The 72089-nt window shown below is 47.1% G+C and overlaps 1 protein-coding gene across 1 annotated transcript; it reads right to left on the minus strand.

The window, feature by feature from the left end:
• Nucleotides 1–9003: 9003 nt before the first annotated feature.
• On the minus strand, nucleotides 9004–47529 carry LOC130213083 (CREB-regulated transcription coactivator 2-like). Its single transcript, XM_056444505.1, has 15 exons — nucleotides 47365–47529; nucleotides 44893–44994; nucleotides 42762–42878; nucleotides 42240–42301; nucleotides 37043–37111; nucleotides 32138–32235; nucleotides 31808–31887; nucleotides 31465–31514; nucleotides 29908–30173; nucleotides 28821–29260; nucleotides 28245–28478; nucleotides 28004–28168; nucleotides 22133–22204; nucleotides 20171–20330; nucleotides 9004–10467 (listed from the first exon to the last, which is right to left on the minus strand). The coding sequence occupies exons 1-15, from the start codon at nucleotides 47527–47529 to the stop codon at nucleotides 10277–10279; spliced, it is 2271 nt and encodes a 756-aa protein (XP_056300480.1). The 3' UTR covers nucleotides 9004–10276.
• Nucleotides 47530–72089: the final 24560 nt, after the last annotated feature.

Genomic DNA, 72089 nt, shown 5'->3' on the forward strand with positions numbered 1-72089 from the left:
ACCTCCATACCACAGGAACCAGTCAACAGGACCCTCCAGTCCACAGGAACCAGTCAACAGAACCCTCCATACCACAGGAACCAGTCAACAGAACCCTCCATACCACAGGAACCAGTCAACAGAACCCTCCATACCACAGGAACCAGTCAACAGAACCCTCCAGTCAACAGGAACCAGTCAACAGAACCCTCCATACCACAGGAACCAGTCAACAGAACCCTCCATACCACAGGAACCAGTCAACAGAACCCTCCATACCACAGGAACCAGTCAACAGAACCTCCATACCACAGGAACCAGTCAACAGAACCTCCATACCACAGGAACCAGTCAACAGAACCCTCCAGTCAACAGGAACCAGTCAACAGAACCCTCCATACCACAGGAACCAGTCAACAGAACCTCCATACCACAGGAACCAGTCAACAGAACCCTCCAGTCAACAGGAACCAGTCAACAGAACCTCCATACCACAGGAACCAGTCAACAGAACCCTCCAGTCAACAGGAACCAGTCAACAGAACCCTCCATACCACAGGAACCAGTCAACAGAACCCTCCATACCACAGGAACCAGTCAACAGAACCCTCCATACCACAGGAACCAGTCAACAGAACCCTCCATACCACAGGAACCAGTCAACAGAACCCTCCATACCACAGGAACCAGTCAACAGAACCCTCCATACCACAGGAACCAGTCAACAGAACCTCCATACCACAGGAACAAGTCAACAGACCCCGCCATACCACAGGAACCAGTCAACAGAACCCTCCATACCACAGGAACCAGTCAACAGAACCCTCCATACCACAGGAACCAGTCAACAGAACCCTCCATACCACAGGAACCAGTCAACAGAACCCTCCATACCACAGGAACCAGTCAACAGAACCTCCATACCACAGGAACCAGTCAACAGAACCCTCCATACCACAGGAACCAGTCAACAGAACCCTCCAGTCAACAGGAACCAGTCAACAGAACCCTCCATACCACAGGAACCAGTCAACAGAACCTCCATACCACAGGAACCAGTCAACAGAACCTCCAGTCAACAGGAACCAGTCAACAGAACCCTCCATACCACAGGAACCAGTCAACAGAACCCTCCAGTCAACAGGAACCAGTCAACAGAACCCTCCATACCACAGGAACCAGTCAACAGAACCCTCCATACCACAGGAACCAGTCAACAGAACCCTCCATACCACAGAACCCTCCATACCACAGGAACCAGTCAACACAACCCTCCATACCACAGGAACCAGTCAACAAAACCTCCATACCACAGGAACCAGTCAACAGAACCCTCCATACCACAGGAACCAGTCAACAGAACCCTCCATACCACAGGAACCAGTCAACAGAACCCTCCATACCACAGGAACCAGTCAACAGAACCCTCCATACCACAGGAACCAGTCAACAGAACCCTCCATACCACAGGAACCAGTCAACAGAACCTCCATACCACAGGAACCAGTCAACAGAACCCTCCATCACAGGAACCAGTCAACAGAACCCTCCATACCACAGGAACCAGTCAACAGAACCCTCCATACCACAGGAACCAGTCAACAGAACCCTCCATACCACAGGAACCAGTCAACAGAACCCTCCAGTCAACAGGAACCAGTCAACAGAACCCTCCATACCACAGGAACCAGTCAACAGAACCCTCCATACCACAGGAACCAGTCAACAGAACCCTCCATACCACAGGAACCAGTCAACAGAACCCTCCATACCACAGGAACCAGTCAACAGAACCCTCCAGTCAACAGGAACCAGTCAACAGAACCCTCCATACCACAGGAACCAGTCAACAGAACCCTCCATACCACAGGAACCAGTCAACAGAACCCTCCATACCACAGGAACCAGTCAACAGAACCCTCCATACCACAGGAACCAGTCAACAGAACCCTCCATACCACAGGAACCCTACATACCACAGGAACCAGTCAACAGAACCCTCCATACCACAGGAACCAGTCAACAGAACCCTCCATACCACAGGAACCAGTCAACAGAACCCTCCATACCACAGGAACCAGTCAACAGAACCTCCATACCACAGGAACCAGTCAACAGAACCCTCCATACCACAGGAACCAGTCAACAGAACCTCCATACCACAGGAACCAGTCAACAGAACCCTCCATACCACAGGAACCAGTCAACAGAACCCTCCATACCACAGGAACCAGTCAACAGAACCTCCATACCACAGGAACCAGTCAACAGAACCCTCCATACCACAGGAACCAGTCAACAGAACCCTCCATACCACAGGAACCAGTCAACAGAACCCTCCATACCACAGGAACCAGTCAACAGAACCCTCCATACCACAGGAACCAGTCAACAGAACCCTCCATACCACAGGAACCAGTCAACAGAACCCTCCAGTCAACAGGAACCAGTCAACAGAACCCTCCATACCACAGGAACCAGTCAACAGAACCCTCCAGTCAACAGGAACCAGTCAACAGAACCTCCATACCACAGGAACCAGTCAACAGAACCCTCCATACCACAGGAACCAGTCAACAGAACCCTCCATACCACAGGAACAGGAACCAGTCAACAGAACCCTCCATACCACAGGAACCAGTCAACAGAACCCTCCATACCACAGGAACCAGTCAACAGAACCTCCATACCACAGGAACCAGTCAACAGAACCCTCCATACCACAGGAACCAGTCAACAGAACCCTCCATACCACAGGAACCAGTCAACAGAACCCTCCATACCACAGGAACCAGTCAACAGAACCCTCCATACCACAGGAACCAGTCAACAGAACCCTCCATACCACAGGAACCAGTCAACAGAACCCTCCATACCACAGGAACCAGTCAACAGAACCCTCCATACCACAGGAACCAGTCAACAGAACCCTCCATACCACAGGAACCAGTCAACAGAACCCTCCATACCACAGGAACCAGTCAACAGAACCCTCCATACCACAGGAACCAGTCAACAGAACCCTCCAGTCAACAGGAACCAGTCAACAGAACCCTCCATACCACAGGAACCAGTCAACAGAACCCTCCATACCACAGGAACCAGTCAACAGAACCCTCCAGTCAACAGGAACCAGTCAACAGAACCCTCCATACCACAGGAACCAGTCAACAGAACCCTCCATACCACAGGAACCAGTCAACAGAACCTCCAGTCAACAGGAACCAGTCAACAGAACCTCCATACCACAGGAACCAGTCAACAGGAACCAGTCAACAGAACCCTCCATACCACAGGAACCAGTCAACAGAACCCTCCATACCACAGGAACCAGTCAACAGAACCCTCCATACCACAGGAACCAGTCAACAGAACCCTCCAGTCAACAGATCCCTCCATACCACAGGAACCAGTCAACAGAACCCTCCATACCACAGGAACCAGTCAACAGAACCCTCCATACCACAGGAACCAGTCAACAGAACCCTCCATACCACAGGAACCAGTCAACAGAACCCTCCATACCACAGGAACCAGTCAACAGAACCCTCCATACCAAAGGAACCAGTCAACAGAACCCTCCATACCACAGGAACCAGTCAACAGAACCCTCCATACCACAGGAACCAGTCAACAGAACCCTCCAGTCAACAGGAACCAGTCAACAGAACCTCCAACCAGTCAACAGAACCCTCCATACCACAGGAACCAGTCAACAGAACCCTCCATACCACAGGAACCAGTCAACAGAACCCTCCATACCACAAGAACCAGTCAACAGAACCCTCCATACCACAGGAACCAGTCAACAGATCCTTCCATACCACAGTCAACAGAACCCTCCAGTCAACAGAACCAGTCAACAGAACCCTCCATACCACAGGAACCTCCATACCACAGGAACCAGTCAACAGAACCCTCTATTCCACAGGAACCAGTCAACAGAACCCTCCATACCACAGGAACCAGTCACAGGAACCAGTCAACAGAACCCTCCATACCACAGGAACCAGGAACCAGTCAACAGAACCTCCATACCACAGGAACCCTCCATACCACAGGAACCAGTCAACAGAACCCTCCATACCACAGGAACCAGTCAACAGATCCCTCCATACCACAGGAACCAATCAACAGAACTCTCCATACCACAGGAACCAGTCAACAGAACCCTCCATACCACAGGAACCAGTCAACAGAACCCTCCATACCACAGGAACCAGTCAACAGAACCCTCCATACCACAGGAACCAGTCAACAGAACCCTCCAGTCAACAGAACCCTCCATACCACAGGAACCAGTCAACAGAACCTCAGGAACCAGTCAACAGAACCTCCATACCACAGGAACCAGTCAACAGAACCCTCCATACCACAGGAACCAGTCAACAGAACCACAGGAACCAGTCAACAGAACCCTCCATACCACAGGAACCAGTCAACAGAACCCTCCATACCACAGGAACCAGTCAACAGAACCCTCCATACCACAGGGAACCAGTCAACAGAACCCTCCATACCAGGAACCAGTCAACAGAACCCTCCATACCACAGGAACCAGTCAACAGAACCCTCCATACCACAACCAGTCAACAGAACCCTCCATACCACAGGAACCAGTCAACAGAACCCTCCATACCACAGGGACCAGTCAACAGAACCCTCCATACCACAGGAACCAGTCAGAACCTCCATACCACAGGAACCAGTCAACAGAACCCTCCATACCACAGGAACCAGTCAACAGAACCCTCCATACCACAGGAACCAGTCAACAGAACCCTCCATACCACAGGAACCAGTCAACAGAACCCTCCATACCACAGGAACCAGTCAACAGAACCTCCATACCACAGGAACCAGTCAACAGAACCCTCCAGTCAGGAACCAGTCAACAGAACCCTCCATACCACAGGAACCAGTCAACAGAACCCTCCATACACAGGAACCAGTCAACATAAACCTCCATACCACAGGAACCAGTCAACAGAACCCTCCAGCGTCAGGGCAGAGAACAAACCGCAACCGCAACAACAACAGTGGAGCCGCTACTACGGGAGACGACGAAACATCGAGGAAACGGAGCGAATTCGGAACAGACTGAGAGTTCAAGCCCACCGTCCACCTTTGCCCAGCATCCTTCTTGCTAACGTCCAGTCTCTGGAAAATAAGATGGATGATTTTAGGGCAAGGATCAGATTCCAACGGGACATGCGGATTGTAACATCTTTTGTCTGACGGAAACTTGGCTGACCCCGCTGGTGCGGATCGAGTCATATGCCCAACCGAGTCCTTCTCTGTTTTCCGTGCAGACAGGACGGAAGAGTCTGGTAAATCTAAGGGTGGAGGGTCTGCTTCATGACGAACAACATGTGGTGCGACCCCAAGAACATTAAGACTCTTTCTCGTTCCTGCTCGCCGAACCTGGAACATCTGACGATCTCATGCCGTCCATTCTACCTTCCCGGAGTTCAGCTCGGTCATCACCACAGCCGTCTACATTCCACCACAAGCGGACACCGGCGTAGCACTATCGGACCTACATGATGTGTTATGTCGGCATCAGAACAAGTATCCCGGCCCGGCTGTGGTGGTGGCTGGGGACTTTAACAAGGCAAACCTAAAAAAAGTCATGCCGAACTTTCACCAGCACATTACGTGTGCTACCAGAGGGGAAAGAACGTTGGACCACTGCTACTCGCCATTCAAGAGAGGCTACAAGGCTGTCTCTCTCCCTCCGTTAGGGAAATCAGACCATGCCGCCATTTTTCTGCTTCCGGAGTATAAACAAAGGATCGCGCGGGAAGCGGTAGTGACGAGGAACGTAATGCGGTGGTCTGACCAATCAGAGGCTGAGCTACAGGACGCTCTGAGTATCGTCGACTGGGACATGATCCAATCCAGTTCCAGTGACGTCAGCGAGTTTGCGGAAGTAGCAATGAGCCTCATAGCAACGCTAACGGACACCATCGTCCCCACGGTAAAAGTTAGGGACTTTCCTAACCAAAAGCCGTGGGTTGATAGATCCATCCGTGAAGCTGTGAACGCCCGTACTGCTGCCTATAACTCCGGTCTTGTATCCGGCAACATGGACGAGTACAAGGCAGCGGTCTATGGACTGAGGAGGGCGGTGAAGGACGCCAAAAGGAGGTACCGAGACAGAGTGGAATCACAGATGGAGCAGCGCGACACCAGGCGCCTATGGCAGGGGCTACGGACTATCACAAACTACCAGAGCAGACCCCGCGCAATGGTGAGTGCCGACGCATCCCTAGCGGACGACCTGAACTCATTTTATGCACGGTTTGAGGCTAGCAACAACAGCGCTAGCTCGCCGGCTAACAACAACACCGTTAGCATAGCCGAGGTGAGTTCTACCGCTGGGGATGAACACACACTCTCTGTGACCGAGCACAGTGTGAGGAGGGCTCTGTTGAGGGTGAACACCAGGAAAGCTGCAGGTCCAGATGGCATATCTGGGCGAGTACTGAAGACCTGTGCTAACCAGCTAGCTCCAGTGTTCACCACAATATTCAACCTCTGCCTGGCTGAGTCCGTGGTCCCCGCCTGCTTCAAGAGATCCACTATTGTCCCTGTGCCCAAGAATGCTTCTCCAGCATGTATGAATGACTACCGACCGTGGCCCTCACCTCGGTGGTCATGAAATGCTTTGAGAGGCTGATAAAGGACTACATCTGCGCCTTCCTCCTTCCTCCATGGACCCGCTGCAGTTTGCTTATCGCCCAAACAGATCCACGGATGATGCTGTCTCCCAGGTACTGCACACCACACTCTCTCATCTGGACAGCCAGAGGGGGCTATGTGAGACTGCTGTTCATTGATTATAGTTCAGCTTTCAACACCATAGTCCCTCCAGACTGGCCGGCAAGCTGATTGAGCTGGGACTGAACACCCCTGTGTGCTTGGATCCTGGACTTCCTGACCGCCAGGCCACAGGTGGTCAGGGTGGGCAGACACACCTCCAAATCCCTCACCCTGAACACAGGATCCCCAGGGTTGCGTCCTCAGCCCCTACTGTACTCCCTGTACACACATGACTGTGTGGCCAGGTTCAGCTCAACACCATCATCAAGTTTGCGGATGACACAGTGGTGGTGGGCCTGATCTCCGACAACGACGAGAAGGCCTACCTGGAGGAAGTTGCTGATCTGTCACTCTGGTGCCAGGACAACAGCCTCATCATGAATGTCACCAAAACTAAGGAGCTGATTGTGGACTTTAGGAGGGTACAACAACAGAGGACGTACTCACCACTGGGGATTAACGGGACTACTGTGGAGAGGGTGAGCGGGTATAAATACCTGGGAGTCCACATCACCGAGGATCTGACATGGTCAACGAACACAGACACTCTGGTGAGAAAGGCAAGGCAGCGCCTCTACCACCTCAGGCAGCTGAGGAAATTTAAAGTTTCCCAGAGGATCCTTCAGTCCTTCTACTCTGGAGCTGTAGAGAGCGTCCTGACAGGAAGCATCACAGCCTGGTTTGGCAACTGCTCCGCTCAGGACAGGAAGGCTCTGCAGAGAGTAGTGCGTTCGGCTGAGCGCACTATTGGAACTACACTCCCACCCTGCAGGACTTGTACACCAGGAGGTGCAGAACCAGAGCCGGCAGGATCATGAAGGATCCTCACCACCCCAACAACAGACTGTTTCAGCTGCTGCGGTCAGGCAGGCGCCTCCGTAGTCACGCTGCAAGAACAGAGAGACTGAGACGGAGTTTCTTTCCTCAGGCCATCAGGATTGTGAACTCCGACCTCACCAGGACCCCCACATAGACCCACACAACTGCCCCTCTTAGGCACACACACACACACACTTACTGTAAATATTGTGTTGTTTTTTATTTGTAAATAGTGTGTACTTGTTGCCCTTGCACATTCCTGCTGAGCATTGCCACTTTCATTTCACTGCACACCCTGTGTGTGTATGTGACAAATAAAACATCTTGAATCTTGAATCTTGAATCAACAGGAACCAGTCAACAGAACCCTCCATACCACAGGAACCAGTCAACAGAACCCTCCATACCACAGGAACCAGTCAACAGAACCCTCCATACCACAGGAACCAGTCAACAGAACCCTCCATACCACAGGAACCAGTCAACAGAACCCTCCATACCACAGAAACCAGTCAACAGAACCCTCCATACCACAGGAACCAGTCAACAGAACCCTCCATACCACAGGAACCCTACATAACACAGGAACCAGTCAACAGAACCCTCCATACCACAGGAACCAGTCAACAGAACCCTCCATACCACAGGAACCAGTCAACAGATCCCTCCATACCACAGTAACCAGTCAACAGAACCCTCCAGTCAACAGGAACCAGTCAACAGAACCCTCCATACCACAGGAACCAGTCAACAGAACCCTCCATACCACAGTAACCAGTCAACAGAACCCTCCATACCACAGGAACCAGTCAACAGAACCCTCCATACCACAGGAACCAGTCAACAGAACCCTCCATACCACAGGAACCAGTCAACAGAACCCTCCAGTCAACAGAACCCTCCATACCACAAGAACCACACAATTCAATTCCATTCAAAACATAAATCAATCAAATATTTTAACAAGCAGAATTCAGCTTTCTTTTAATATTTGTATTTGTTTGACTTGTTAAATTAAGATAAAATAATAATACCCAATAAAACATATTTATGATCAAACCTTACTTTTTCTTTTGTTGACGAATCAATTCAATAAATAACGTTTGTGCAGAAGTTCACATTTCACAACCTATTCTAATTAAAAGGGTTTTTCCCCCAAAATAATCTTCATTTGTTTTATAATCTTTACTTGAGGAATAAAAAAATAATCTAAATGTTTCTTTCCTGCGCCCCTAATGGGGGTCCCGCCCCCATGTTTGGAAACCCTTCAGTCCTCCTCCTCCTCCTCCTTTGACACGCTGATGAAGATGATTGAAATGTGAACAAAGAATTAAAAGAGAACCTTTGTAAAACAAAAGATGTTGTTTTTCTTCTCTCATCTTAAATATTTATACTTTATTTACTTTTGTTTAAGATATTATATCAGTAATTATATACATACAGAGTCAGACCACTTTGTTTAAAAAATAAAACTTTATAGTCAAAATCATTAATAATAAAGGTTGCATAAAGATATGTATCTCTGCTCCGGCCTCCAGGGGGCTGAAAACACAGGGCAGCAAGTGCAGGTAGAAAGGGGCGGGGCTTATGGCTGTCAATCACAGTGACTCTGGTCAAAGGGCAAACAACTGCTCTCAAACACTGCATTTGGGTTTTATGACACGTGACACGGAGTACACCGTGACACAGAGTACACCGTGGTGCCTCATAACGGTTGTTCTCGTCATCACTTTTCTTGGATCCATCGGGTCCGACGATGACGTCTTCACGTCTTTCATGTCCGACACGATCCACTCTGAACTAATGGATATGAATCATCTTTGTTCTTCGTCGTGTAAACCAACGTCTTCCTCGTGTCCTCTCCTCTAACCGGTCATCGGTCCTTTGGTTGACAAGACAAGAAGACGTCAGCGAGACATTTCTTCACTATTTGTAGACAATCAATTATTGACAATTAATTGAGAACAATAATTGGTCAATTAATTGAGGATAAAACCTGTTCCTCTATAAAAAGCGATTGTCTTTTGGCACTTTGGTCATAAAATGTCCGTCAGAACGTTCCAGCCTTCAGGGTCCCGAGGTCCTCTGGTTCCCCCAGGAGACCCAGGTGGACCAGGTGGACCAGGTCCAAGTCCACTCTGTGAATCGTTCCAAGTTGCATTGAAATGTATTTAAACTCTAATCTGTCCTTCTGTACACATTGCATCTGTCCATCCTGGAGAGGGATCCTCCTCTGTTCTCTCCTGAAGGTTTCTTCCCTTTTTTTCCCCCTGAAGGGTTATTTGGGAGTTTTTCCTGGTCCGATGTGAGGTTTTGGGGCAGGGATGTCTATGTGTACAGATTGTAAAGCACTCCGAGACAAATTTGTAATTTGTGAAATTGGGCTCTACAAATAAACTGAATTGAATTTAATTGAATAGAAATTAATATTATATTATATATTTAAAGAAAAATAAAAAGCAGATGTGAGAAAATGTAAAAGGTGAAATGTTTTGTCTTGTTTAATTTCAGAACCAGTACACCTGGTTCTGGTAGACCGGTCTCACGGACCTGGATGTGAAAAGGACTGGTACGCTTCGGGTCCCAAAGGAAAGCTCTGGTTCTGGACTTGGTTCTGGACTCCCCACCTCCGGTTCTCAAAGCGGGGGGGCGGTCACTTCAGCTGGTCGGACCGGAACGAGTCCTCCACCGCGGGGTCCGCCAGCATCAGGTCCCGGTCCAGTAGGTCCAGAGCCAGAGGGTCCATCCTCAGAGGGTCCTCCAGCGAGAACGGGTCCATCTCAAAGCCCGGCACGTGGGACAGAGCGCTGGCGATCTCCTTGGAAAGACCTGGGGGGGAGTCTCCTGGAAGGGGGGGAGAGGAGGAGGAGGAAGGAGGGCGAGGGAGGGAAGGAGCGAGGAGGAAGGAGGGAGGGAAGGAGCGAGGAGGAAGGAGGGAGGGGGGAGAGGGAGGGAAGGAGCGAGGAGGAAGGAGGGAGAGGGAGGGAAGGAGGGAGGGAGGGAAGGAGCGAGGAGGAAGGAGGGAGGGGGGAGAGGGAGGGAAGGAGCGAGGAGGAAGGAGGGAGGGAGGGAAGGAGCGAGGAGGAAGGAGGGAGGGGGAGAGGGAGGGAAGGAGCGAGGACGAAGGATGGAGAGGGAGGGAAGGAGCGAGGAGGAAGGAGGGAGGGGGAGGGAAGGAGCGAGGAGGAAGGAGGGAGAGGAAGGGCGAGGAGGAAGGAGGGGAGGGAGGAGAGGAGGAGGAGGAGGGAAGGGGAGGAGGAAAGGAGGGAGGGAGGGGGAGGGAAGGAGGAGGAGGGAGGGAGGAGGAGGGAGGAGGGAGGAGGAGGAGGAGGGAGGAAGGAGCGAGGAGGAAGGGAGGGGAGGGAGGAGGGAGGGAGGAAGGAGGAGGAGGAGGAGGGAAGGAGCGAGGAGGAAGGAGGAGGAGGAGGGAGGGAGGAAGGCGAGGAGGAGGAGGAGGAGGAAGGAGGAGGAAGGAGGGAGGAGAGGAGGGAGGAGGAGGAAGGAGGAGGAGGAGAGGAGGAGGAAGGAGGAGGGAGGAGGAGCAGGAGGAGGAAGGAGGAGGAGGAGGAAGGAGGATGAGGAGCAGGAGGAGGAAGGAGGAGGGGGGGAGGAGGAAGAGGGGGAGGAGGAGGAGGGAGGAGGAGGAGAGGAGGAGGAGGAGGAGGAGGGAGGAAGGAGGAGGAGGAGGAGGAAGGGAGGAGGAAGGAAGGAGCGAGGAGGAAGGAAGGAGGGAGGAGAGGGAGGGAAGGAGCGAGGAGGAAGGAGGGAGGGGGGAGAGGGAGGCGGTGAGAGGGAGGGAAGGAGGGAGGCGGTGAGAGGGAGGGAAGGAGCGAGAAGGAAGGAGGGAGGGAAGGAGCGAGTAGGAAGGAGGGAGGGAAGGAGCGAGGAGGGAGGGAAGGAGCGAGGAGGAAGGAGGGAGGGAAGGAGGGAGGGGGGAGAGGGAGGGAAGGAGGAAGGAGAGTTAGGGTTAGGGTTATATATATATATATATTGTATATTTGGAGGGCTTTTCTCCCATTAACCGTGACCAATTATCGTCAACGGTTTCTACTTCTAACACGTCTACCTGTCTCTAGACCCCGTCTACCTGTCTCTGGACCCCGTCTACCTGTCTCTAGGACCCCGTCTACCTGTCTCTAGACCCCGTCTACCTGTCTCTTGGACCCCGTCTACCTGTCTCTAGGACCCCGTCTACCTGTCTCTAGACCCCGTCTACCTGTCTCTTGGACCCCGTCTACCTGTCTCTAGACCCTGTCTACCTGTCTCTAGGACCCCGTCTACCTGTCTCTAGGACCCCGTCTACCTGTCTCTAGACCCCGTCTACGTGTCTCTAGGACCCCGTCTACCTGTCTCTAGACCCCGTCTACCTGTCTCTAGGACCCCGTCTACCTGTCTCTCGGACCCCGTCTACCTGTCTCTAGGACCCCGTCTACCTGTCTCTAGGACCCCGTCTACCTGTCTCTAGGACCCCGTCTACCTGTCTCTAGACCCCGTCTACCTGTCTCTAGACCTCGTCTACCTGTCTCTAGGACCCCGTCTACCTGTCTCTAGACCCCGTCTACCTGTCTCTAGGACCCCGTCTACCTGTCTCTAGACCTCGTCTACCTGTCTCTAGACCCCGTCTACCTGTCTCTTGGACCCCGTCTACCTGTCTCTAGACCCCGTCTACCTGTCTCTAGACCCCGTCTACCTGTCTCTTGGACCCCGTCTACCTGTCTCTAGACCCCGTCTACCTGTCTCTTGGACCCCGTCTACCTGTCTCTTGGACCCCGTCTACCTGTCTCTAGACCCCGTCTACCTGTCTCTTGGACCACGTCTACCTGTGTCTAGGACCCCGTCTACCTGTCTCCTGGACCCCGTCTACCTGTCTCTTGGACCCCGTCTACCTGTCTCTTGGACCATGTCTACCTGTCTCTTGGACCCCGTCTACCTGTCTCTTGGACCACGTCTACCTGTCTCTAGGACCCCGTCTACCTGTCTCTAGGACCCCGTCTACCTGTCTCTAGGAACCCGTCTACCTGTCTCTAGGACCCCGTCTACCTGTCTCTAGGACCCCGTCTACCTGTCTCTTGGACCCCGTCTACCTGTTTCTTGGACCCCGTCTACCTGTCTCTAGACCCCGTCTACCTGTCTCTAGGAACCCGTCTACCTGTCTCTAGACCCCGTCTACCTGTCTCTAGACCCCGTCTACCTGTCTCTAGGACCCCGTCTACCTGTCTCTTGGACCCCGTCTACCTGTCTCTTGGACCCCGTCTACCTGTCTCTGGACCCCGTCTACCTGTCTCTAGGACCCCGTCTACCTGTCTCTTGGACCCCGTCTACCTGTCTCTTGGACCCCGTCCCGACGAGGCTCCTTAAAGACGTTTTGCCTTTAATTGGCGGCTCTCTATTAGATATGATCAATGTGTCTCTACTAACAGGCCACGTACCACACTCCTTCAGAGTGGCTGTTATTAAACCTCTCCTGAAGAAGCCCACTCTGGATCCAGAGGTGTTGGCTAACTACAGACCGATCTCTAACCTCCCTTCCTCTCCAAGGTCCTGGAGGAAGTGGTCGCAAATCAGTTGTGTGACTTTCTACATCATAATAGTTTATTTGAGAAATTTCAATCAGGATTTAGAAAACACCACAGCACCGAGACAGCACTGGTGAAAAGTACAAATGACCTCTTAATGGCAGCAGATAAAGGACTCATCTCTGTACTGGTCTAGTTAGACCTTAGTGCTGATAGAGGACTCCTCTCTGTACTGGTCTTGTTAGACCTTAGTGCTGATAGAGGACTCATCTCTGTACTGGTCTTGTTAGACCTCAGTGCTGATAGAGGACTCATCTCTGTACTGGTCTTGTTAGACCTTAGGAGCCTCGATAACCACCAACGTTAATCACGGAGTTCCACAAGGTTCTGTGCTTGGACCAATTTTATTTACCTTATACATGCTTCCTTTGGGCAATATTATCAGGAAACACTCCATAAACTTTCATTGCTATGCAGATGATACTCAACTATATCTATCGATAAAACCAGAGGAGAGCAACCAACTCGGTAAAATTCAAGCATGTCTTAAAGACATAAAAACATGGATGACCTGCAACTTCTTGATGTTAAACTCAGACAAAACCGAAGTAATTTTACTCGGCCCTGAGCACCTCAGAGATCAATGATCTGGTGATGTGGTTTCTGTAGTCGGCATTGCCCTGGCATCCAACACCACTGTAAAGAATCTTGGCGTTATCTTTGATCTGGACTTGTCCTTTAACTCCACGTGAAGAACATCTCAAGGACTGCATTCTTTCATCTACGTAATATTTAAACAATCAGGCACATCTTGTCTCAAAAAGATGCAGAAAAATTGGTTCACGCGTCCGTTACTTCGAGACTGGATTACTGCAACTCCTTATTATCAGGCTGCTCTATAAGTCTCTTAAGTCAACTCCTTATTATCAGGCTGCTCTATAAGTCTCTATAGTCAACTCCTTATGATCAGGCTGCTCTATAAGTCTCTTAGGCCAACTCCTTATGATCGGGCTGCTCTATAAGTCTCTTAGGTCAACTCCTTGTTATCAGGCTGCTCTATAAGTCTCTCAAGTCAACTCCTTATCAGGCTGCTCTATAAGTCTCTTAAGTCAACTCCTTATTATCAGGCTGCTCTATAAGTCTCTTAGGTCAACTCCTTATTCTCAGGCTGCTCTATAAGTCTCTGAAGTCAACTCCTTATTATCAGGCTGCTCTATAAGTCTCTTAGGTCAACTCCTTATTATCAGGCTGCTCTATAAGTCTCTTAAGTCAACTCCTTATGATCAGGCTGCTCTATAAGTCTCTTAGGTCAACTCCTTATGATCAGGCTGCTCTATAAGTATCTTAAGTCAACTCCTTATTATCAGGCTGCTCTATAAGTCTCTTAGGTCCCTCCAGTTGATCCAGAATGCTGCAGCTCGTGTTCTCACCAAACTAAGAACAGAGATCACATCACTCCTGCACTAGCTGCTCTGCACTGGCTCCCAGTAAAATCAAGAATCACTTTTAAAATTCTTCTCTTAACCTACAAAGCCTTGATTGGTGATGCACCATCATATCTTAAGGAGCTTGTAGTACCATATTGCCCCACTAGAGAGCTGCGCTCACTAAATGCGGGACTACTTGTAGTTCCTAGAGTCTTAAAAAGTAGAATGGGAGCCAGAGCCTTTAGTTATCAAGATCCTCTTCTATGGAACCAGCTTCCACCTTCAGTCCTGGAGGCAGACTCCGCCCCCTCATGTAGACTGAAGACTTTCCTCTTTGACAGAGCTTATAGTTAGGGCTGAATCAGGTTCACCTGGTCCAGCCACTGGAGACGCTGCTATAGGCTGATAGCTGCCGGAGGACGTTTAGGATGCACTGAGCTCCTCTCCTCTCTCCTTAGGGATGAATTTTCATCTCTCAATCACACGTTACTAACTCTTTCTCCCCGGAGTCCTTGTGACTTCACGTCTCATGGGGTCATCGGACCCTATGAGACGGCATAGATCCTATCTGCCTGATGGATCATCGAGGTCTGGGTCGTGGAATTCCTGCTACCGACTACGCCACTGTCCTGTTGAGACTCCGCCCACTGTTGAGACTCCGCCCACTCCTCCTCCCCACCGCCATCTGATGGATCGTGGAGGTCTCCATCGTCGAATATGCCTCCTATGAACTATTCATACACTCTGTCACATTCATTGAATGTATTTTAACTCTAATCTGTCCTTCTGGTCACATGACATCTATTGTTCTGTCCATCCTGGAGAGGGATCCTCCTCTGTTCTCTCCTCAAGGGTTCTGACCTTTTCCCCCTGAAGGGTTATTTGGGAGTTGTTCCTGATCCGATTTGAGGTCAAAGGTCAAAGGTCAGGGATGTCTATGTGTACAGATTGTAAAGCACTCCGAGACACATTTGTAATTTGTGAAATTGGGCTATACAAATAAACTGAATTGAATATATATATGTATACATATATACATCTATATATGTATATATATATATATATATACTAGGGCTGTCAGCGTTAACGCGTTAATCTATGAGATTAATTTGGCCGCGTTAACGCACTAGAATATTTTAACGCAATTTACGCAACTTTGTTTACTTCCGGTGTTCGTTGAAGTTTTTACACTCAAACCGAGTGTCAAACCGCGGCAGTACGGTTTAACACTGCTTCCGTATTTAAAACAATTATTTCTCCACGAAAATAAGGAGCATAAATCAGTTTAACTCGTGGATGAATCAGTCGGGTTTCCTCCTGCTCCTCCTTCCTCCCGTCTCCCCCTCTGAGACACAGAGGAACGGAGGGGCGACGTGTCGGGGGACGCAGCGCGGAAAGAACTCGTCACACGAACCCTTCACCGTGATTGGTCAATCCGATTGTCTGTCAACATTTTGGGGAAAAAACAACCAATGAACACTCAGTAAATCACAAAGGACCTCCCACCTCACAGGTGAGGCTCATTAGCAGCCTGTCAGTCAGAGAGCAGAGAACACGGCGCGAGGACAAAGCCTCATTGAATAGAGCTGAGATTGTTCTGGAATGTTTGATGTAGAACACGTGGGGGTGTGTCACATGCAAACGCCTTTAAAAGGTGAATTTACATGTTTTTGTAAAATGTATAAAATGCCCCCAGCCTCCAGAGGGTGAACGTGACATATGTGAATGTCAGTCAGTTCCCAAGGCCACTGGTTCTGCTGTTCAGTGGTAAAGATGACAGGACCAATGGGGTCTCAATATACTTCTTTTTTTTACTAATCTGATGTTTCACTGAAGAAACAATTTATCATCCACAATATTAAATACCTCGCTGGCACTTTATAGGTAGGAGCCTCTTTGAAAACACAGCTCTGTGGGAAGTTTGGTCTTTAAAAAGAATGAACTTTTAACTATTAATTGCGATTAATCGCGATTAATGAATTTCAAAATGTGCGATTAATTAGTTTATTTTATCGATTGACAGCTCTAATATATACATATATAGATGTATATATATATACATATATAGATGTATACATATATAGATGTGTATATATATACATATATAGATGTATACATATATAGATGTATATATATATACATATATAGATGTATACATATACACATATATAGATGTATACATATACACATATATAGATGTATACATATACATATATAGATGTATACATATATATAAACATATATAGATATATATGTATATATATGTATATATATATAAACATATATAGATATATATGTATATATATGTATATATATATACATATATATGTATATACATACAGAATGACACGCTGCTGGTTAGAGACGACCAACAACAGACGGACTGGAAGCTCATTCTGCGCATGCGTTAAATGCGCTAAAAAAAATTAACTAATTAATCCTGTAATTTAATCATAACGCGTTAACGCGTTCTTTTTCACAGCACTAATATATATACATCTATATATGTAATATATATATAGATGTATATATACATATATCAGGCATGAAAACGGTTCAGGAGTGAAAAAGGTGAGAAGGATAGGCCTTGTGTAGCGGGGGGGGGCGGTGCTGGTGACTTCCACGAACATCGAGGTTGGACGTTGTATGATAATCTGTAGGCATGGACGGATTAAGAAACCACGGGCCCCTGGGCCTGGATGTGTCAAGGCCCCCCCCCGCAAAAAAAAAAAAAAACATCGCTAACAAAACAGTCCGTATGGAACTACGGATCGTATCATATCAATACAAAGTTAATAACAGCGACGTCACGCGCGGAGGCTCTGGCTCATGGGCCCCCTGAGCTCATGGGCCCGGTAGGCCCGTTTGTTAATCCTTCCCTGTCTGTAGGTCCTCCATTCTGGTGATCGGGCCCTATAATAATAGTAATATTGTGTATAATATGGTCATTCATGAACCAACTTCCTTTTTTTTGGCGTGAACAAGTCTTCAAGTCTTGAGCTCTGCTGAGCCTTGAGTCTGTTCTGCCTCTACCTGGTTGTCATGATCTTCTATACCATACCTGCCATAAATATCATGATACTGATACAATACCATAAAAACAGTATACCATAAATAAGACACTAGTATATTTATCTATAATAGTAATAAATAAAATATCTGTATGGTTCACTTTTTACCAACTTTTTCAACACTTAACAAATGGCAGTAATATTAGTATTAGCCTACAAGATATGAATGAAACTACATGGAGCCATCATAGCATTGATTATACACTATGAGGCCGTTAGTCTGTATCTGACCAGATGATACAGAGTTCATCAGGATGAGCAGCTGTAGAGTTACAGAACTTTACAGACTGAACTTAAACATTTACCTTCTGGCATTTTTTTATTTTTAAAGCCGAAAATTCCGCCACTTAACGCCCCTCGCTGTGAGCGCTGCGCAGTGTGCGCAGACAGCTTGACACGGAGCAGCGTGCGCTCTGATCGCTCTTTTAATGAAGTATCGATACTAAAAATATGCTAAATCACATCGCTCTTAACGTACGGGTACTTAGTTAGCATCGCTCCACCGTGCAGCGTGACAGCAGCAGATGTAGCGGACTAACATTCAAGCTAACCTAAACCACCAAACGCTGAAGACATCTTGACGCTGATTGGCCGAGACGCGACACGCCCCATCAAAGATGTTTTATTGCTTAGAGCACCACGTAACATTTTCTCCGTGTCCCACTCCAATCTCATAAACGCCGGCCGGCCAATTGACCCCCCCCCCCCCAAAAACAAAAACTCTTCGGATCTAGACGATTCACGTAAGTCAAGTATTTTGGTTTCAAAACGGCGAATTTCGCCGAAAGGTGAGGGATTCTCATGCCTGATATATAGATGTATATATATACATATGTATATATGTATACAGGACTGTCTCAGAAAATTAGAATATTGTGATAAAGTTCTTTATTTTCTGTAATGCAATTAAAAAAACAAAAATGTCATGCATTCTGGATTCATTACAAATCAACTGAAATATTGCAAGCCTTTTATTCTTTTAATATTGCTGATTATGGCTTACAGCTTAAGAAAACTCTAAAATCCTATCTCATAAAATTTTAATATTTCCTCAGACCAAGTTAAAAAAAAGATTTATAACAGCTGAGTGTTTGTCAAGGCTCAGGAAACCCTTGCAGGTGTTTCGAGTTAATTAGACAATTCAAGTGATTTGTTTAATACCCTACTAGTATACTTTTTCATGATATTCTAATATTTAGAGATAGGATATTTGAGTTTTCTTAAGCTGTAAGCCATAATCAGCAATATTAAAAGAATAAATGGCTTGCAATATTTCAGTTGATTTGTAATGAATCCAGAATGCATGACATTTTTGTTTTTTTAATTGCATTACAGAAAATAAAGAACTTCATCACAATATTCTAATTTTCTGAGACAGTCCTGTATATATATACACATATATGTATATATATGTGTATATATATATACATATATAGATGTATATATATATATAGATGTATATATATATGTATACATATATATATATGTGTATATGTGTATATATATATATATACACACATATATATATGTATATATATTAGGGCTGTCAATCGATTTAAAAAAATTAACTAATTAATCGCACATTTTGAAATTGCGATTAATTAATCGCGATTAAAAGTTGTTTCCTTCTTTTTAAAGACAAAACTTCACACAGAGCTGTGTTTTCAAAGAGGCTCCTACATATACAGTGCCAGCGAGGTATTTAATATCGTGGATGATAAATTGTTTCTTCAGTGAAACATCAGATTAGTAAAAAAAAAGAAGTATATTGAGACCCCATTGGTCCTGTCATCTTTACCACTGAACAGCAGAACCAGTGGCCTTGGGAACTGACTGACATTCAAATATGTCATGTTAACCCTCTGGAGGCTGGGCTCATTTTATACATTTTACAACAACAAAATTCACCGTTTAAAGTATTTTGCATGTGACACACCCCCACGTGTTATACATCAAACATTCCAGAACAATCTCAGCTCTGTAATGAGGCTCGTTGTCCTCGCGCCGTGTTCTCTGGTTCTCTGACTGACAGGCTGCTAAATGAGCCTCACCTGTGAGGTGGGAGGTCCTTTGTGATTTACTGAGTGTTCATTGGTTGTTTTTTTCCCGAAATGTTGACAGACAAACGGATTGACAAATCACATTGAAGATTTCGTGTGACGAGTTCTTTCCGTCGCCCCTCCGTTCCTCTGTGTATCAGAGGGGGAGACGGGAGGAAGGAGGAGCAGGAGGAAACCCGACTGATTCATCCACGAGTTAAACTCATTTCTGAGCCTTATTTTCGCGGAGAAATAATTGTTTTAAAAACGGAAACAGTGTAAAAACTTCAACGAACACCGGAAGTAAACAAAGTTGCGTTAATTGCGTTACAATATTTTAGTGCGTTAACGCAGCCAAATTAATCGCATAGATTAACACGTTAACGCTGACAGCCCTAATATATATATATGTGTATATGTGTGTGTGTATGTATATATATATATATATACATACACATATATATACATACGAACTAACTAACTACCTAACCCACCAGTGAGGATGATGTTGGGCACGCTGTGTCGCCCGTCCCCGCCTCCATAGTTCTGGTTCTGGTTGTTGAGGCCCAGCTGGTCCACAGGGTCCTGCAGGTCCAGGTGTCCCTGGGTGTGGCCCCGGTTCTGGTTCTGGTCTCCCTGGTTCTCTGCTGGGGACTGAAGAGAAGGACATGTCCCGGTACTGGAAGGGCTTCAGGGTACTCAGAACCTGGTGGGATGGACCCGAGTACTGGACTACACTTTATCCTGGACACATCATCAGGGTTTTTCCTGGGTCAAAATGGGTCTTCGGTGCTCCCCAAAAAATTGTTTGGCGCGCTGCGCGCGCACGGTCTGTGTTACCGTGTCACAGTAATTAGCAGACTATGTATTTTTTGGTTTTTTTCCATAAATAATGGAGGCAATGCTTGACGAAATCATTTTGCTAAAATAGATCGGCTAATAGATTGACAATTAGAGATGCACCGATCAGGTTTTTTGGTGCCGATCACCGATCACTGAAATCAGTATCTGTCGATCCGATAATACCGATCACCGATCACGGTGTCGATTGAAGCATTCTATTTATTGTGTAGCATTATTGCCGAGGACTATGAGGAAATACATATATAAAGAACCTCAAACATTAAAGAAATTACAGATTTCTTTAAACATTTAGGACTTTTACTTTGAAAAATGTCCTAATTGATCCATTACAATTGTTTGATTGCTATTATCGGGGATTTCAGATATGTATGGAACACATCTGCATCATTCATTTCCTGGAACTCTTGGGGAAATCTATATACAGGACTTTGTTTAACATACAAAAGTCTGACTTATTTTTATAAACTCTTCCTTGGTACAGTAAAAATGTTTTAATGTTAGCATAATTTAAGCTAAATCTCAGAAACGATCTCTAAAGATACAAAATCAGTTCATTGTTTACTTTTATATGTTCGTGTATGATTTGTCGACATCTTATTTTGATAAACGGATGTCGTTTCACGTGGTTCTTTCCGCTAACTTTGCAAAACCGGATGTTGTCACTTAAATCCTTCCGCTATCTTTATCAAACCCTCTCACTCCCGATGGAATGTGTTTAGCGTGAGCATCTCTAGGGGCAGACATGAGAGAGTCGGCTGAGTCGACCCAGAGATTCAACTCGGGGCACGGGGACGCCGCTCGGTGGTGAGGATCCCCTCTGACCTTTGCGGCCCTCGCCGGGCGCATCGTCTCCGTTGCGGTGCGATTGAAACGTCTGATAGTTCTCGCAGATGTTACGTCATCTGATCGGCCGTTTTGAGAACGCCGATCAAAACCGATAATGGGAATATCGGCCGATATGGATCGGCGCCGATCAGATCGGTGCATCTCTATTGACAATAGTTCAGGTGTATTGGTGCACGTCGGGCTGTTGAGTGACCAGCAGCTGGCCGCTCTGTCCATTCACCTCACAGTTGCGTATTGATCAGACAAGAAGACACGCTTATCAACTCGATTACTATTGATCCAAACAGAACGAGGGTTCGGCTGTAGCCGACTTGAAACATACTATTGAGAACATATTCGCTGACATGCACGTGATGAACACAGTTTTTTTTTTCTTTTTTCCCATCGCAGACTTTTTTTGCCTTAGGCGCTTGGGATTTGTCATAGGCGTTCGGGAAAATGGCTTAGGCGCGCGCCCAAATTTACTCTATGCAGGAAAAACCCTGAAACACATCTATTGTACTTCAGTCCATCCCAGAGTTTCTCCTCTTTTGCTATCCTTGAGCGTTCTGCCTTTCCTCTTCAGGTGTGAGGGTCCAAGGTCAGAGGATGTGAGGTCAGAGGATATGAGGGTCCAAGGTCAGAGGATGTGAGGTCAGAGGATATGAGGGTCCAAGGTCAGAGGATGTGAGGGTCCAAGGTCAGAGGATGTGAGGGTCCAAGGTCAGAGGATGTGAGGTCAGAGGGTGTGTCATGTGACGGGTTACCTGCTGGAAGGCTCTGCCAGTGAACTGGAGACTCAGGTAGGGGTCGTCCAGTAGAGAGGTGAACAAGGCATCCTGGAGAGCATGGAACACATCTCGTTTACAATGAACAATGAAAAAGCACCGCGTTTCTGACGGTGTTGTCATCACTTACGTTGTGTGTTTCTGACTGTTGTAGTCACTTACGTTGTGTGTTTCTGACTGTTGTAGTCACTTACGTTGTGTGTTTCTGACTGTTGTAGTCACTTACGCTGTGTGTTTCTGACGGTGTTGTAGTCACTCACGTTGTGTGTTTCTGACGGTGTTGTCGTCACTTACGTTGTGTGTTTCTGACGGTGTTGTAGTCACTTACGTTGTGTGTTTCTGACGGTGTTGTCGTCACTTACGTTGTCTTTCTGACTGTTATCGTCACTTACGTTGTGTGTGTCTGACGGTGTTGTCGTCACTTACGTTGTGTTTCTGATGGTGTTGTAGTCACTTATGTTGTGTGTGTCTGACGGTGTAGTCACTTACGTTGTGTTTCTGACGGTGTTGTCGTCACTTACGTTGTGTGTTTCCGACGGTGTTGTCGTCACTTACGTTGTGTTTCTGACGGTGTTGTTGTCACTTACGTTGTGTGTTTCCGACGGTGTTGTCGTCACTTACGTTGTATGTTTCTGACGGTGTTGTAGTCACTTATGTTGTGTGTCTGTGTTGTAGTCACTTATGTTGTGTGTGTCTGACGGTGTAGTCACTTACGTTGTGTGTTTCTGACGGTGTTGTGGTCACTTATGTTTTGTGTTTCTGACGCTGTAGTCACTTATGTTGTGTGTGTCCGACGGTGTAGTCACTTATGTTGTGTGTTTCTGACGGTGTTGTAGTCACTTATGTTGTATGTTTCTGACGGTGTTGTAGTCACTTATGTTGTGTGTGTCTGTGTTGTAGTCACTTACGTTGTGTGTTTCTGACGGTGTTGTAGTCACTTATGTTGTCTGTGTCCGACGGTGTAGTCACTTATGTTGTGTGTTTCTGACGGTGTTGTCGTCACTTACGTTGTGTGTGTCTGACGGTGTAGTCACTTACGTTGTGTGTTTCTGACGGTGTTGTCGTCACTTACCTTGTGTGTTTCTGACGGTGTTGTAGTCACTTATGTTGTGTGTGTCTGACGGTGTAGTCAGTAATTTAGTACGTAATTTATTTTTCCATAAGTACATACATAACGTGTACATACTGGCAGACATTAACAACAGAAAAAAATGTACGAATGGAGGACCGTCCAAAGACCGAGGTCTGTAGGCTCCTCTGAGATGAGGAGTTGGACGGCCCCTCCCCTAACCCTTTCACCCCCCCCCCCTACCAACTACTACTACAGGCACACAGACAGTACACACACACATATGGATGAAAACAAAAAATGTCGTACAAGCAACAACATAAAACCAGAATAGGAAAAAGAAAAGAAAACCAAAAGAAAAAGAAACAGTCATAGTAAAAATATTAATAAAAGACAAATGTGAACTCCTGATAACTTAGAATAAATAAAGAAAAATAATATCACGAACATCAAATTATGTATATACATTTTATTTTAAGTATTTTTCCTCTATTGTACTGTGCCGCCAGGCTGTATATCAATATTAAAAACTTTCAGAAAGAAGTGAGATGGCGTTTAAGGCGAGAACCAAATGCAGGCATGAAAACGGGTCAGGGGTGAAAAAGGTGAGGAGGATAGGCGTGCGGGGGGGGGGGGGGGGGTGACTTCCACGAACATCGATGTTCGGGCCCTATAATACTATAATAATAGTAATATTGTGTATTATATGGTCATTCATGAACCAACTTCCTTTTTGTTGTTGTTGGCGTGAACAAGTCTTCAAGTCTTGTGCTCTGCTGAGCCACGAGTCTGTTCCTCGAGTCTGTTCTGCCTCTACCTGGTTGTCACGATCTTCTATACCATACCTGCCATAAATATCATGATACAATACCATAAAAACAGTATACCATAAATACGATACTGGTATATTTATCTATAATACTAATAAATAAAATATCTGTATGGTTCACTTTTTACCAACTTTTTCAACACTTAACAAATAGCAGTAATATTAGTATTAATACAGCAAGATATTAATGAAACTACATGGAGCCATCATAGCATTGATCAATGATTATACACTATGAGGCCGTTAGTCTCTGACCAGAGGATACAGAGTTCATCAGGATGAGCAGCTGTAGAGTTACAGAACTTTACAGACTGAACTTAAACATTTCACTTCTGGCATCTTTTTTTATTTTTATTTTTAAAGCCGAAAATTCCGCCACTTAACGCTGTGAGCGCTGCGCTGCGCGTGCAAACAGCTTGACACGGAGCAGCGCGGCTCTGATCGCTCTTTTAATGAAGTATTGAGACTAAAAATATGCTAAATCACATCGCTCTTAACGTACGGGTACTTTGTTAGCATCGCTACACCGTGCAGCGCGACAGCAGCAGAAGTAGCGGCTAACATTCAAGCTAACCTAAACCACCAAACGCTGAAGACATCTTGACGCTGATTGGCCGAGACGCGATACGTCCCATCAAAGAGGTTTTTTTGCGAAGAGCAACACTTCACACTTTCTCCGCGTCCCACTCCAATCTCATAAACGCCGGCCGGCCAATTGACCCCCCCCCCCCTACCCCAAAACAAAAACTCTTCGGATCTACACGATTCACGTAAGTCACCTATTTTGGTTTCAAAACGGCGAATTTCGCCGAAAGGTGAGGGATTCTCATGCCTGCAAATGCCTTGGTGGTGGATGCCGATTTGACCTCGTCCGGAATTTGTCTCCAGAGCTTTGGACCTCGACAGATAAAGCTTTTAAATACAATGTCGACTGTATGTTTATTTATATGAATGCCACCACGCAGCCGCGTGTTGTGGTCGGAGACATTTGAGTTCCTTGTGAACATACGTAACAGATTATGTGGCAGATTATTATTCATAAATCTGTACATAAAAATTCCTGTTTGACACAAATGTAGATCTATAAATCTCAGAATGCCCAATCTCTTAAAAAGCGGCTCAGTGTGTTCGTTGTACTTCACGTTGCAGATGATCCGCACAGCCCTTTTTTGTAAAATCTCGATACATTTGACCTGAGTTTTAGCTGCGGATCCCCAGAGCAGATTGCAATACAAGAGGTGCGGATGGACAAGGCTGTGGTACAACAAATGCAGATTTTCTGTTGAGAGTATGTTTTTTGCGGAGCGCAGGGCAAATGTGCCGCTTCGTATGCGCTTCCGACAGCTGTCAATATGTTGATGCCAGCGCAGATTGTCGTCAATATAGACACCAAGGAACTTGGTGCACTGGACTTTTGAGACATTTGCCCCGTCAATCTCAAGCCTAAAATCTTGATCTGGGGGATTATTTGATTTATTTATGAGCATATAATTAGTTTTCTGTGCATTTAGAGATAACTTGTTCGCTTTGAACCAATCCGATACAATTTTTAGCTCTTCATTTGCAGTTTGATATAAGTTATGGTGGTCCTTCGATGAAATATAGATAGTTGTGTCGTCAGCAAAGAGGATGCTTTTAAGACGTTTTAAGACTTTTGGAAGGTCATTTATGTACAATATAAATAGCAGGGGTCCCAATACAGAACCCTGTGGTACTCCACAAGTTATATCATATGATTTTGATTTGAACCCCTTGTATTTCACATATTGTTTTCGACCACGAAGATAACTTTTAAACCACTCGAGTGCCGTACCTCTAACACCATAATGGCTCAGTTTTTTTTTAAGTATTGAGTGATCGATCGTGTCAAAAGCTTTAGAAAAGTCTAGGAATAATGCCAGAGTGTTCTCTCCGTGTTCAAGTGCAGTGTAGGTGTCAAACAGAAACTCAGTGACTGCGTTCTCAGTCGAGTGCTTTGGTCGAAAGCCGTATTTCTTCCGTATAACAAGTTATGCTTTGCAACAAAGCTGTACAGTCGTTTATGAACGACCTTTTCCAAAATTTTGGAAAAGCTTGGCAACAGAGATATTGGACGATAGTTAGTAAAGTAATGCTTTTCTTTGGCTTTCTAAATGGGGATCACTTCAGCGATCTTCATATCATCAGGAAAAACTCCCTCCGATAATGATTTGTTTACAAGCTGTGATAATGGAGTGGCCAACGATTGACCAAGTTGTTTGACTAGATTCATGCTGATACCGTCGTGACCGGCGCTTTTCTTTGGCTTAAAGCTGTTTATTATTTTAGAAATTTCATCCGGGTCGACAGGATTAAGAAACATCGATTGAATTGTGGATGATTGACCAAGATACTCAGCAAACGAGTGATCAGAGCATCCAATTTGGTCTGCATATTTCACACCTATGGTAGCGAAATATTCACAGAACCCATCTGCAATCTTTTTAGGGTCAACTTCCTTTTTGCCATTGACATAAAATACATCCGAGATACGAGACTTGTCATTGGATTTGTTAATGATTGAGTTAATCACTCGCCAAGTCTTCCTTGAGTCGTACTTATATTCATTGAGGAGGTTAGAGTAGTACAATTGTTTTGCGTCTCGTTTGGCTTTGTTTAATATATTTCTGTAGGTGAGACATTTTGCCCGCGCAGGATGACTGTCTGGTTTCCCCAGCTGGAGTTTGAACAGACGATCACGCCTGCGTATCGAGTTCATCAGACCCACCGTCATCCAGGTTTCTCTCATAACATGCTTGCGAGAAATACGAACAGTTCTCGTAGGGGCGTGATGATCCAGTATGCTTATAAATGACCGAGTGACTGCGTTACTTGCTTCGTCTACGGTCATGTTCTGTAGGTCAGACCAGTCAACATTGGACAGAGAATGATTAATATCTTGCAGCTTCTGATCAGTGACAGATCGCGATGTGATAACGAGAGGCTGCTTTTTTTCATTAACCTTATTTTGTTCCCCCATAAGCGTTAGACACGGCAAATGGTCTGAAATATCAGAAAAAATAACAAAGGAGATCAAGTTGCAGATGTTCTCCTGGTTAACATAAATGTTGTCGATGGGAGTGGAACTAGATTTAGTTATTCTTGTGGGAATTATAATCGTAGGCATAATACCACAAGCGAAAAAGGAGTCCAGTAATGTCGAAGTTTGTTGATGGGAATCAACTTTCAAAAGATCGAAGTTTTGATCCGTCCCGATCACAATGTTAACAAAGTTGTTGTCCTGGATCTGTGACAGTATAGTATTGTATCGCTCAATAGATTGAGACTGATTAGTGCCTGGGACTCGGTATATCTCGCCAACAAGACATGGCTTTTGCTTGTGGTTTAATTGGACTTCGACAAGAATTGACTCAAACTCTCCCTCGATATTCACACCAATGTCAACTCTATCCTTGGAGATGTATTTCTCAGCAACATATACTGCCACGCCACCTTGTTTAATGTTAGCGCGATTTTTGCAATATAAGTTGTACCCAGGGAGGGTATACAGTTCCTGACTTTGGTCAGTCAGAAACGTTTCACAGAGAAGTATAAAGTCCACATTAATTTTCTGCTGCTCAAGCCTGAATAACAGATTCTTTAGCCGATCGAATTTATCAGCTACAGTCACTTACGTTGTGTTTCTGACGGTGTTGTCGTCACTTACGTTGTGTTTCTGACGGTGTTGTCATCACTTATGTTGTGTGTTTCTGACTGTGTTGTCCTCACTTACGGTGTGTGTTTCTGACTGTGTTGTTGTCACTTACGGTGTGTGTTTCTGACTGTGTTGTCGTCACTTATGTTGTGTGTTTCTGACTGTTGTCGTCTCTTACGTTGTGTGTTCTGACTGTGTTGTCGTCACTTACGTTGTGTGTTTCTGACTGTGTTGTCGTCACTTACGTTGTGTGTTTCTGACGGTGTTGTCGTCACTTACATTGTAGAGGTCGGTGGCCAGGTTGTGGCTGGTCTGTTGCAGCTGTGGAAGGCCGCCGGCTCGGGGCTGCTCGTTGGCTTCCTGTTGGAGGCGACACCGAGAGGCGCTCTGCTCCGCCGGCCTCTCCTTCTCGGCCTCCGTGTTGCTCTGCGGTTCCATCTGTTGCTGCAGAGAAGAGCATCGGCCTCACCTCGCACTCTGAGCTGGAGAACCTCATTTATTTGAGTCTCTGTCGACCTACTGTCCCAAAGTGCTGTTGCAGCTGCTGGTTCTGTGACTTGCGTAGGTTCTGCAGGAGATGCTGCTGCTGCTGAAGGCGGTGCAGCTGCTGGTGGTGCTGGCTTATCGGAGAGGGTTGCTGGCCCAGCTGGGAGCCCTGCAGACCGGGGGCAGGCTGGTGCTGGTGGGACTGGCTGAGCGGGTATGGGGGGAGCCTTTGGTCGAGAGACAGTTTGCTGGTATCCAGAGGGACGCCCTAAAGGGTTATTGTTATGTATTAATATCCAGGCCAACTGGACATCAACCCATCACACCAATGAAAAGTTGTCATTGCTGCAGTTCTTAAACTACCACAGAGTGAAAATGAGCCCTTTTAGTTTCATGTTAATAATAACACTCAAAGTAATACATTCATTATTCTTTCTTGAATATTTAATTGTCTGTCTTAGAATAATTATCTTGATTGAGCTTTGAAATAATCAAATATTTAACTTTTTAAAAGTCAGGTGAATAAAAAGTGTACGTAAAATATTTAAACAATAAACTCTATTTAACAGCAAAGTCTCATCTCTGTGCATCCTGTTATTAAGACCTCTACCTGTGTGATGGAGGACAGGGTGGGGGAGATGGTGGGGGAGAACTGTTTGGAGTGATGCCTCCGTGACTCCGCCCCCATGGGCAGGATGAGCGGGCAGAGCTGTGCCCGTCTCCGTGGCGACGTGCTGAGTGATGGCTGGCCCTGTCCAATGAGCAGCAGCGAGTAGGCGGAGCTGGAGCTGTAGCCGGTGGATCCCGACTGCAGGGAGGAGCTACTGAGGGAGGAGTGCAGCGATTGGCTGCTGAGGGAAGACGGCAAGGAGGAGGAGGAGCTGAGCGATGACTGCAGCGAGGGGTTGCTGAGCGATGAATGCAGGGAGGCGGAGCTTAGAGAGCCGGAGAAGGAGTGGCTGCTCAGCGACGACTGGATGTTGGGGTTGCTGAGTGAGGACTGCAGGGAGGGGCTACTGAGCGTGCTCTTTAGAGACGCCAGGAGACCACCTGTGGGCAGACAGACAGGTGTGAGCCTCTCCACAGAAGACAGGTGACCACATCAAAAGACATGCAGCCCCGCCTCCTGGTCATCAACACGTCTATATCAACTTAAAAAAACATGTCCTCTCCACAGACGTCAGCTCAGGTCTCCTCTGGACCTGGTCTGAACCAGGTCCAGAGGAGACCTGTTGGAACAAGACCTATTTTCCCAGCATGAGTCAAGTACAAATATAACATGTCTGACATTCCTCTCATGCATTAAAACTAGAAGCTAACAGTCGCTGGTTCCCCTTGAGGCTCTCGGGGACAACAAGAGGATCCAGACCCGGGTCGGGCGGCAGCAGCTTCCTGTGGCCGCTCAGTCACAGCGATGAAACCTTTGAAGGCTAAACTTAGAGCCGTACATCCCCTTGGGTTCATCTCTTCACTCCCACATCCCTCCTGAGGTCCCTGAGCCGGGACCTGGTCCCGACCGCTTCAAACCACCTCAGAGGGAGCGGCAGCTCGAGGAGCTGAAGCCTGGCTTTGAGCCGTTCTCCATGCAGGTCCTGCTTCACCTCTGACCCAGGTCAGCCACGGAGACTGAATTCCCTTCCCTTCAGAATCCGTCTCGGTCCAGAGACCTCAAGACCACATGCGGCTGCAGCCTGTACCTGGTGAGCGGTGATGGAAGTTGCCGTTGCCTCCCTGTACGTTGGCGGCATTGATGCCCAAATGAGTAAGGGTGGAGGTCAGGTTCCCCGTGCTGCCCCCCCCGCTCAGAGAGGAGCATCCTGGGTAGCCGGGCTCGTCCTGATCAAGCGGTGTGGGCAGCGGGGAGGGGAAGTGAAGGCTGGACAGGTCAGGCAGCGAGCCGCCGCTATTGAGCCCCGACGGGACGCCGTGAGAGGGCGTGGACGGCTGCTCCGACGCCAAGGCACTAAGAGGACAGAGCGGGGAACGATGACATCATGCCGGCTCAGAGGCAGCGGTCCGACCGGTGAAGAGCCGTTACCAAGAGGGATGGCACACTCAATGTAAATGACATAACAACAACAGGCCACACCGTAACAACAAGCCACACCGGTAACAACAAGCTACACCGGTAACAACAACAAGCCACACCAGTAACAACAACAAGCTACACCGGTAACAACAACAAGCCACACCGGTAACAAAAAGCTACACCCGTAACCACACTACACCCGTAACAAGCTACACCCGTAACAACACGCTACACCCGTAACAACAAGCTACACCCGTAACACGCTACACCCGTAACAACATGCTACACCCGCAACAACACACTACACCGGTAACAACCCACACCGGTAACAACAAGCCACACCGGTAACAACAACAAGCCACACCGGTAACAACAAGTCACACCGGTAACAACAAGCCACACCGGTAACAACAACAAGCTACACCCGTAACAACAACAAGCCACACCGGTAACAAGCTACACCCGTAACAACAAGCCACACCGGTAACAACAAGCCACACCGGTAACAACAAGCTACACCCGTAACAACAAGCCACACCGGTAACAAGCTACACCCGTAACAACACGCTACACCTGTAACACGCTACATCGGTAACAACACACTACAACCGTAACAACACGCTACACCCGTAACAACATGCTACACCCGTAACACCACACTACACCCGTAACACGCTACACCCGTAACAACAAGCTACACCCGTAACAACAAGCTACACCCGTATCAACACGCTACACCCGTAACAAGCTACACCCGTAACAACAAGCTACACCCGTAACAACACGCTACACCCGTAACAACACGCTACACCTGTAACAACACGCTACACCCGTAACAACACACTACACCCGTAACAACAAGCTACACCCGTAACAACAAGCTACACCGGTAACAACAAACTACACCCGTAACAACACACTACACCCGTAACAACAAGCTAAACCCGTAACAACACGCTACACCTTTACAACCCAGACCGGTAACAACAAGCCACCCGTAACACCACACAACACCCGTAACACGCTACACCCGTAACACGCTACACCCGCATCAACACGCTACACCCGTAACAACACGCTACACCCGTAACAACAAGCTACACCCGTAACAAGCTACACCCGTAACAACACACTACACCGGTAACAACAAGCTACACCCGTAACAACAAGCTACACCGGTAACAACAAGCTACACCCGTAACAACACACTACACCCGTAACTCACTTGATGCTGAGGACTTCACAGGACTTGGGTCGGGAGGACAACAGAGGGACCTGGAGAGGAAACAAATTGTGTTTGTCTTTTATTTTCCTTTAAAAAAAGTGAAACTTCTAGACTTCTAAAGGGTCCGATAACATTATCAACACCACTTTATGATGTGAAGAACTCTTTACACATCTTCACGCTATATTAGCTTTTGAAGAACCTTTCAATGCTGCCAAAAAAGCGCAAAGATTAAACAGTCAGTAATATTTATTCCCTTTTAAATATCAACAAAGACTCTGTAGCAACAGCACAACATGAAGCAGATGAAAACACCGGGAGAGTCCAACAGAAGCGGGGGTACCTTCTTGGTGTCCCAGGGTTTCAGCAGTTTGCCCTCCGCCAACATCTCGTCTTCAGCGGGGGGCACCGGGTACGGGAACGCTGAGGGAGACCGTCAGACCGTCAGCATGTAGGAGAGCAGCGGCTCTACCTTCGACTGTAAAGCCGTCAACACACGCAGCTGCTGCTCAGTATCATGATGATGTCATCTTTTTGGTTCAGGTCTTCATCAGATTGGATTACAACACATTGAGGATGAAGCTGTTCATATTCACGTCTCAAAACATCGTTATCTAACCAACATAGATGAGAATCGGGAGGTTTTGAAGCATCTGCTGTGGTGCTGCCTCACCGGTGCATCGGTTCTGGGGGGCGGGGCCTCCTGAGGTGAAGGGGTCGCCCGTGGAAGGGTTCATCACGCTGGTGTGGAGGGCCGAGTCAGAGTTCGTCCTGAGCAGCAGGAGAAACTCAGTGTGAAGACATTTAGGAGACAGAGAGATAGGGAGAGAAAGAGAGAGAGACTGAGAAACAGAGAGAGAGACAGAGAGAGAGACACAGAGAGAGAGAGACAGAGAGAGAGAAAGAGAGACTGAGAAACAGAGAGAGAGAGAGGGACAGAGAGAGAGAGAAAGAGAGAGAGACTGAGAGACAGAGAGAGAGATAGACAGAGAGAGAGAGAGAGAAAGAGAGAGAGACAGAGAGAGAGAGAGACAGAGACAGAGAGAAAGAGAGAGACAGAGAGAGACTGAGAAACAGAGAGAGAGACACAGAGAGAGAGAGACAGAGAGACAGAAAGAGAGAAAGAGAGACTGAGAAACAGAGAGAGAGAGAGGGACAGAGAGAGAGAGAGAGAGAGACAGAGAGAGAGAGAGAGAGAGAGAGAGAGAGAGAGAGAGAGACAGAGAGAAAGAGACAGAGAGAGACTGAGAAACAGAGAGAGAGACTGAGAAACAGAGAGAGGGACAGAGAGACAGAGACAGAGAGAGAGACAGAGAGAGAGACTGAGAAACAGAGAGAGAGACAGAGAGAGACAGAGACAGAGAAAGAGAGAGAGACAGAGAGAGAGAGAAAGAGAGAGAGAGAGACAGAGAGAGAGACATAGAGAGAGAGAGAGAGAGGGAACATCTTTGAAGAAGTTGAAAGTCAGGTGATTCTTGATTCTCCAACACAGTGTGAGTTCAAAGGTCAGATGAAGCTGCCGGCAGTCCGTTACCGGCTCACGAGGCCGAGAACGTCTGCGACCGCCGAGCAGGCGACCACGAGGGAGCCATTTTATTACCAAGTGGAGCGATGCTGTGTCCACTGGAGGATCAACACCAAACATCAGGGCTCAGGAACTCAACTCAGAGCGCTTGACCTTTGGTCCAGTCAGAGCGGGCCCAAGAGTTATTGTTCAGGTGTTATGTGAGACAGACGCCTGCCAAGGGTCAGACATGGAGCTCAAACGTAGCGCTGGGGCTGCTGGAATTAATATTTGTAGGGGGCGCAATGGAGGCCCATCTCCATCGGGAAGTAGTAAAATCACATCGGGTACCGACATCTCGCGTGTGCTCAGTTTAGTCATGAACTTCGCCGATCCTCCGACTCGCCGCCCTTCGATATTCACAGGGAAGCATTATCCAGGTCTTTAGTCGATTCAGGTATATTTACAGAGGGGTCGGCTTAATCTGTGAGGAGAAGGGTACTTTCTGTTGCCACTAGGTGGCGCTATAATAATAATAATAAGAATCATTTATTTTATATAGCGCTTCTCAAGACACTCGAAGTCGCTTTACAGTCCAGAGTCCAGTAGTCACACACAGTCGTCCCGGTGGTGGAGCTACATCAGTAGCCACAGCTGCCCTGGGGCAGACTGACGGAAGCGTGGCAGCGAATCAGCGCCTCCGGCCCCTCCCCCAATCAGCGCCTACGGCCCCTCCCCCACCAACATTCATTCACATCCATACGACCGGGGTGAGGCTGCATGTCTTTATGATGGTGGGGGAAACCAGAGGACCCGGAGGAAACCCACACAGACACGAGGAGAACACGAGGAGAACAAGAGGAGAACACGAGGAGAACACGAGGAGAACATCAGGAGAACACGAGGAGAACAAGAGGAGAACACGAGGAGAACATGAGGAGAACAAGAGGAGAACACGAGGAGAACACGAGGAGAACATGCAAACTCCACACAGAAAGGACCTGGAGCGACCGGGATTCGAACCCAGGGCCTTCTTGCTGTGAGGCGACAGTGCTAACCAGTGGCGGTTCGTCCATAGGGGGCGCTAGGGCACCGCCCCTCTTAAAATTTGTAGATGAAAAAAAAAAAGAAGAAAAAAAACCAACATCCTGTCAAAAAACATTATATGCCAAATCATTTAAATAGTAAATATACCGTGTTGACGCGCTAAATGTGTGTGGGAGACCGTCAGCCTGTCAACAACCACTTAAGTTAATGTGAAAAAATATAATATATCGCCATTATCACGGAGAGAAGCCCCTCCCCTTTTCCGAGGCGATCTAACGTGTGTGTACGGCATCGAGAAAACATTTCAGTCGTTTCGGCAAGGACCGGCTTCTCATTGGCGGATGAAACGTGATTCCTTGGGTCGCAAAAATGTGCGCTCGTTGGCCAATGACATCGTTTTATTATTTCACGTGACTGGACTATTCGGCCAATCAGAGACCGGTATCGTTCCCTCAGCCAGAGAGCTCCACGGAGCTACGGGAGCAGGTAGCTAACGGAGCTGTCAGCTGGAGCTCAGTGAGTAATGCTGTTTAGTTTCCCCTGTCTGTTGTTCCAAAGGGACTGAAACTCTCTGGACTCCAACGGGGGGAGGGGCCTAAAGAGCTGCAGACAAGTGGAAAGCACAAATCTTGCTGCAGTTATCTAGCTAAGAGCATGGAGCTAACTCGCTAACAGCCTGAAGCTAACCCTGTTTACAGTCAGCAGAAGGAGACCGAACTGCATCGAAACACAACGAAGAAGTTCTGAAAAACAGACACATTCCCTCCAGAATAATGGAGGCTGGTTACAGACATGACTTTAACCAGAGAGTAAAGTGACCACTTTAAAGAGAGGAGCTACTTGTCTTTACAGTAGTGGGTCTGCTCTGTCCCCCAATGTAACATGTGATCTCTCTGGCTCTATTCTGCTCTGAACCTCTTTTATTTAGCAAACCTCTGAAACCCAACCCCATGTTCCTTAAAGCTGCTCTGAACCTCTCATGCCCAAAGTCACAGTGTGTTGATAGTTGTTATTGGACAGTGTTGATGAGCACGCTGTGTTCTTGAAATAAAACTTTGTTTTTTACAATATTCACTCAAAACCTCTTTTCTTCTCATTGTTGAGTGATATTTAAACTGCGCCCCCCCCCCCCAAAAAAAATTTCACCAGCCGCCACTGGTGCTAACCACTGAGCCACCGTGCTATGAGTAGAACTCAAAATTAGCATATGGATGTCTTCAGGCTCAGTATGTCATGACGCATGAGAACATGGAGCCGATTGCATCATGTATGGCCGACTAACCACAACGTACATTTTCATGGCGAATGGCGTTTCTTTGCCGTTGCGCCGACCGCACATCGTTTAATATTCTTTTAATCTTTCACTGCAAAGGTCTCACGACCGTACTGGTCGAAGTTGAATTGAATCGGGTTTCATATCTAGGAGGAGTAAACTGTTTTACAACTCCCCAAAGCGTGAGAAGAGGTCAGGATCGGCAGTCCTTTGGAAGTCTCTGAACAGGAGGATCAGAGCGTGTGCTCGAGTCTTCAGGGAAAACATCCACTCAGCATCCCGGATAAGATGTCCAGGTCCTGGACCGATCGGGTCTGAAGGAGGAGCAGTGAGGATTCTGTTGTGGCTGTGGAACACTGGACCAGCTCTTTACCGGAGCAGCTGTTCTTTAAACCTGGAGAAGACCTACACCTGTGTTCCCCAGAGGGTCCTGCATGGGGTACCTGGTTCCCCAGAGGGTCCTGCATGGGGTACCTGGTTCCCCAGAGGGTCCTGAAGCTGAAGAGAGGGACGCGACGCTTCCTGCTGTCCCTTTGATGTTAAACCGATTCAGAGGCTGAATATCGACTATTGAGAGACGCTTTCAAACGGATCTGATATGTGAATCTTTGGACATGGCCCAGGTGAGTCTGGAGTTCAGGGCCCAGGTGAGTCTGGAGTTTAGGGCCATGGTGAGTCTGGAGTTTAGGGCCATGGTGAGTCTGGAGTTCAGGGCCATGGTGAGTCTGGAGTTCAGGGCCATGGTGAGTCTGGAGTTCAGGGCCATGGTGAGTCTGGAGTTCAGGGCCATGGTGAGTCTGGAGTTCAGGGCCATGGTGAGTCTGGAGTTCAGGGCCATGGTGAGTCTGGAGTTTAGGGCCATGGTGAGTCTGGAGTTCAGGGCCATGGTGAGTCTGGAGTTCAGGGCCATGGTGAGTCTGGAGTTCAGGGCCATGGTGAGTCTGGAGTTTAGGGCCATGGTGAGTCTGGAGTTCAGGGCCATGGTGAGTCTGGAGTTCAGGGCCATGGTGAGTCTGGAGTTCAGGGCCATGGTGAGTCTGGAGTTCAGGGCCATGGTGAGTCTGGAGTTCAGGGCCCAGGTGAGTCTGGAGTTCAGGGCCATGGTGAGTCTGGAGTTTAGGGCCATGGTGAGTCTGGAGTTTAGGGCCATGGTGAGTCTGGAGTTCAGGGCCATGGTGAGTCTGGAGTTCAGGGCCATGGTGAGTCTGGAGTTTAGGGCCATGGTGAGTCTGGAGTTCAGGGCCATGGTGAGTCTGGAGTTCAGGGCCATGGTGAGTCTGGAGTTCAGGGCCATGGTGAGTCTGGAGTTCAGGGCCATGGTGAGTCTGGAGTTCAGGGCCATGGTGAGTCTGGAGTTCAGGGCCCAGGTGAGTCTGGAGTTCAGGGCCCAGGTGAGTCTGGAGTTCAGGGCCCAGGTGAGTCTGGAGTTCAGGGCCATGGTGAGTCTGGAGTTCAGGGCCATGGTGAGTCTGGAGTTCAGGGCCATGGTGAGTCTGGAGTTCAGGGCCATGGTGAGTCTGAGACTCCCCTCTGGTCCTCACAGGAGTTTTTACATCACGATAGCATGCAAAGGAAAAGATGAACAAGAAAGGAAGACTTTTGATCTGCTGAAAGGCAGAACAGCTCCTCCCTGAATCAAGACAAAGAAAGAAGGAAGAACATTGAGAGGACACTCATTTTGACTCTAAGGTGGGAGCTGGAGGACGGCCAGCAGAAGGAAGTAAAGGAAGAGGAGGAGGATGAGGAGGATTCACCTGTTGAGTGCAGCGGTGGGGAGATGAAACAACTGGCTTTTATTCCCGTGGAAGTTTCCGGACCAATTCCTTTTCATGATCGACAAGAACAAAAAGTTATTTCCTCCACCAAGCAAGAACATTGAAAAGGAGGAAACAATGTGGAGAGGAAGAATAACCTAGAAGAGCAAGCAAAGGAGGAAGATGAAGGAAGCGAGCAAAGGATAGGAGGAGGCGACAGAGTTTTGTGACATCAATATCTGCTGATTCACTTCTCAGTGATCTTAGTTGACACAGAGCAAGAGGAGGACTTATGAATCATCACGAGTTCTCACAAAGACCAAAGACATAAATTACCTTTATTAAGTTTAGCAAATTAGCGTTAAATCTGTCAATTAAAAGAGCTGGCATGAACACCACAGAAGAAGAGCTGGCATGAACACCACAGAAGAAGAGCTGAGACAATCGTCATCAAAGAGGAGCTGCTACCAACATGCAGGTGGACAGCAGGACGCCTAAAGACCTGATGTTTACAAAGATAGACCTCTGTGACAATAGACCTATGTGACAATAGACCTCTGTGACAATAGACCTCTGTGACAATAGACCTATGTAACAATAGACCTATGTAACAATAGACCTATGTGACAATAGACCTCTGTGACAATAGACCTCTGTGACAATAGACCTGTGACAATAGACCTATGTGACAATAGACCTCTGTGACAATAGACCTATGTAACAATAGACCTCTGTGACAATACACTTATGTGACAATAGACCTATGTAACAATAGACCTGTGACAATAGACCTCTGTGACAATACACTTATGTGACAATAGACCTATGTAACAATAGACCTCTGTGACAATACACTTATGTGACAATAGACCTATGTAACAATAGACCTGTGACAATAGACCTCTGTGACAATAGACCTCTGTGACAATAGACCTCTGTGACAATACACTTATGTGACAATAGACCTATGTGACAATAGACCTCTGTGACAATAGACCTCTGTGACAATAGACCTCTGTGACAATAGACCTATGTGACAATAGACCTATGTGACAATAGACCTCTGTGACAATAGACCTCTGTGACAATAGACCTCTGTGACAATAGACCTCTGTGACAATAGACCTCTGTGACAATAGACCTCTGTGACAATAGACCTCTGGGACAATAGACCTATGGGACAATAGACCTCTGTGACAATAGACCTATGTGACAATAGACCTCTGTGACAATAGACCTATGTAACAATAGACATATGTGACAATAGACCTCTGTGAAAATAGACCTCTGTGACAATAGACCTCTGTGACAATAGACCTCTGTGACAATAGACCTCTGTGACAATAGACCTCTGTGACAATAGACCTCTGTGACAATAGACCTCTGTGACAATAGACCTCTGTGACAATAGACCTCTGTGACAATAGACCTCTGTGACAATAGACCTCTGTGACAATAGACCTCTGTGACAATAGACCTCTGTGACAATAGACCTCTGTGACAATAGACCTCTGTGACAATAGACCTCTGTGACAATAGACCTCTGTGACAATAGACCTCTGTGACAATAGACCTCTGTGACAATAGACCTCTGTGACAATAGACCTCTGTGACAATAAACCTATGTGACAATAGACCTATGTGACAATAGACCTCTGACAATAGACCTCTGTGACAATAGACCTCTGTGACAATAGACCTCTGTGACAATAGACCTATGTGACAATAGACCTATGTGACAATAGACCTATGTGACAATAGACCTCTGTGACAATAGACCTATGTGACAATAGACCTGTGACAATAGACCTCTGTGACAATAGATCTATGTGACAATAGACCTATGTGACAATAGACCTATGTGACAATAGACCTCTGTGACAATAGACCTCTGTGACAATAAACCTCTGTAATAATAGACCTATGTAACAATAGACCTATGTAACAATAGACCTATGTAACAATAGACCTATGTAACAATAGACCTAAGTAACAATAGACCTGTGTAACAATAGACCTGTGTAACAATAGACCTGTGTAACAATAGACCTGTGTAACAATGGACCTGTGTAACAATAGACCTATGTGACAATAGTTCTATGTGACAATAGTTCTATGTGACAATAGACCTGTGACAATAGTTCTATGTGACAATAGTTCTATGTGACAATAGTTCTATGTGACAATAGTTCTATGTAACAATAGACCTCTGTGACAATAGTTCTATGTGACAATAGTTCTATGTGACAATAGTTCTATGTGAGAATAGTTCTATGTGACAATAGTTCTATGTTACAATAGTTCTATGTGACAATAGTTCTATGTGACAATAGACCTGTGACAATAGTTCTATGTGACAATAGACCTGTGACAATAGTTCTATGTGACAATAGTTCTATGTGACAATAGACCTGTGACAATAGTTATATGTGACAATAGACCTCTGTGACAATAGTTCTATGTGACAATAGACCTGTGACAATAGTTCTATGTGACAATAGTTCTATGTGACAATAGACCTCTGTGACAATAGTTCTATGTGACAATAGTTCTATGTGACAATAGACCTGTGACAATAGTTCTATGTGACAATAGTTCTATGTGACAATAGTTCTATGTAACAATAGACCTGTGACAATAGTTCTATGTGACAATAGTTCTATGTGACAATAGTTCTATGTAACAATAGACCTCTGTGACAATAGTTCTATGTGACAATAGTTCTATGTGACAATAGACCTGTGACAATAGTTCTATGTGACAATAGTTCTATGTGACAATATTTCTATGTAACAATAGACCTCTGTGACAATAGTTCTATGTGACAATAGTTCTATGTGACAATAGTTCTATGTAACAATAGACCTGTGACAATAGTTCTATGTGACAATAGTTCTATGTTACAATAGTTCTATGTGACAGTGGACCGAGTCTCTCGAAGGGTAATTGTCGCTTCGTTCGGAAAAAATGAATCAAGCAGACAAAAAGGAATGGACTGTAAACTGGTTGTAGAAGAAAAGCCCCTAAAAAATGGAAAAGCATAGATTCCCAGAAAGGAAGTAGGGCAAAAAAAGCAACTCAGGCTTGGAAACGCAGAATGAAATCAATTCCTGTTAGTTGTTGAGAGGATAGCGTAACTGCTTCAGAGGCAAAGCAACCGAAGCAGCAGCCTCAGTCGGATCCATGAAAACCTCTGTGAAGTCTCAGCGTCTGTTAGCGGACGTTAGAGTGTGTCTGTTAGCGCACAACGTTTAAGAGTGTCCGCTCGCGCACAACGTTTAAGAGTGTCCGATAGCGCACAACGTTTAAGAGTGTCTGATAGCGCACAACATTTAAGAGTGTCTGATAGCGCACAACGTTTAAGAGTGTCTGATAGCGCACAACGTTTAAGAGTGTCCGATAGCGCACAACGTTTAAGAGTGTCCGATAGCGTACAACGTTTAAGAGTGTCCGATAGCGTACAACGTTTAAGAGTGTCCGTTGGCGCACAACGTTTAAGAGTCTGATAGCGCACAACATTTAAGAGTGTCTGATAGCGCACAACGTTTAAGAGTGTCCGATAGCGCACAACGTTTAAGAGTGTCCGATAGCATACAACGTTTAAGTGTCCGATAGCGCACAACGTTTAAGAGTGTCCGTTGGCGCACAACGTTTAAGAGTGTCCGATAGCGCACAACATTTAAGAGTGTCCGATAGCGCACAACATTTAAGAGTGTCCGATAGCGCTGGCGTTTAAGAGTGTCGATAGCGCTAACGTTTAAGAGTGTCCGTTGGCGCTGGCGTTTAAGAGTGTCCGATAGCGCATAACGTTTAAGAGTGTCGATAGCGCACAACGTTTAAGAGTGTCCGATAGCGCACAACGTTTAAGAGTGTCCGATAGCGCACAACGTTTAAGAGTGTCCGATAGCGCACAACGTTTAAGAGTGTCCGTTGGCGCACAACATTTAAGAGTGTCTGATAGCGCACAACATTTTAGAGTGTCCGATAGCGCACAACGTTTAAGAGTGTCTGATAGCGCACAACGTTTAAGAGTGTCCGTTGGCGCACAACGTTTAAGAGTGTCCGATAGCGCACAACGTTTATGAGTGTCTGATAGCGCACAATGTTTAAGAGTGTCCGATAGCGCACAACGTTTAAGAGTGTCTGATAGCGCACAACGTTTAAGAGTGTCTGATAGCGCACAACGTTTAAGAGTGTCCGTTGGCGCACAACGTTTAAGAGTGTCCGATAGCGCACAACGTTTATGAGTGTCTGATAGCGCACAATGTTTAAGAGTGTCTGATAGCGCACAACGTTTAAGAGTGTCTGATAGCGCACAACGTTTAAGAGTGTCCATTGGCACACAACGTTTAAGAGTGTCTGATAGTGCACAACGTTTAAGAGTGTCCGATAGCGCACAACGTTTAAGAGTGTCCGATAGCGCACAACGTTTAAGAATGTCCGTTGGCACACAACGTTTAAGAGTGTCTGATAGCGCACAACGTTTAAGAATGTCCGTTGGCGCACAACGTTTAAGAGTGTCCGATAGCGCACAATGTTTAAGAGTGTCTTTTATCTCAGGCGGTGCCATGTTGAGAGCTGTGTGGAGCCAATAGATTTTGTAGAGTGCTCAGAAATCGGTTTAATAAAGACATTAGCATGCAGAATTCAGGGTTTCTGTAGATTCCAGAAAAACTAATTTAAGACACATAGTTAGACTTGAAATTATCTGGACATTTATTTTAGAATCAAACAATTACCTTAACAATAATCAAATGTATAGGTCGACTTGCTTCCTAAGCTTTCATGTTCCAGGTCGATGGACTTTAGATGTGAGGGGTCAAAACTTAAACTTTCACAATCAGTCGATGAATTGTGATGTAAAGCACAATGTTCCTCATTTGAGGTGAGCGATATATACAGAGGACAATAGGCTAAAACAACAATGCACTTAAGCTTCCAAAGATTTCAGACTCAAGTGCTCAAAGTCTGAATCAACAGTGTTGTTAGTCTGCTTTTTACTCAGGCAAAGTGCTGGTACACCTGCTGTGTTGAGACAAACTTATACTATTTGTATATATTCCTCAAAGGTGTGATTTTGGTACTGAAACAACAGCTTTTGTCCTTTTCAACCCCCACAAAGGTTTTCAGAGCAGACTGAAACAAGAGGATTGGACAGGACAGCCACGACTTGGAGACAGGTTGGTGGAGACAGTACCTTCTCCAGCTGGGGTCAGGAGGCGGGGACAAGTAGGCGGAGTTATGTGGCAAGCTGTCCACCTGAGGAGCACCTGGTTCAGGAATAACACATGATCTTGTTCTTTCAGATTCTATTGAAGGTCATGAACTCACTCTGATGTCTCCTTATAACCTCCAGGAGCTTCCTTACATGAGTGGAAAGTAAGCCTCCTCCCCGGTTGTTCGCCCCAAGCTTTCTGCTCTATTTTCCCCCTTAAAAAGTTCATTGAGGGAGTTGTTCCTGTTCTGATGTGAGGTCAAAGGTCAGAGGATGTTGTATGTGTACCGATTGTAAAGCCCTCTGAGGACTAAATTAATCAAATTGAACCATTCTTTCACACTTAGCCCAAACCCCTTCTGACAGTAGGAACCAAAGGGCTTAGAGCTGAGAGTCAGACAGGAAGTCAGACAGGTTTTAGAGATAGACATGTGGTTCTTTGGAAAAAGAAAGACATGAAGTAGCTTCAGCCTCGTGGGGGTTTGACAGTGGACTGAAGGATACTTGTTGATTGCGGCACGGTCGGACTGCCGGGACGAACCGGCGGTCTCTCTGGACTCGCTCCACCAGACCATGATGCCGGGTGGACCGGTTGGACTCCAGCGTGGACGGGAACGAGCTCTGAATGAGAGAAACCAATTTATTCAACAATTATAAAGTCACAGGAAACAACACAAAAAATAATGATATAACAAAAACTCTCTTCTCACTGCTCCACTGTTTCCAGAACTCCGGTCGGTTCGACTGTTGAACCATTTAGACTTCGGCAGACTTTGAATTTTAAAATAAAGAGATGTTTTTTTCTTCTTTATATTGCAATATATTCCATAACTTCTATCTTGTCCCTCAACGTGCCTCAAATGAATACATCGTCAGAACAAGATACGAGAAGACCGAATTGTGAAGAGAGGAAGACCTGAAGACCACTTTAAAGACCTGAAGACCACTTTAAAGACCTGAGGACCACTTTATAGACCTGAGGACCACTTTATAGACCTGAAGACCACTTTAAAGACCTGAAGACCACTTTATAGACCTGAGGACCACTTTATAGACCTGAAGACCACTTTATAGACCTGCGGACCACTTTATAGACCTGAGGACCACTTTATAGACCTGAGGACCACTTTATAGACCTGAAGACCACTTTATAGACCTGAGGACCACTTTATAGACCTGAGGACCACTTTAAAGACCTGAAGACCACTTTATAGACCTGAGGACCACTTTATAGACCTGAAGACCACTTTATAGACCTGAGGACCACTTTATAGACCTGAAGACCACTTTAAAGACCTGAAGACCACTTTATAGACCTGAAAGACCACTTTATAGACCTGCAGACCACTTTATAGACCTGAAGACCACTTTAAAGACATGAAGACCACTTTATAGACCTGAAGACCACTTTATAGACCTGAAAGACCACTTTAAAGACCTGAAGACCACTTTATAGACCTGAAGACCACTTTATAGACCTGAAGACCACTTTATAGACCTGAGGACCACTTTATAGACCTGAAGACCACTTTATAGACCTGAGGACCACTTTATAGACCTGCAGACCACTTTATAGACCTGAGGACCACTTTATAGACCTGAGGACCACTTTATAGACCTGAGGACCACTTTATAGACCTGAGGACCACTTTAAAGTAACTACTAGTGCCTCTACTAGTCCTATAAACAGAAGTAACTACTAGTGCCTCTACTAGTCCTATAAACAGAAGTAACTACTAGTGCCTCTACTAGTCCTATTAACAGAAGTAACTACTAGTGTCTCTACTAGTCCTATAAACAGAAGTAACTACTAGTGCCTCTACTAGTCCTATAAACAGAAGTAACTACAAGTGTCTCTACTTGTCCTATTAACAGAAGTAACTACTAGTGTCTCTACTAGTGCCTCTACTAGTCCTATAAACAGAAGTAACTACTAGTGTCTCTACTAGTCCTATAAACAGAAGTAACTACTAGTGTCTCTACTAGTCCTATAAACAGAAGTAACTACTAGTGTCTCTACTAGTGCCTCTACTAGTCCTATAAACAGAAGTAACTACTAGTGTCTCTACTAGTCCTATAAACAGAACTAACTACTAGTGCCTCTACTAGTCCTAAAAACAGAAGTAACTACTAGTGCCTCTACTAGTCCTATAAACAGAAGTAACTACTAGTGCCTCTACTAGTCCTAAAAACAGAAGTAACTACTAGTGTCTCTACTAGTCCTATAAACAGAAGTAACTACTAGTGTCTCTACTAGTGCCTCTACTAGTCCTATAAACAGAAGTAACTACTAGTGTCTCTACTAGTCCTATAAACAGAACTAACTACTAGTGCCTCTACTAGTCCTAAAAACAGAAGTAACTACTAGTGCCTCTACTAGTCCTAAAAACAGAAGTAACTACTAGTGCCTCTACTAGTCCTATAAACAGAAGTAACGACTAGTGTCTCTACTAGTCCTAAAAACAGAAGTAACTACTAGTGCCTCTACTAGTCCTATAAACAAAAGTAACTACTCGTGCCTCTACTAGTCCTATAAACAGAAGTAACTACTAGTGCCTCTAGTCCTATAAACAGAAGTAACTACTAGTGCCTCTACTAGTCCAGGAACAGAAGCCGTAGAAACAAAGGGGGTCACCTGGAAGTCCGGAGGGCTCCGGCCGATCTGGTGGACGTTGGGCAGCGAGCCCCCGTAGAACAGACCCCGAGTCCTGGAGAGACGCAGCTTCTGGGCCTGGAGCTGAGGGACCAAGACCATGAGGCTCAGACTGGTGCAAAGTACTCCAGAGATATACTGCACGTAAAGTACAAGTACCTCCCAATAGTATACAAAGTAGAATCTACAACACAACGTAGAACCCATAACGTAGAATATACAACACAATGTAGAACCCATAACCCTACAAAGTATAACCCTAAAACTTGAACTCTCGAACTCGAAACTTAACCAAAAAAGAGAAATAACCCCTAAACCTAACCGTATGATTACAACAGAACCCTGAAGAACCAGAGGAACAGAACCCAGAGGACCAGAACCCTGAAGAACCAGAGGAACAGAACCCAGAGGACCAGAACCCTGAAGAACAAGAACCCTGAAGAATCAGAGGAACAGAACCCTGAAGAACAGAACAGTGAAGAACCAGAGGAACAGAACCCTGAAGAACCAGAGGAACAGAACCCAGAGGACCAGAACCCTGAAGAACAGAACCCTGAAGAACCAGAGGAACAGAACCCAGAGGACCAGAACCCTGAGGAACCAAAGGAACAGAACCCTGAAGAACCAGAGGACCAGAACCCTTAAGAACAGAACCCAGAAGAACAGAACCCTGAAGACCAGAACCCTGAAGAACCAGAGGAACAGAACCCTGAAGAACCAGAGGAACAGAACCCAGAGGACCAGAACCCTTAAGAACCAGAGGACCAGAACCCTGAAGAACCAGAGGAACAGAACCCAGAGGACAAGAACCCTGAAGAACCAGAGGACCAGAACCCTGAAGAACCAGAGGAACAGAACCCTGAAGAACAAGAACCCTGAAGAATCAGAGGAACAGAACCCTGAAGAACAGAACAGTGAAGAACCAGAGGACCAGAACCCTGAAGAACCAGAGGAACAGAACCCTGAAGAACAGAACCCTGAAGAACAGAACCCAGAGGACCAGAACCCTGAGGAACCAAAGGAACAGAACCCTGAAGAACCAGAGGACCAGAACCCTGAAGAACAGAACCCAGAGGACCAGAACCCTGAAGAACCAGAGGAACAGAACCCAGAGGACCAGAATCCCCTGAAGAACCATAGGAACAGAACCCTGAAGAACAAGAACCCCTTAAGAATCAGAGGAACAGAACCCTGAAGAACAGAACCCAGAGCACCAGAACCCTGAAGAAGCAGAGGAACAGAACCCTGAAGAACCAGAGGAACAGAACCATGAAGAACCAGATGAACAGAACCCAGAGGACCAGAACCCTGAAGAACCAGAGGAACAGAACCCAGAGGACCAGAACCCTGAAGAACCAGAGGACCAGAACCCTGAAGAACCAGAGGAACAGAACCCTGAAGAACAAGAACCCTGAAGAATCAGAGGAACAGAACCCTGAAGAACAGAACAGTGAAGAACCAGAGGATCAGAACCCTGAAGAACCAGAGGAACAGAACCCAGAGGACCAGAACCCTGAAGAACCAGAGGAACAGAACCCTGAAGAACAGAACCCTGAAGAACAGAACCCAGAGGACCAGAACCCTGAGGAACCAAAGGATTAGAACCCTGAAGAACCAGAGGAACAGAACCCTGAAGAACCAGAGGAACAGAACCCAGAGGAACAGAACCCTGAAGAACCAGAGGAACAGAACCCAGAGGAACAGAACCCTGAAGAACCAGAGGAACAGAACCCAGAGGACTAGAACCCTGACGAACCAGAGGAACAGAACCCTGAAGAACCAGAGGAACAGAACCCTGAAGAACAAGAACCCTGAAGAACCAGAGGAACAGAACCCTGAAGAACCAGAGGACCAGAACCCTGAAGAACCAGAGGAACAGAACCCTGAAGAACCAGAGGAACAGAACCCAGAGGACCAGAACCCTGAAGAACAGAACCCTGAAGAACAAGAACCCTGAAGAATCAGAGGAACAGAACCCTGAAGAACAGAACCCAGAGCACCAGAACCCTGAAGAACTTCCCACGTTTCACTCACGTGGGAAGTTCTCAGGACAACTTTTGGAGTTTGAGATCTTCTAGTTTAATATCTGAGGAATCACCGGAGCACGCTGAGGCGACCCGTGTGTGTGTGTGTGTGTGTGTGTGTGTGTGTGTGTGTGTGACGACAAGTAAACAAGTCGCAGCTAGAGCTAACGCTAGGGCTAACGCTAGGGCTAACGCTAGAGCTAACGCTAGGGCTAACGCTAGAGCTAACGCTAGGGCTAACGCTAGAGCTAACGCTAGGGCTAACGCTAGGGCTAACGCTAGCCCTCTGGAAGAAGAAACAACATGTCGTCGAGCCCTCCGTGACCCGGACCTCCTGCTGGTCTCCCCGGACCCCCAGAGTTCCGTGCAGCAGCAGCGGAGCTCCAGCCCCACAAGGCCTCTCTTCCTGCGGGCTCCGGCTCTCACTCACCCGGGTGGAGGTGATGTCCATCATGACCTCCTGGAAGGCCGCCGTCTCCTCGGCCTGTCGCTGGGTGTGCAGTGCGATCTTCTCGCTAAACTTCCGGGGGTTGGAGGAGCCGGACCCGGAGCCCGAGCTGGGTCCGGCTCCGCAGCCTGAACCCGTCGCAGACATCTTGGTGGAATGATTTCACCACAGAGGCGGGAGAGACTAGAGGTCTCACTCCGCTGCGACTTCTGAGGACCGAACATGTCAACTAAACTAGCTTAAAGTATTCCACATGTTGCATGTGTTCATTACTCTCGAAACAAATAACAAGTAAAAGGAGTGTTTCCATCATTAGATTGTGGTTCAACTACTAAACTAAAGGTAAGTTTAAAATAAATTGAGTTACAAATGGCCGAAAAAATTAATAAAATAAATATGTATTAAATTAGGAGGCATAGCGTTAATAGACAAATAGGTAATACATTTTAATTTGAAAATGTCTCCCTCTCTTTCTCTCTCTTATGATGTATATATTAATTAATATACTGAGGTTAATATGCTGTCTCTATGGTAACAACTTGTCAGTGTGGTCATTAGAGCGCATGTGCGAGGTGTCAACGCCCACTGAGAATCTGTTCATCATTTAAACTCATGGAGTGAATCATCTGTCACACAGAGACGAGCTATGATGTTTGGAGAGAAAGTCCAGCGCCCCCCTCTGGCGGATCGTCTCTACTGACGTCGCCTGACCTTTGACCCTGAAAGAATGGAACGGTCAGGAGTCATTCCTCTGCTGGGAGTTCCAGAGAACATCCTCCAAGTATCAGGAACGTTCTCCTGTATCAGGAACGTTCTCCTGTGTCTGGAACGTTCTCCTGTATCTGGAACGTTCAATTCAATTCAATTTATTTGTAGAGCCCATTTTCACAAATTACAACTTTGTCTCGGAGTGCTTTACAATCTGTACTCAGGGCCGGCGATGGCGACTGCCTAGGCGACACATGGGCTGGGGGCCCTCGAGTGTCGCCCTTAGACCTGCTTCCCAAATCATAGTTAGAATAACAAGCATATTTTAGACTTAGACTTAGACTTTCTTTATTGTCATTGTTACAGAGAACACGTTCAAAGAACAACGAAATTGAGTAGCAGTCCCCTAGGTGCACTTCAATGTAAAAAAAAATAGGAGTACAACTAAAAAATAAGAATAAAAAACAAAATATGTACAGAATTATAACAGAAGTGAGTAAGAGGCATGTCAGTATTGTATACATGGTATACGAAGAATAGAAAAAAGACAACCTTATTTAAAGTGACTCGGCATTTAAAATATGTGCGAACAGTTGTAGTAAAATTCCAAGTGTACATTTGGGCATAAGGGCACATTTTTCCTGAGTGGGCATATGTTGTAATTGTTTTCACTTTTTCAATATTGCACATTTGTTCTGTATTGCACATGGTGTATTGCACATTATTTTGACAGATGCAGAGAGGTTTCAGGGCCTGTTGAGCACAGTTATTGCTCTCGGATAAAAACTGTCCTTCAGTCTATTTGTTTTTGTGTTCATCGCTCTGTATCGTCTGCCTGAGCGCATGAGTTGAAAGTGGCAGTGTCCTGGGTGGGAGGGGTCTTTCAGGATGCTATGGGCTTTCTTCAGGCAGCGGGTGTTGTAGAGTTCAGTCAGGGCGGGGAAACATGTTTATTAATCATGATCATCCTGGGGCCCCTTCAGCCACACGCTTACTGGTCAACCTGATTACCTTTTGTTTTGATCGCCGTGTATTTATTTATTTACTTATTTGTATGCGTGTTATTCGCATAACACAAAAAGTATTAAACCGAATCGCATGAAATTTGGTGGGATGATTGGTTATTATCCGGGGACCATTTGATTAGATTTTGGGATTGATCGGGTCAAAGGTCAAGGACTGTTCGGGCTGACAGAGACGCTACACAGAGCGGTAAGAAGAGGGGGGGCGGGATCGCTGTTTATGTGAATGAACGGTGGTGCCATCCGGACCATGTGTGCGTGAAGGAGCGCTTCTGTAGCCCGAACATTGAACTGTTGGCCGTGGGGATGCGCCCGTACTATTTGCCGAGAGAGTTCACGTCCGCCATTTTGGTTGTCGTGTACGTGCCGCCATCAGCTGACGCTGAGGAAGCTGTGGACACCATCCACTCCACTGTGTCTGCTCTGCTGAATCATCAGCCTGGAGCATTCATGGCTATCACTGGTGACTTTAACCACACCACATTGGAAAAGCTCTGCCAACCTTCCATCAATACATAGACTGCCCAACAAGGAACAATAAAACTCTGGACTTGCTGTATGCTAATACTAAGGATGCATACAGCGCCACTGCCCTTCCCCTCGGCAGGTCTGATCATGACCTGGTCCGCTGACACCCAGGTATGTTCCTCTGGTGAAGAGGCTGCGGTGACCACCAGGACTGTGAGGAGGTGGTCTCTGGAGGCTAACGACGCTCTACAGGACTGCTTGAGTCAACGGACTGGGATGTGTTGTGTGGACCGCACGGGAGGACATCAACAGTATGACCGACTGCATCACGGAATACATCAAGTTCTGTGAACACACCACCATCCCATCACGGACTGTGCGCTGCTTCCCAACAACAAGCCCTGGATCACCAGGGACCTGAAGGCGCTTCTTAACATGAAGAAAGCTGCTTTCAGGTCTGGAGACAGGGATGAGCTGAGGAAAGCCCAGCGCAACCTAAAGGTGAAGCTCAGGGAGGCAAGGACTCCTACAGGAGGAAGCTGGAGGCCAAACTCCAGCTGAACAACACAAGGGAGGTGTGGTCTGGCATGAAGCAGATAACTGGCTTCAAGGTGGGAGGAGACAGCCAGGGGCTCCTGGAGAGGGCCAACGAGCTGAACTGTTTTTTCAATAGGTTCAGTTCACAGCCCTCCCCCGTCTCCTCCACACATCACACCTCCCAAACACCTCCTCCCCTCTGTCCCCCTGCTGAGCTGCACATCCACCGAGCCCTCAATAACAATGGGCTCCTCTACCCTCCCCACTCTCTCTGTGACGACTGACCAGGTGAGAAGACAGCTGGAGAAACTACACCAGCGCAGAGCTGAAGGTCCTGATGGCATCAGCCCCAGGGTCCTAAAGACCTGCGCCACCCAGCTGTCTGGTGTCCTGCAGCGCCTCTTCAACCTCAGCCTGAGGCTGGGGAAGTCCCGTGCTGTGGAAGACGTCGTGCCTGGTCCCTGTCCCAAAGAAGTCAGCACCATCTGGCCTCAACGACTACCGACCGTCGCCTCACCTCCCATGTGATGAAGGTGCTGGAGAGGCTGGTCTTGGCCCACCTCCGCCGCAGGTGAAATCATCGTTGGACCCTCTGCAATTTGCTTACCAGCCTCATGTGGGAGTGGACGGCGCCATCATCTACCTGCTGCAACGAGCTCAGTCGCACCTGGATGGAACCGTGTCTCTGTGAGAGTCACTTTCTTTGACTTCTCCAGTGCATTTAACACCATCCAGCCACTGCTGCTGAGTGAGAAGCTGCGGGTGGCCGTGTGGACGCGTCCACCATCTCCTGGATCACTGACTACCTCACAGGCAGACCACAGTTTGTCAGAATGGGCCGTGTGCTGTCTGGAACGGTGGTCAGTGATGTTGAGCCCACAGGAACTGTTCTGTCTCCTTCCTCTTCACCCTGTACACCAGTGACTTCCAGTACAACACGGAGTCATGCCATCTGCAGAAGTACTCTGATGATTCTGCAGTGGTCGGGTGTATTAGGGATGGACGGGAGGAGGAGTACAGGGCAGTGGTGAGTGACTTTGTAAAGTGGGCGATGAGAACCACCTGCGGCTGAACGTGGCCAAGACCAGAGAGATGGTGGTGGACTTCAGGAGGAAGGCGACAGCTCCTACACCTCTGAGTGTCCTGGGAGTGGACGTGGACATGGTGGAGGTACAAGTACCTGGGCGTCTCCATCGACAGCCGACTGAACTGGAAGGCCAACATCAACGCTGTGTACAAGAAGGGATGAGTCGACTCTTTTCCTGAGAAAGCTTGATCCTTCAACGTGTGCAGCAAGATGTTGGAGTTGTTCTACCAGTCGGTTGTGGCCAGTGTGCTGCACTTTGCCATTGTCTGCTGGGGAGCAGCATCGAGCCGGTGACACCAGCCGTCTTAACAAACTGGTTAGGAAGGCTGGCTCCATCATCGGCTGCCAGCTGGAGCACCTGGAACAGGTGGTGGAGAGGAGGACGTTGAAGAAACTGGTGTCCATATTGGACAACCCGGACCACCCTCTCCACCACCTCCTACAGGGACAGAGGAGTACTTTCTCCAGACGTCTCCTCACGCTCCGCTGCCACAAGGAGAGATACAGGAGAACATTCCTGCCGACGGCTATGAGGCTCTACAACAGTTCACCTCTTGCCAGATCACCCTAACCCTTCTTATATTTTGTGTTTTGGTTTTTTATTCTTGTGTGTTGCTGCTACTGACTCGACAAATTTCCCCTTGGGGATTAATAAAGTATATATCTATCTATCTATCTATCTATCTTCTTTTTACCATAGCACGGTCAAATTTTATCCAATTGGCAACTAATGCCAAAATGTTCATAATTCAATGCCCAATATTGTGATATGCGAAGGTATGCGCTCTACCGAGGGCCCGTTCTAGTTTTTAGATTGAATTGATGGTTATTGTCGATATTTTCCTAATTTAGGGCGGTTGCGTTAAATTGTGTTACGTTACGTTAGTTACGTGGGGGCTCTAAATTGCTTGTGTAGGAAGTAATATCTGGTGGCGCAGCGCATAAACTGCACGTCCTTAAGTGCAGTCTCGTTTTGCGTGAGAGAGATCGAACCCGGGTCGGTGCGATCTTTTTATTTTTATTTGTTCTAAAATGTATTTCTTCAGCCGTGGCTGTGATGCACTGCTCACTTATACAGCCGTAATCGCCGAAATGGATATGAACGGTGGCTTGAAGACCTCCAGCGATATGTTTGTGAATGTGTGACGAAACTGGTGCGCGAGACAGAGCCCCGCTGCAGACGTCAAGAGAACACAACGCGCAGGGAAACCAGTAGGGTGTAACACCAGTAGGCTGTAACACCGGCATGACGACAATGGATATTCTGAATGACTTGAAGGAGAAGAAACTTGAAGAAGTTTTTCCAAATATGTGTGGCCCTAAGAGCTGCTGTCACACGACCTGTGATGACACCTACCTGAGGTCAACCACGAGTCAGGAGCGCCTCACATGGGCTGATGTGCGTTGGTGCGCGATGTTTTTTGTTGTTTTCGTCTTAAATACTGTTTTCTGCTGTGATTCCCGGAGCTCTTTCACCAGAGAAGAGCTCATGAACATCAGGGGAACAACTCCAGCGGATTTATTTCCAACGTTTTTAACTTCTGTGGAGTTACTGGACATTTTTGTAAAAGGTGTGCTCACCTTACGCATGGTGAGACGCCGTCGGAGAGGAACGCTCAGGGCGCTTGTGCGGCTACGGAAACGGGATCTCGTACAGCGCTGCCGGGCATATTTCTCTCAACGTCGCTCACTGTGCAACAAACTGGACGAACTCCAGCTGCTGGTGGGGAGACAGAGACTTCTCCTCATCCTCTGTCCTGTGCTTTACGGAATCATGGCTAAGTGGATCGATACCAGATTCTGCGCTCCAGCTCGCTGGCTTCCAGCTGTTCCGAGCGGACCGGGTCACGGAGCTCTCCGGAAAAACAAAGGGTGGAGGAATCTGCTTCTACCTCAACAACGGCTGGTGCAACGACGTAACGGTGATTCTACAGCACTGTTCGCGGACCTGGAATCTTTATCATTCACTGCAAACCCTTCTACTCCCACGTGAGTTCGCTTCATTCATCCTGGCGGAGTTTACATGCCGCGAAACGTGCACGAGGCACAGCAGACCCTCGCTGAACAGATACGGTGTGTGGAGCGGACCTTCCGGACTCTTTAGTTATTGTACTGGGATTTTAACAAGGAAACCTCAGCCACGAACTCCTAAATATAGACAGTTAATTAAATTCCCTACCAGAGAAGAGCATTCTGGACCACTGCTACACAACAATCAGCAGGGCCTATCACGCCGTCCCTCGAGCTGCACTGGGAAACTCTGACCACGTCATGGTTCATCTGATTCCCTCATACAGGCAGAGACTAAAGCTCTGCAAACCTGTGGTGAGGAAGTTCAAGAAGTGGACCAGTGAGGCTCTGGAGGACCTACGGGCGTGCTTGGACTGTACTGACTGGGATGTCTTCAGGACTGCTACCAACAGCCTGGATGAGTACACAGAGGCTGTAACTTCCTACATCAGCTTCTGTGAGGACAGCTGTATTCCATCCAGCTCCAGGGTGAGTTATAACAACGACAAACCCTGGTTCACAGCGGAGCTCAGGAAGCTAAGACTGCAGAAGGACCAGGCATTCAGGAGTGGGGACAAGGACCTGTACACAGAGTCAAAATACAGGTTTAGCAAGGCGGTGAGAGATGCTAAACGACTGTACTCTGAGAAACTGCAACAGCAGCTCTCAGCAAACGACTCTGCTTCTGTCTGGAGAGGGCTCAGGCAGATCACCAACTACAAGCCCAAATCACCCCACTCCATGAACAATGTGCTTCTGGCAGACGAGCTCAATGAGTTCTACTGCCGCTTTGAAAGACAATGGAGCAGTCCTGAGACAATCCCCACAGCCCCACCAACAAGCCACAGACCATCAGCCCACCCTCCCCAGCCCATCAGGGCTCACACCTCTGGAGCACCCTCCATCAACTCAGCGACGACCCTCGTCATCCTGGAGAGAGACGTCAACAGGCTGTTCAAAAAGCAGAACCCCATAAGCAGCGGGCCCGGACTCCGTCTCCCCTCCACCCTGAAGCACTGTGCTGACCAGCTGTCTCCGTGTTCACCGACATCTTCAACACCTCCCTGGAGACATGCCACGTTCCAGCCTGCTTCAAGGCCTCCACCATCATCCCGTCCCCAAAACCCAAGATCACAGGACTCAATGACTACAGGCCCGTCGCCCTGACCTCTGTGGTCATGAAGTCCTTGAACGCTTGGTCCTGTCACACCTCAAGACCATCACCGACCCACTCCTGGACCCCCTGCAGTTCGCCTACAGAGCCAACAGGTCTGCAGACGACACAGTCAACATGGCCCTTCACTACATCCTCCAGCATCTGGACTCCCCAGGAACCTCGCCAGGATCCTGTTTGTGGACTTCAGCTCTGCTTTCAATACCATCATCCGTCCCTGCTGCAGGACAAGCTCTCCCAGCTGCACGTGCCCGACTCCACCTGCAGGTGGATCACAGACTTCCTGACCGACAGGAAGCAGCACGTGAGGCTGGGGAAACACGTCTCAGGCTCCCGGACCACCAGGTTCCCCCCAAGGCTGTGTTCTCTCCTCTGCTGTTCTCCCTGTACACCAACAGCTGCACCTCCAGTCACCAGTCCGTCAAGCTCCTAAAGTTCGCGGATGACACCACCCTCATTGGGCTCATCTCTGGTGGGGACGAGACCGCCTACAGGTGGGAGACTGACCACCTGGTGACCTGGTGCAGCCAGAACAACCTGGAGCTCAACGCTCTAAAGACAGTGGAGATGGTTGTGGATTTCAGGAGGAATGCAGCCCCACCCGCCCCTCTTATCCTGTGTGACTCCCCCGTCGACGCTGTGGAGTCTGTCCGCTTCCTGGGCTCCATCATCACCCAGGACCTCAAGTGGGAGCTGAACATCGGCTCCATCACCAAGAAGGCCCAGCAGAGGATGTTCTTCCTGAGGCAGCTGAGGAAATTCAACCTGCCAGGGAAGATGATGGTACAATTCTACACGGCCATCGTTGAGTCCATCATCTGCTCCTCCATCACCGTCTGGCACCCTGCAGCCACAGCCAAAGACAAGTGCAGGCTGCAGAGCATCATCCGCTCGGCCGAGAGGGTTATCGGCTGCAATCTGCCTTCCTCCAGGTCCTGTTCACTTCCAGGTCACTGAAGCGGGCCAGAAAGATTGTCGCTGACCCTCCCACCCTGGACACTCCTGTTCGAGTCCCTCCTCGGGAGGAGGCTGCGTCTATCATGACAAAGACCACCCGCCACACCAAAGTTTTTCCGTCGGCAGTCGGGCTCATCAATGGAACCCGGACTGACTGACTGTCACCCCAGGACTACCACCTCTTCTTCCACCTTCCTCTCTCCTCCTTCTTCCCGCTCCTTCCTCTTCCTCCTCCTCCTCTTCCTCCCTCCTCCTCCCTCCTCCTTCTTCTTCCCTCCTCCACACACGTCACTTTAACATGCACTTTAACTTGAGGCCTCCTCCACACACATGCCACTTTATTTGCATGCACTTTAACTTAAACACACGCCACGCGTAACATACACTTTTAACTAAAACACCACTTGAAGCACACACCCAAACACTTTCACATTACTTGTTGTCTTTCTGTCGTGTTGATTGTTGTTTGTTTGTCATGTCCAAATGTTGCACCTTCCACCAAAAAAAAATCCTCGTTTGTGTAAACATTCCTGGCAATAAAACTGTTTCTGATTCTGATTCTGATTCTGATGAGCATCAACCAAGAGGTCTCCAGTAAAATATCATTTGATACCATCAACGGATCTGCCATCAGGAAGTCCAGACGAGTCACATTTTAATGCTGTGTCAATTTTGAAGGTGAATAGAAACAACTGTTCATCTTCTATTATTTGAGATGGGGATATAACTACTAAGAACGTCAATCTGGCAGCACGGTGGCTCAGTGGTTAGCACTGTCGCCTCACAGCAAGAAGGCCCTGGGTTCGATGGGGGGGGGACATAAACATACACAACACAAGAGACAGACAGACAAATAACATTGACAGGGACCAAGGACATGTTCAATTAGAAGTAAGGGGCGATAGCACACATCTACAGCATATGTTTCAAAGAGTCAGCAATGTTGACCCAAGTGTCCAAAGTCTTTTCTGATGCTCCATTTATGCGAGCTGTAGAGATCTCCATAGATACAACATTCAAAAAGGAAAGCGTTGAACGTCAATCTTTAAATGTTGTCTTGGTACGTACCGTATCCATAAAAGCACTTTTGTTTGTAGAGGGTATAGTTAGGGGATAGAGCAGGGGTCGGGAACCTATGGCTCTTCCAGTGACGGCATATGGCTCCCAGACAAATTTGAGTACAAAAAAAAATAATCTCCGACTGCCCCCTGTAATGTTCTCTATCGTGCCAGATCACAGCAGCAGTAATGTCAGGTCCCTTTCTTAAAGACGTCTTTGTCCTTGTAGCCTGTTGTTGGTCGTCTCTCCAGCAGAAGTAATGTACGGTTCTTTCCTTAGAGACGTCTTTGTTCTTTATTAAACTAAACATCTGTTGTTGGTCGTCTCTCCAGCAGAAGTAATGTACGGTTCTTTCCTTAGAGACATCTTTGTTCTTTATTAAACTAAACGTCTGTTGTTGGTCGTCTCTCCAGCAGAAGTAATGTACGGTTCTTTCCTTAGAGACGTCTTTGTTCTTTATTAAACTAAACGTCTGTTGTTGGTCGTCTCTACAGCAGAAGTAATGTACGGTTCTTTCCTTAGAGACGTCTTTGTTCTTTATTAAACTAAACGTCTGTTGTTGGTCGTCTCTCCAGCAGAAGTAATGTACGGTTCTTTCCTTAGAGACGTCTTTGTTCTTTATTAAACTAAACGTCTGTTGTTGGTCGTCTCTACAGCAGAAGTAATGTACGGTTCTTTCCTTAGAGACGTCTTTGTTCTTTATTAAACTAAACGTCTGTTGTTGGTCGTCTCTACAGCAGAAGTAATGTACGGTTCTTTCCTTCAAGACGTCTCTGTTCTTTATTAAACTAAAGGTCTGTTGTTGGTCGTCTCTCCAGCAGAAGTAATGTACGGTTCTTTCCTTAGAGACGTCTTTGTTCTTCATTAAACTAAACGTCTGTTGTTGGTCGTCTCTCCAGCAGAAGTAATGTACGGTTCTTTCCTTAGAGACGTCTTTGTTCTTTATTAAACTAAACATCTGTTGTTGGTCGTCTCTCCAGCAGAAGTAATGTACGGTTCTTTCCTTAGAGACATCTTTGTTCTTTATTAAACTAAACGTCTGTTGTTGGTCGTCTCTCCAGCAGAAGTAATGTACGGTTCTTTCCTTAGAGACGTCTTTGTTCTTTATTAAACTAAACGTCTGTTGTTGGTCGTCTCTACAGCAGAAGTAATGTACGGTTCTTTCCTTAGAGACGTCTTTGTTCTTTATTAAACTAAACGTCTGTTGTTGGTCGTCTCTACAGCAGAAGTAATGTACGGTTCTTTCCTTCAAGACGTCTTTGTTCTTTATTAAACTAAACGTCTGTTGTTGGTCGTCTCTCCAGCAGAAGTAATGTACGGTTCTTTCCTTAGAGACGTCTTTGTTCTTTATTAAACTAAACATCTGTTGTTGGTCGTCTCTCCAGCAGAAGTAATGTACGGTTCTTTCCTTAGAGACATCTTTGTTCTTTATTAAACTAAACGTCTGTTGTTGGTCGTCTCTACAGCAGAAGTAATGTACGGTTCTTTCCTTAGAGACGTCTTTGTTCTTTATTAAACTAAACGTCTGTTGTTGGTCGTCTCTACAGCAGAAGTAATGTACGGTTCTTTCCTTCAAGACGTCTTTGTTCTTTATTAAACTAAACGTCTGTTGTTGGTCGTCTCTCCAGCAGAAGTAATGTACGGTTCTTTCCTTAGAGACGTCTTTGTTCTTTCTTAAACTAAACGTCTGTTGTTGGTCGTCTCTCCAGCAGAAGTAATGTACGGTTCTTTCCTTCAAGACGTCTTTGTTCTTTATTAAACTAAACATCTGTTGTTGGTCGTCTCTACAGCAGCATGTCTCTCTGTCTCTAGTGTCGCGGTAACACTTCTCGGCTCTCCGTCTCGCGCCGCAGAGCTCTGATGCTGGCGTGTGCGCGCATCTGTACACATAGACATCCCTGACCTTTGACCTCAAATCGGATCAGGAAAAACTCCCAAATAACCCTTCAGGGGGAAAAAGGTCAGAACCCTTCAGGAGAGAACAGAGGAGGATCCCTCTCCAGGATGGACAGAACAATAGATGTCATGTGACCAGAAGGACAGATTAGAGTTAAAATACATTCAATGAATATGACAGTGTATGAATAGTTCATAGTAGGCTTATTCCATGATGGAGACCTCCACGATCCATCAGATGGTGGTGGGGAGGAGGAGTGGGCGGAGTCTCAACAGTGGGCGGAGTCTCAACAGGACAGTGGCGTAGTCAGGAGCAGGAATTCCACGACCCAGACCTCGATGATCCATCAGCAGATAGGATCTATGCCGTCTCATAGGGTCCGATGACCCCATGAGACGTGAAGTCACAAGGACTCCGGGGAGAAAGCAGAGTTAGTAACGTGTGATGGAGAGATGAAAATTCATCCTTAAGGAGAGAAAAAAGAGGAGATAGTGTTATGATTTGGAGTGTTTCCTGTTTTGTTTTGAAGTCCCTGTCTCATTTCCTGTTTCCCTGCGCTTCCTTCCCTGTGCTTGTTCTGTTTCGTTCCTGATTGTCCCCAGCCACGTTCTGTTCGTTTTTGTTCCTGTCCGGTTCGTGTTTTGGTTCCTGCTAGATTTTTTATAATAAATCCTGTGTTTTCTTGAACTCTGCCTGCTGCGTTTGGGTCCAAACTTTGCCACACATAACAGAACGAACAGACCAAGAAGATGAACCCAGCGCAGGAGAGTTTTTACGACATCATCAATCGGACCTACCCGCCGCTCATCATTCCGTGGAAGCACCCGGCAGTTCCCGTTCCACCGACGCCAGCACCCAGGACCCGGGAGGAGATTCAGCAGAGTTTATCCGACATCATCAATCGGACCATTTCCCCGGTGTTCCGTCGTCGGTTCCAGACCCGTATGTTCCAGTCCCCGGTGTTCCGTCGCCGGTTCCAGTCCCCGGTGTTCCGTCACCAGTCCCCGGTGTTCCGTCACCAGCTCCAGTCCCCGGTGTTCCGTCGCCGGTTCCAGTCCCGTATGTTCCAGTCCCCGGTGTTCCAGTCCCCAGTGTTCCGGCTCCAGTCCCCGGTGTTCCGTCACCAGTCCCCGGTGTTCCGTCACCGATTCCAGTCCTGTATGTTCCAGTCCCCGGTGTTCCAGTCCCCAGTGTTCCGCTTCCAGTCCCCGGTGTTCCAGCTCCAGTCCCCGGTGTTCCGTCGCCGGTTCCAGTCCCGTATGTTCCAGTCCCCGGTGTTCCAGTCCCCAGTGTTCCGCTTCCAGTCCCCGGTGTTCCGTCACCAGCTCCAGTCCCCGGTGTTCCGTCGCCGGTTCCAGTCCTGTATGTTCCAGTCCCCGGTGTTCCGTCGCCGGTTCCAGTCCTGTATGTTCCAGTCCCCGGTGTTCCGTCGCCGGTTCCAGTCCCCGATGTTCCAGTCCCCAGTGTTCCGCTTCCAGTCCCCGGTGTTCCGGCTCCAGTCCCCGGTGTTCTGCCGCCAGCTCTTGTTCCCTCTGTCCCGTCTCCATCCCGCCCAGCCCCGGTTCCCCGTGAACCGTCCCGTCCAGCCCCGGTTCCCCGTGACCCGACCCGTCCAGCCCCAGTTCCCCGTGACCTGTCCAGCCCCGGTTCCCCATGACCCGATCCGTCCAGCCGCGGTTTCCCGTGATCTATCCCGTGAACCGTCCCGTCCGGCCCCGGTTCCCCGTGACCCGACCCGTCCAGCCCCGGTTCCCCGTGATCCGTCCTGTCCGGCTTCAGTCCCTCATCTCCTGAGCCGGGTCCCCTAGCTTCCCGTTCCTGTCCTCCGGCCCGTCTTCCGGAGCGCGTCCCTCGTCTGGGTGGTCGTCCTCCGGCCCGCCCCCCGGACGCTGTCCGCCATACCCTTGGCCCCTCCTCCGGCTCCCCTCCACCCACCCTGGTGGGACATCTGGAATCCGTCCCTTGAGGGGGGGGTACTGTTATGATTTGGAGTGTTTCCTGTTTTGTTTTGAAGTTCCTGTCTCATTTCCTGTTTCCCTGCGCTTCCTTCCCTGTGCTTGTACTGTTTCGTTCCTGATTGTCCCCAGCCACGTTCTGTTCGTTTTTGTTCCTGTCCGGTTCGTGTTCTGGTTCCTGCTGGATTTTTTATAATAAATCCTGTGTTTTCTTGAGAACTCTGCCTGCTGCGTTTGGGTCCAAACCTTGCAACACACAACAGATAGGTGCTCAGTGCATCCTAAAACGTCCCCCAGCAGCTATCAGCCTATAGTAATATGGTCACACAGGTCGGTTAGGGGTCACACAGGTCGGATAGGGGTCACACAGGTTGGTTAGGGGTCACACAGGTCGGTTAGGGGTCACACAGGTGGGTTAGGGGTCACACAGGTCGGATAGGGGTCACTGTTAATATTAATCTGATTTATTGAAGGGACCATAATGTCTAGGTTCCGGCAAAGCATCAGAAGAGATGCACTTTGCCTTGAGGAGAGAGAGATATTGTGTCTGCAGCTCAAGGGTAGCTACACGCCTAACAGTATTCAACATTCACACTTGTTATCAGTATTTACACATACCAAGAGGCACGGCCAACAGACAGCCCCCACCCGGGGGTAAGAGGGAATTCTCATGAGAAGACGAGTCAAGGAGATCTCAGGGGGGGGATATGCACCTGTGACGAGATCTGGGTATAAAAGACTGAATCTTAATGTGAGGAAGGTGTTGGAGTTGGACAGCAACACACCACCTGGACGGCACTCACTGGAAGAAACAGCGGTAGACTTTTACTTTAACTCTATAAAGCGTTTATTCAAAATCAGGATACAAACAGACAATCATGCGCATGGACCCCAATCCAGAGCTGTGACCAATGGCCCCAGCGCTGGAGAAAGGATGCTGAGAAGAGCGCGCGCGGCCATTGTAATAATCAACAGGGATAGTTCTGATTGGTCAGGAGGAAAAGAGGGTGGTGTCTTCTCGTTGGTTCTTGTTCCTCTGCTTCCGCCGTTGTCGCTCCTTCATTGGTTCTTGTGGTCTGCCAATGAGTGCACATGTTTGTGAAAGAAAGTGTGAGAAAGGAAGAGTTGATTTAATGGGTTCCTCTCTTTAAAGAAGACTCCCTTCGGGGCCTTATCTGTGCAGGGATGGGGCCTGCATCTTCTCAGAAGGTCGTCCAAACAAAGGGCCACTTCACATGTGAGAGTAGATGAGCGTGTGTGAGGGGTCAGTGAGGGGCCATAAGTGACTAAAGGAGAATAATGGCCACATCTGGACCCTTCCTTATCTATCTGCCCGGTGAGGTAAGGATTATAATTGCTCTTCCCAAACTATGAATACAATGAGCTCTCTGTATGTGATCACCCCTAGACTATGCATGATGCGGGGGAGGGGGGTGCATAAAACTTCCTTAAGTATAACACTGTTATCTTCCTTACATCAGTCAGGCGCCAGAGTGCTCTGCTGAAGATTTTAACTTCCATTCAGTGTTTTCCATCTTACACATAATATTTATGCAAACAATACTAGGCTATGCTAAGCTATAATATATATTCTTTACAAATCCCTCTTTTCACATCCGCTGGATGTGAACCTTTACTCCAGGAATATTTATTTCCCTCTTTATGCCAGATCTTGTCATGGCCTGGCCTCCCTAAGTGGCTATGTGTCCTGGTCTCCTTGTCCTGTCTTAGCTCTGCCATTTGACGTGAATGAGTCTCCTGAAATATGATCTTTCGTTGCCTAGATTAAGGTCCCATAAGACCTGTAAGATACCTATTTCTTGGGGAGAGCGTCTCTCTCTGTTAGGGATGGGAATAGGGGCGTGGTTTCTGTCATGTGGTACCCCGATCCACCCTCTTAGATCTTCCATCCTAGGGAAGTCAGTAGGTCTGTGTGCGTTAAATCTGTAATGTGCAGGTGTAGAAGGAAAGAGGTGAAATAGAGAGTGGTTAGGTGAGCCTGGGTCTTGCACCCTAACGGCTTGATGAGTGGCAGGTTGGCATCCTGTTAGAATCAGAATCAGAATCAGAAACAGGTTTATTGCCAAAGAATGAATGTTTTCACAAACAAACAAACATCCTGTTAGCCCGTTGACGATCCGGTCCCTGCTGCAATTCGTCTGCTTCAACCCTGTCTGGGTCCTGGAACTCGTCTGCTTCAACCTGGTCTGGGTCTGGTCTCCTCTGCAACTCGTCTGCTTCTGGTCCTTCTGGTCCTCTTGTCCTTCTGGTCCTTCTGGTTGTCGATGGGGTCTTTATCCGGTGGTCTCGAACTTGATTTCGTCTGGATCGTCCTGGTCAGGCTTGTTGTTCTTCTGCCACTGGTGTCGCATGGGCCCTGGATTCGACATGACTCCCATGGTCAGCATCGTGGGTGGTAGAGCGTGCTCTTCATTGGCTCCCGGCTCCTCTGCTTCCTCAGCCTTCCGGCGTCGAGATATCTGTTGAAGAGACTGCTATCTCTAATCCCCAGAGTCTTAGACTCAAAATCAGCCAATCCTCACTCAAAAGTGAGTCCAGCCTTTAACACCTAGTGATTAGTTCAAAGTTCTGCTAGAACAATGGAGGGGTCCAATGTCACTAACCCACGGTCAAAACGTCACTTCCGGTCAAGTCGCTAACCAAGTATTTTCAAAATAAGAGTCCCATCTTTGTTATTGTCCGCATTAAAGTCATTTTCACAATAAAAGTCCTGTCTTTGTTATTCTAAGTCACTTCACGTAATTCAACTGGCTTCAATCTATAATATTAACATACAGTCACTCTTAGGCAACATACATTAAAAACAATATTCTCCCTAATCTTTTCTATTATATCTTTTTTGGCAGGTTCTTCTCTAAACCTCACATGACTAATCCTACGATAATGGCAAGGGTTAGTCCCATGACTATTAGAACATTTTGTCTCACTCCCAACTGTTCCTATAGTTGTTTGCGGGGGGACCTTCTAACTGAGCTATCAGGCTCCCCGAACCACCTACGGAACGACCTCTGTGGCATCAACATTTTTAGATCTGATTGTGTTTCTGTCAATGTCCTTGTTGGACAGGTAGCTGGGGCACAATGTGTCAGGTGGTGTCAAGGTGCCTCTGCCTTACCCTTGACCTGGACCGAGTGTGAAGTAACCTCCTTCACTTCGTACAGACCAGTCCACCTAGGCTCAGTCTACTTTCTCTTGTGAACGCTGACCCTGACCCAGTCACCTACTTTTACTTTGGTTGGCTCTGCTGCCTCCTGATCGCTCGTCTGGGCTCGAACAACCTGGTTTGAGAGAGCTTTGGTGAGAGAGAAATTAGAGCTTTTATGTATTCTGACATTTCAATTTTACAGACATCCAGAGGTGGCATATGACCTCCATCTCTGGGTGGCTCTGGCATACTTCTTCCTGTTAACAACTCACTTGGTGACGTCTTCCCCCCTGGTAATGATCTCATGGTCATCAGTACCTAGTGGAAGCGCCTTTGCACATTATCCTCTTAATAATTTGATTGGCTCTCTCGACCAATCCTTGAGACTGAGGGTGATATACGGACCCAAACTTGTGGGTTATGCCCAGTGCATATCAACTTTCCCCAGCAGTTTGTTGTTAAAATGTGTTCCGTTGTCGGACCTGATGCGTCTTGTAACTCTATACCTTGAGTGTGTGCATGTGTGCACTATATGGGATGTGGTCAAACACTAGCAAGTTATGTGTACAGGAGTGGCGGCTCTTCTTCGAATCAGTCGACATTGAACCCCATCTACTATCACCAGAACTATGGAAGGAACACAAATAAGATTACAGCTTTTCATTTTTCAAGCATATTATGATTTCAAAAAAGTATTTTTATGGTTCTCGTTGCAGTCACTGATTCTAAACCTGCTGCTATCTGATCTATTAGTCTGTACTTGTCTGGCCCTCCTCTTAATAGTCTGGCATCAACATACCCCTCTTTTGAAATAGGATGGAATTCCTAAATTCGTCCTTTTCAATAATAATAATCTTAATAAACAGTCAACCTCTAGAAGAAAGGAGAGAAAAAAGAAGAAAAAAAATGCATGCGTCTGTCAAATCAATGCAGGAGAACCATGTCTTGTCTGAACTCACAGCGTCATCATTGTGCTTGGGTTAGGAATGTCATAATAAGTCGGCCTAATTATTAAAGAGCGGGTTACAAATTTATTTATTGGCCCCAAATCAAGGCCCATTTTCCAGGTTTAGGAAATTAATTAATTAATGTATTCCAGGGAGCCCTCGTCCTCTCCAGTACACCTGCCTATAACAGCCATTCTATGGTTTAATAATATATATCTACAGTCTGTTCCATCCTTAACCCGTGTGTTGCCTTCGGGTCATTTTGACCCGAATCAATATTACACCCTCCCCCCGCCTATGGGTCATTTTGACCTGATTCAATGTTTCACCCTCCTGTTACCTTTATATTTACTAACATATTTTACCCTTTGGGTTCAATTTGACGCCAGCAATTAAAACCTCCAGAAAATTATTTGAATTAATATTGTTTTCCAAGTTTAAGTGTGAGGCACTTTATGTTTGTTTGTTGACTACCGAAAGAACACCGACATTAAACATTGAATGGGGTCAAATTAATCCGAAGGCGGGGGGAGGGTGTAATATTGATTCGGGTCAAAATGACCCGAAGGCAACACAAGGGTTAAGGGATGCTGGTGATGTTTAAATTGGAATCGTACGCGGTTTTAACTCTATCTCTACGGGAGCCATCGGAATCAGTCACACATCAGTTCACCCTTCAGTCCTAAAAGTGTCTGGAAATAAGTTAAGCATGTTGTCAGTGTCCCCATGATCAGTGTTCTCTCTACTATGTGTGTGGCTAAGCATGTGTCTCTAATACTAACTGGACCTCCGATGTGTGTGCAATTCTGTACATGTTCTCAAATGTGGAGTAATGCAAGTGTATATTTTGTGTGTGCACCCAGTCCGTAGCCTCAACCTCTGCTTTCACCATTGTTCTTCTCTGTGCCTCCACTCTGGACAAACACTGTGATGTGGAGCTGCAGTGTCAACGACTGCATACAATCTGCAGCTCTGGTGTTCATTCAACAGCCGCTGCTACTCCTTGCTTCTCTGCATAGATCTCCGAGCCTCCACAGTTGGGTTTTCATGAACCTCAATCTCGTGTTGCAGGCCTTCCCCCAGGATCTCAGATCTCATCTTGTATCAAGGTGTAGTTAAGGGCACAATGTTTTTGGTCCCCTGGTGGCGGGTAGGGATGCAGGACTTTGAACCAAAGTCTCCACTGCTGGCTGTTGTCATGCAGATGTGTGATGTCATCATCATCATCATCTACTCTGTCTCACCAGACCCTTTGCTTCCTGTTCAGTGTCTCTTTAGTCTCCAGTTGAATCATTGGCTGACTAGTGGGTGTGGCACATTTCAGTTCAGTGAGTACAGTTCGCTGTCAGCTGTTGGATCTGGGCACGCCTAATTTTGTGTCTCTGGTCCGGGCCTGGTGCCGTGGATCACTGTTGCCTTGTGGCTGTGGCTATGTGTTGGGTGCTTGTTATGGCGCGGTAGACATTATGGGAGCACTGAAGCGGTCCTGACTGAGACTGCTAACCCTGTGGTGGATAAGGACAAAAATTAGCCCAATGTCCAACCTGACTATAATTAAAAGTTATTAATAATCGTCTAAAGCCTCCGTTGCCCCAGTTGTTACCCCTCTTACTCCTGAACGGGCTTCTTTTATGCATATTCTCTCTCTGTTGTTGGGCCCCATTTATGGGCTGCTGACCCGCCTGTTGCGGGACATAAGGTTTGAGGGAACTAAGCTTGAAGCGGTGCAAACATGGCTTGCTGTGGCTGTTGATAGATCAGTGCTTATGGATTTGAAGGAGGGGCTGGATACGGGACTTAAGGTCCAGGTGGTTGTGCTGCTGTCTGCTGCACTGTGGCTTGTGACATTTGCTTCTGCTTTGGTCAGGTTAATCTTTTCCCTGCTCTGATTATTTTTATCTATATGGCGTCTGACCTGAGCTTCCCAGTCATAGAAGTTCATGTACTTTAGTCCTACTATCCCTTTCAGCTCGGTCTGTATGGTCACAGTCACAGATGATTCTATTGATAACCTAAAAACTGTTCAGTCATGCTATCCTCAAGGAAATCTTCCCCTAGTTTGTCGTTCTACAACTCTCTGATTCTACCTAAATAGGCTGCTGCTCCCTCACCACCCAGTGGTGGCATCATCATTATCTTAGAAATATCAACCTTTTTCTCAGTTTTTCTTTTATTATTTTTATCTGAACTGCTAAGAGAGGTGCCTTGTGGCTGGAAAAACTGCAGTTATGCTTGAAAGGGGTCAAATCTTTAAGAGAGACTGAGGAAAAATTATAATAAAAATATGACTATACAGGACTGTCTCAGAAAATTAGAATATTGTGATAAAGTTCTTTATTTTCTGTAATGCAATTAAAAAAACAAAAATGTCATGCATTCTGGATTCATTACAAATCAACTGAAATATTGCAAGCCTTTTATTCTTTTAATATTGCTGATTATGGCTTACAGCTTAAGAAAACTCAAATATCCTATTTCTAAATATTAGAATATCATGAAAAAGTATACTAGTAGGGTATTAAACAAATCACTTGAATCGTCTAATTAACTCGAAACACCTGGAAACACATTTTCAAATGTTTGATTTTGTTTTGCTGTTATAAATCTTTTTTTTACTTGGTCTGAGGAAATATTCAAATTTTATGAGATAGGATTTTAGAGTTTTCTTAAGCTGTAAGCCATAATCAGCAATATTAAAAGAATAAAAGGCTTGCAATATTTCAGTTGATTTGTAATGAATCCAGAATGCATGACATTTTTGTTTTATTAATTGCATTACAGAAAATAAAGAACTTTATCACAATATTCTAATTTTCTGAGACAGTCCTGTATAAAATAAAGAGGATCAATTTAAAACTGAATAACCTACAACTTTTGAATTAGAAGTCTCATTCTCTACCGACTGAGCTATCCGGGCAATTGATCAGTTAATTTAAAGAAAAATTAACAATTTGGCAAAACAATGCATTTCCTTAAAACATCATTTCAAAAAGTAAAAGATGGTCGCACACTCTACTAATTAATAGTTATCTTCAAAAGGAATTCTTCCATCACTGTTCTGCTCTGTCCTGCCACTGCTCTGTTATTGTCTGCTCTGAGTGGCTGCAGGGTGAAGAACGGCCACGCAGCTAAGTGGGGAAGGGGAGGGGCTGCTCTGTTCTGTGAAAGCGCGTGCTCTCCGCGGAGCCACGCAGCAGCTCACAGCTGGTCTGTCCCTTGTGTGTTTACGTATTTTTGAAGTGTTAAGTGGAGTTTCCTCGTTGTTTCTCAGTATCCTCCTCAATCTCAAACTCGTAACTGCTCTTAAACATATTATATAATTGCCATACAATGTGTTCTTTACTTGACAACGTGTCTTTCGGAACACTAAATCCTCATTTATCACTCGTGCAATTCAACAGACCAGAGCTTACGTTGACACCGTTAGGTTTCGACTTTGCTCTGTTGATTCCACTTTGACAACATTTATTCACCACCGGTATTCAACATTCATTCACAGTTTATGCATACACATGTGTTCTGATGCGGGTCCGACCCGTCTTCGGTCCCGGACCGGCTCCCTCTGGAGTTTTCTACGTGCGAGTCCTACTCGTCTTCGGTCCCTGACCGGCCTCCTGTGAGGTCTTCTAATGCCTCCCGGAGGTCTTTCTGTCAAACTGTATCGTGATTTCCCTTTTTACGCTTTATTTTATTATTTAAATCAAGTCAAAAATTTGGCAGTTTCAATACTCACTTCCAATACTCCTGATCAAATTTAGATTGTTCAATTTGACTGATTTGAAAATAAACAGGTTCAGTCTTACCTTATTTTGACACCTGCAGGTTTGATCAGTTTCTCGGAGTGGGCCTTGAAAGCAGTGGTCCGTCCGGGGGTCTCAGGTGCTCGTCCTCCTCAGGTCTCTGGACCGGCTTTCACAATCATTCGTCTGCTACCATTTGTTGGAGTTGGACAGCAACACACCACCTGGACGGCACTCACTGGAAGAAAGAGTGGTAGACTTTTACTTTAACTCTATAAAGCGTTTATTCAAAATCAGGATACAAACAGACAATCATGCGCATGGACCCCAATCCAGAGCTGTGACCAATGGCCCCAGCGCTGGAGAAAGGATGCCTGAGCAGAGCGCGCGGCCATTGAAATAGTCAAAAGGAACAGTTCTGATTGGTCAGGAGAAAAGAGGGCGGTGTCTTCTCATTTGTTCTTGTTCCTCTGCTTCCGCCGTTGTCGCTCATTCATTGGTTCTTCGTGGCCCGCCAATGAGAGCATATGTTGTGAAAAAGGGTGGCAAGGGAACTTAACCCTTGTGACACAAAAAATACATGCAATGTATTCCGCCATACAGGAAAGTAACCACAATGACATTGTAGAGTCAGACAACGTACAGTCGATGCGGAGGAATGGGTTACTTTGTGTCAATTGGCGTGACACATTAAAAAAATCGCTAGATGGCGCTCTTGATTCATTTATTGAATTGCTGAGACTGTTAGTGACCATTAGACTGTTGATTTCAATGGGCCCATGAAAATACATGGGAATTTAGTAGTTCAGGGCATCAACTGACACTGGTTATTTTAAGGGGATTTCTCCTGTTTTGTACCCAGAAAAGGTGCCCAAAACCTGGATACATGCATGCTAAAGTGACCATGGTCCTCCCTCCCACACAAAGATCAGTTGGAGTTAGTAGTTCAGGGCATCAACTGACACTGTTGCTCTTAAGGGGACACTGTTGCACTTAGGGGGATTTCTCCTGTTTTGTACCCAGAAGAGGTGGCCAAAACCTGGGTACTTGCATGCTAAAGCGACCATGGTGCTCCCATACAAGTATCAGTTGGTGTTAGTAGTTCAGGGCATCAACTGACACTGTTGCACTTAAGGGGATTTATCCTGTTTTTTACCCAGAAAAGGTGCCCAAAACCTGGGTACTTGCATGCTAAAGTGACCATGGTGCTCCCACACAAAAATCAGTTGGAGTTAGTAGTTCAGGGCATCAACTGACACTGGTTATTTTAAGGGGATTTCTCCTGTTTTGTACCCAGAAAAGGTGCACAAAACCTGGGTACTTGCATTTTAAAGTGACCATGGTCCTCCCACACAAAGATCAGTTGGTGTTAGTAGTTCAGGGCATCAACTGACACTGGTGCTCTTAAGGGGATTTCTTCTGTTTTGTACCCAGAAAAGGTGGCCAAAACCTGGGTACATGCATGCTAAAGTGACCATGGTCCTCCCACACAAAAATCAGTTGGAGTTAGTAGTTCAGGGCATCAACTGACACTGGTTATTTTAAGGGGATTTCTCCTGTTTTGTACCCAGAAAAGGTGCACAAAACCTGGGTACTTGCATGCTAAAGTGACCATGGTCCTCCCACACAAAGATCAGTTGGTGTTAGTAGTTCAGGGCATCAACTGACACTGGTGCTCTTAAGGGGATTTCTTCTGTTTTGTACCCAGAAAAGGTGGCCAAAACCTGGGTACATGCATGCTAAAGTGACCATGGTCCTCCCACACAAAGATCAGTTGGAGTTCGTAGTTCAGGGCATCAACTGACACTGGTTATTTTAAGGGGATTTATCCTGTTTTGTACCCAGAAAAGGTGCCCAAAACCTGGGTACATGCATGCTAAAGTGACCATGGTCCTCCCACACAAAGATCAGTTGGAGTTAGTAGTTCAGGGCATCAACTGACACTGGTGCTCTTAAGGGGATTTCTCCTGTTTTGTACCCAGAAAAGGTGCCCAAAACCTGGGTACATGCATGCTAAAGTGACCATCTTCCACCCATACAAAGGACTCTATACTTGGGTAAATGTTAGTCAAATCCCCCTCTCAAAGATCCAGGGAGGATTGGGGGACATTGACTGTCACCGGGGGGACAAAAGGCAAAATTCCATTCTTCTGTCGGGCCTCTGGAGCTTACTCCCTGACCTTGCTCACCATCCGACCCCGTGGACCCTGTTAGAAGTGGGACAAATAAATGCGAATTTTTCTGGGATTAGCAAGGGGATCCGTAGACCAGGCCGGGAAAGAGCGAATGCGGAATGTTAGTAATAAAACAGATCAAAGGTGACCCCAGTTCAATTAGACAACAATAACAGGAAAGCAACCAGGAATCCATCAGGCCGACGGGGAGAGTGGCTGTATGATCAAATAAAAGCGTCGAGGCCATCGCTAGGACAATAAGCAGAGGGCCAGGTGCGAAGAGAACAGGGGTCCTGAGGGGTCAGCGGAGGCGTTTACAACCGGCTCGACACGAGAGGTAAACAAGGCACCTCTTGTGATATTCAAATGAAGACCTGTTTGATTATGTGTTCAGAGCCCATATCCTCACCATATTCAAGATTCAAGATTCAAGATGTTTTATTTGTCACATACACACACAGGGTGTGCAGTGAAATGAAAGTGGCAATGCTCAGCAGGAATGTGCAAGGGCAACAAGTACACACTATTTACAATAAAAAACAACACAATATTTACAGTAAGTGTGTGTGTGTGTGTGTGTGTGTGTGTGTGTGTGTGTGTGTGTGTGTGTGTGTGTGTGTGTGTGTGTGTGTGTGCCTAAGAGGGGCAGTTGTGTGGGTCTATGTGGGGGTCCTGGTGAGGTCGGAGTTCACAGTCCTGATGGCCTGAGGAAAGAAACTCCGTCTCAGTCTCTCTGTTCTTGCAGCGTGACTACGGAGGCGCCTGCCTGACCGCAGCAGCTGAAACAGTCTGTTGTTGGGGTGGTGAGGATCCTTCATGATCCTGCCGGCTCTGGTTCTGCACCTCCTGGTGTACAAGTCCTGCAGGGTGGAGAGTGTAGTTCCAATAGTGCGTTTAGCCGGACGCACTACTCTCTGCAGAGCCTTCCTGTCCTGAGCGGAGCAGTTGCCAAACCAGGCTGTGATGCTTCCTGTCAGGACGCTCTCTACAGCTCCAGAGTAGAAGGACTGAAGGATCCTCTGGGAAACTTTAAATTTCCTCAGCTGCCTGAGGTGGTAGAGGCGCTGCCTTGCCTTTCTCACCAGAGTGTCTGTGTTCGTTGACCATGTCAGATCCTCGGTGATGTGGACTCCCAGGTATTTATACCCGCTCACCCTCTCCACAGTAGTCCCGTTAATCCCCAGTGGTGAGTACGTCCTCTGTTGTTGTACCCTCCTAAAGTCCACAATCAGCTCCTTAGTTTTGGTGACATTCATGATGAGGCTGTTGTCCTGGCACCAGAGTGACAGATCAGCAACTTCCTCCAGGTAGGCCTTCTCGTCGTTGTCGGAGATCAGGCCCACCACCACTGTGTCATCCGCAAACTTGATGATGGTGTTGGAGCTGAACCTGGCCACACAGTCATGTGTGTACAGGGAGTACAGTAGGGGCTGAGGACGCAACCCTGGGGATCCTGTGTTCAGGGTGAGGGATTTGGAGGTGTGTCTGCCCACCCTGACCACCTGTGGCCTGGCGGTCAGGAAGTCCAGGATCCAAGCACACAGGGGTGTTCAGTCCCAGCTCAATCAGCTTGCCGGCCAGTCTGGAGGGACTATGGTGTTGAAAGCTGAACTATAATCAATGAACAGCAGTCTCACATAGCCCCCTCTGGCTGTCCAGATGAGAGAGTGTGGTGTGCAGTACCTGGGAGACAGCATCATCCGTGGATCTGTTTGGGCGATAAGCAAACTGCAGCGGGTCCATGGAGGAAGGGAGGAAGGCGCAGATGTAGTCCTTTATCAGCCTCTCAGCATTTCATGACCACCG

Source organism: Pseudoliparis swirei, chromosome 22 (genome assembly GCF_029220125.1).
Source record: "Pseudoliparis swirei isolate HS2019 ecotype Mariana Trench chromosome 22, NWPU_hadal_v1, whole genome shotgun sequence".
In the NCBI taxonomy this organism is placed as follows: domain Eukaryota; kingdom Metazoa; phylum Chordata; class Actinopteri; order Perciformes; family Liparidae; genus Pseudoliparis; species Pseudoliparis swirei.

Coding starts and splice junctions, on each gene's coding strand:
- LOC130213083 (XM_056444505.1), bottom strand. CDS start 47,529: ATGTCTGCGACGGGTTCAGGCTGCGGAGCCGGACCCAGCTCGGGCTCC. Junction 32,236..37,042: donor CCCACCGCTGCACTCAACAG/GTGAATCCTCCT, acceptor CCTGCTGCTCAG/GACGAACTCTGACTCGGCCC. Junction 31,515..31,807: donor AACCCTGGGACACCAAGAAG/GTACCCCCGCTT, acceptor TTTCCTCTCCAG/GTCCCTCTGTTGTCCTCCCG.